This window comes from Trichoplax adhaerens, genomic scaffold (genome assembly GCF_000150275.1).
Source record: "Trichoplax adhaerens TRIADscaffold_8 genomic scaffold, whole genome shotgun sequence".
Taxonomy (NCBI): domain Eukaryota; kingdom Metazoa; phylum Placozoa; class Uniplacotomia; order Trichoplacea; family Trichoplacidae; genus Trichoplax; species Trichoplax adhaerens.
This window is the reverse complement of record NW_002060950.1, coordinates 927369-999457: the sequence shown is the minus strand read 5'-3', so window position 1 is coordinate 999457 and position 72089 is coordinate 927369. Positions and strand designations below refer to the sequence as shown.

The 72089-nt window shown below is 33.6% G+C and overlaps 9 protein-coding genes across 9 annotated transcripts; 5 read left to right on the top strand and 4 right to left on the bottom strand.

Moving 5' to 3' along the window:
- Positions 1-2812: 2812 nt before the first annotated feature.
- Positions 2813-10307, top strand: TRIADDRAFT_28404 (uncharacterized protein; the record flags this gene model as incomplete). The annotated part of the gene is made up of 30 exons (XM_002114700.1): positions 2813-2981; positions 3727-3803; positions 4676-4702; positions 4795-4898; positions 4984-5057; positions 5213-5308; positions 5655-5777; positions 5899-6011; positions 6114-6203; positions 6343-6415; positions 6553-6645; positions 6720-6811; positions 6920-7000; positions 7111-7214; positions 7316-7418; positions 7609-7704; positions 7768-7794; positions 7908-7990; positions 8105-8249; positions 8327-8437; positions 8548-8668; positions 8742-8833; positions 8925-9036; positions 9140-9207; positions 9301-9400; positions 9479-9522; positions 9610-9690; positions 9775-9922; positions 10021-10082; positions 10194-10307. The coding sequence occupies 30 exons, from the start codon at positions 2813-2815 to the stop codon at positions 10305-10307; spliced, it is 2823 nt and encodes a 940-aa protein (XP_002114736.1).
- A 1283-nt stretch (positions 10308-11590) lies between these two features.
- On the bottom strand, positions 11591-11764 carry TRIADDRAFT_28428 (uncharacterized protein; the record flags this gene model as incomplete). Its single annotated transcript, XM_002114531.1, has 1 exon — positions 11591-11764. A coding segment is annotated over one exon (174 nt), but the record flags the coding sequence as incomplete, so codon positions are not given.
- Positions 11765-21194: 9430 nt separating this feature from the next.
- Positions 21195-23083, bottom strand: TRIADDRAFT_58528 (uncharacterized protein; the record flags this gene model as incomplete). The annotated part of the gene is made up of 8 exons (XM_002114530.1): positions 21195-21293; positions 21401-21478; positions 21564-21594; positions 21729-21801; positions 22141-22267; positions 22411-22499; positions 22679-22775; positions 23006-23083. The coding sequence occupies 8 exons, from the start codon at positions 23081-23083 to the stop codon at positions 21195-21197; spliced, it is 672 nt and encodes a 223-aa protein (XP_002114566.1).
- A 2375-nt stretch (positions 23084-25458) lies between these two features.
- TRIADDRAFT_28324 (uncharacterized protein) lies at positions 25459-29853 on the top strand (the record flags this gene model as incomplete). The annotated part of the gene is made up of 19 exons (XM_002114699.1): positions 25459-25553; positions 26431-26501; positions 26730-26773; positions 26864-26949; positions 27102-27197; positions 27337-27410; positions 27514-27635; positions 27724-27870; positions 27962-28004; positions 28081-28161; positions 28246-28289; positions 28370-28424; positions 28512-28570; positions 28651-28752; positions 28824-28862; positions 28923-28994; positions 29088-29210; positions 29397-29518; positions 29715-29853. 19 exons carry the CDS (start codon positions 25459-25461, stop codon positions 29851-29853), a joined length of 1614 nt encoding a protein of 537 aa, XP_002114735.1.
- A 3484-nt stretch (positions 29854-33337) lies between these two features.
- TRIADDRAFT_58526 (uncharacterized protein) lies at positions 33338-36468 on the top strand (the record flags this gene model as incomplete). The annotated part of the gene is made up of 10 exons (XM_002114698.1): positions 33338-33794; positions 33983-34174; positions 34304-34542; positions 34691-34855; positions 34965-35178; positions 35387-35439; positions 35609-35698; positions 35822-35902; positions 35991-36155; positions 36307-36468. The coding sequence occupies 10 exons, from the start codon at positions 33338-33340 to the stop codon at positions 36466-36468; spliced, it is 1818 nt and encodes a 605-aa protein (XP_002114734.1).
- An 8608-nt stretch (positions 36469-45076) lies between these two features.
- On the bottom strand, positions 45077-47306 carry TRIADDRAFT_58524 (uncharacterized protein; the record flags this gene model as incomplete). Its single annotated transcript, XM_002114529.1, has 7 exons — positions 45077-45183; positions 45293-45397; positions 45552-45701; positions 45783-45938; positions 46051-46212; positions 46330-46476; positions 47096-47306. The coding sequence occupies 7 exons, from the start codon at positions 47304-47306 to the stop codon at positions 45077-45079; spliced, it is 1038 nt and encodes a 345-aa protein (XP_002114565.1).
- Positions 47307-52179: 4873 nt separating this feature from the next.
- On the top strand, positions 52180-53310 carry TRIADDRAFT_58523 (uncharacterized protein; the record flags this gene model as incomplete). The annotated part of the gene is made up of 4 exons (XM_002114697.1): positions 52180-52243; positions 52406-52604; positions 52840-52963; positions 53164-53310. 4 exons carry the CDS (start codon positions 52180-52182, stop codon positions 53308-53310), a joined length of 534 nt encoding a protein of 177 aa, XP_002114733.1.
- A 4520-nt stretch (positions 53311-57830) lies between these two features.
- TRIADDRAFT_58522 (uncharacterized protein) lies at positions 57831-61218 on the bottom strand (the record flags this gene model as incomplete). The annotated part of the gene is made up of 4 exons (XM_002114528.1): positions 57831-57916; positions 58586-58633; positions 58719-60815; positions 60879-61218. 4 exons carry the CDS (start codon positions 61216-61218, stop codon positions 57831-57833), a joined length of 2571 nt encoding a protein of 856 aa, XP_002114564.1.
- Positions 61219-65726: 4508 nt separating this feature from the next.
- On the top strand, positions 65727-67955 carry TRIADDRAFT_58521 (uncharacterized protein; the record flags this gene model as incomplete). Its single annotated transcript, XM_002114696.1, has 1 exon — positions 65727-67955. The coding sequence occupies one exon, from the start codon at positions 65727-65729 to the stop codon at positions 67953-67955; it is 2229 nt and encodes a 742-aa protein (XP_002114732.1).
- Between the last annotated feature and the right edge of the window lie 4134 nt (positions 67956-72089).

Genomic DNA, 72089 nt, shown 5'->3' with positions numbered 1-72089 from the left:
TAAAATGTTTAACAATAAATTAAAGTCTACACTTTGATGCGTTAAAAACTATTCACTTCCTGAGTAGAAAAAGCATAAGAATTATAAACTACTATATTACATTACAGCTTCAGCTTGACTAGTAGATCCATTATCCTATAATTATCGAAGTCACATTTTTGATGCTTTCATGCTCAACTTATCACTAATTTGAGTGGTTTGGCTATCATTTGAGTTGAATATGCAAATAAATATGAAGACCAGGCTATTTTACACTTTAATACCTAGGCGCTCAATTTATACGTAGCGATAATTCTAGCAACAAAGTCAATTCAAGCAAAATTGAAGAGTCAATACTGAACAAAGTCGTTGATTGCTAATGTATCACCTGTAGTCACGAAGAGTTTTTGCAACAATTACATAAAGTCTCTGCAAGTTTATTGAGATACTGCAAAATTCAATGCTTTAATTGATTTTTGATATAAGCTAATTTCCTCCTTTAATACGCTACTAGCCAATTTAATACTGCATGAGCGCTGTAAGAGGGCGAATTCATCTACTGCAGAGGAAGAAATTTTTTCAACTATTTAGAAATCTACATACTGTACATGGATCCAATGTTGTACATTGTTTTTATTATTTTTATTTTTACGGTACTCCATTTTTCCCATTTTTTGTGAATGGCAAACTTTAACAATAATAACCGAATATAAACGCTATACCGAAGCAAGAGAAATGGTATGCGAGTGCTATACAATTCTTCATGTATTGCATATGGAGAATTGCTACAGACATGTGGAAAATATGTACTATCTAATGGCAAATTTTCAAAATTATCCGTCGTAATAATCGTTGAAAGGACATGTGGAAAATTTGGACTATCGTTGATTGAGTGATCGCTGAGAATAGTCGCTATCGTGTATCCAGTACATTACTACATATTATAGGGTATCGTATAGAATTCCGGTCTACTATGACACTTGTAAGCTGCAAATTGCGGTGTAGTTCACCTTGGTAGAGGATTTCCCTGGCCGTCTACTATAGTCATACTGAAACTAGTCTCCAAACTCAAACAAAAGCTTTCCTGGCCAGGGGCTTTGTTAGTAGTTCAGCGCTTGAGAATAATTACTTACAGTATAATGAATGGGGAACGAACCACTCATACACACGTACTCTAGTGGAAGACGTTCAATCCATCAACTCAACACAGTTGTGTGCTGAATTGATGGACGGCAACGAGCGACACATACACACGTGCTCTAGTGGAACACGATCAATACATCAGCTCAATACAGTTGTCTGTTGAATTCATTGATTACGTATATATAATTTAATCCCCTATATAATTATAATTAATTAATGGGAACGAACCACACATTGACACGAACTCTAGTGGAACACGTTCAATACATCAACTCAATACAGTTGTCTGTTGAATTCATCTACATACTGTATACTGTATAGTGTACAGTATAATTAATTCATGAGAACGAACTACACATGCCAACGTACTCCGGTGGAACACGTTCAATACCTCAACTCGATACAGTTGTTTGTTGAATTCATTGATTACCTACATACTGTATGTACAGTATAATTAATTCATGGGAACGAACCACACATGCCAACGTACTCCGGTGGAACACGTTCAATACCTCAACTCAATACAGTTATTAGTGCTGTAGACGTCGAGCGATTGGACGTCCAACGGACGTTCGATTTTGGACGTTCGGTATGTACGTTCGTTGTCAGATCGGACGTCGACGAACTGTAGTGTACAGTGTACAGTGTACAGTACTGTACAGTGTATACAGTCAGTTTGTATAATCCCACCCCAATACTATACAGTACAGTACATACAGTACAGTAGTACAAACGTCTTTTACAAACACTTTCAGTACAGTGTACACTATGTATATACTGTAGTGTTAACACTGTACAGTACACTGTGTACGTTGGTACTGTACGTTCAATGAACGTCCGACGTTCAAATTGGACGTTCGTACGTTCGTTCATTAAAACTGGCTAACGTCCACAGTACTAGTCATGACTACAGTATACATAGTATACAGTACACAGTGTACAGTGTTAACACTACAGTATATACATAGTGTACACTGTACTGTACAGTACGGTGTACTGTACATGTAAGACTACTGTACAGTACTGTACGTTGGTACGTTCAATGAACGTCCGACGTTCAAATTGGACGTTCGTACGTTCGTTCATTAAAACTGGCTAACGTCCACAGTACTAACAGTTATCTGTTGAATTCATTGGATTACCTACATACAGTACAGTATAATTCATGGGAACGAGCCACACATGCACACGTTCAAATGTTCAATACATCAGCTCAACACAGTTGTGTGTTGAATTGATAGATGGGAACGAGCTACACATACACACGTACTCCAGTGGAACACGTTCAATACTGTACTGCACAGCACATCAGCTCAACACAGTTGTGTATTGATGGATGGCAACGAACTACACATAAACACGTACTCCAGTGGAACACGTTCAATACATCAGCTCAACACAGTTGTGTGTTGAATTGATGGATGGCAACGAACTACACATACTGTACACTGTACAGTACAGTGTACACACGTACTCCAGTGGAACACGTTCAATACATCAGCTCAACACAGTTGTGTGTTGAATTGATGGATGGGAACGAGCTACACATACACACGTACTCCAGGGGAACACGATCACTATATCAGCTCAACACAGTTGTCTATTGAATTCATAATTTAGCAAAGCATTTAGCGAGATTGCCTTTGAAATTTTCACATCATTACAGAGCAAAAAGGGCCAAAAATTAGCCATGGAAAAGGTGATTGATCCTCGAGTACTTCGAGCCAGTGATAATATCATTCGTTCTGCGGAGGATAAACGATTATACCGTAGCTTGCAATTAAGCAATCATATCAAGGTCATCTTAGTACAAGATGATAAAGCTGACAAGGCAGCTGCATCGTTGGATGTTCACATAGGTTGGATATTGAATTTTTAAAATTTTTATTTTTATTTTCATACAGTCATGCTAGTATCACAGTCTGGTCAGTTTTCTGATTGAATTGACATATATACAGTATATTCCATCCTTTCGACCCTGATAGCTGAATAAAATGAGTGGAGAGCACATAGATCTGAACAGTAGTTGACGTAAACTTCAATGGTTGATGGAGACTGTAGTCTTCAATCTCTATCATCATTGAAAGACATCGAGGATAAAATTAGCTGTAGACGACTACCAAATCTTCCCTGCTATTCTTTAAAAACTGCTCTTCAATCCGTCCTAAAAAAAAAACAAAAAAAAATATAATACTGTATTCTTTCGCTTCAGAATGAACACTATACATCATTACTTTAATTAACTTGGACAATGATTGTCAATGCTACTTACATGACCAATATACAGTACTGTACTCGTACTTGTTGTCAACCAATGGTATCATGGGTGTAATGATGGTTTGATGAATGTGATCTACTTTCAATGCTCCAAATATATTTCCAATTTAGGTGTAGAAATACAAATGTAGATTGTAGAGTCTATATTACATGCACATAGACACGCTCGCACCAAAACGATGAACAGCATCGTATCCTTAATTAGACGATATGTAATTGGAAAGTATATTTTTCTTGTCGCTAATCATGTTAAAGTAGAGTATGGAAATACCAGTCCATACCGTACTGTACAGTGTACAGTATACTGAAATCTTCTTTGATATGCAGGTCATTTAATGGATCCTCCAGAACTACCTGGATTAGCCCACTTTTGCGAGCATATGCTTTTCCTCGGTACAGAAAAGGTAATATTTTACAATGTTGTGATGTTTAATAGAATCCATGGGTGGTATTGTGTATGAACTAACTAGAGTTGATACTCCAACCGTATGTAAAGTTCGGATCACTCTGACTAATTTTCGAATACTGACAAAGCTAAGTACTTACTACCACTCATACGTTTATTGATAATTACAACGGCTTTTATATGTGCGCCGTCAACACTTACAGTGTAACGTTGTACAATACATAGTTTATGATATCCATATCTAGAATTAGGCAGACTTGTAAATTGTAAATTAGTCACGATAATTGATTCTATAATTATACAGCGTAAGTTAACTATCAATATGGACTGTAGATAATAACGCAGTTATCATCCATCCATCTTAAGCGTAGCATTACAAAATACATATATAGAAATACTGTAAAACATATCAGGTGGATACCAATCGACATAATACTAAAATTGCCCTAAGAATTGGCAACATTCACTTCCATACCATTTGCTTTCTTTATACTGTACTGCATGTAATGTGTTATCTTTATCAATAAGACTAGCTAATCTAAATGAACAATCTTCGTCTGCATGGTGGTCTATTAAGCTACAAACTACGTATTTATTGAACAAAAATATCGACACGACATTACGTCTCCTATGAAAACTGCTATACTGTACTGTCACTATTTATCTGGTACATTGCTATACCACCAAGATTGATTTACCGTTGCTTGCCCCATTACCAAACTACTTTTAGTCATGCTATGCGTACAGTATTGCACAATCTGACTGCAATCGGATTATAGTCAACGTCATTGGCAATAATAAACATTGATCGTATAATTTTCGAATATAATCACTAATACTACCATTTATAATTTCCAATACAATGCCTAGTATCCATTGGAAAACGGTTTCTCACAGGTATTATTCTCATACGACTAAACATTTTCCCTTCATAAAGGTAGACGTGTGCAGTTCATATTTATTCATAATGACTTAATTTCTCTTCATAGTTTTTAAGCGAGCACAGTGGCTCATCCAATGCTTTCACTTCAGCCGAGCATACTAACTACTACTTTGAAGTTGCGACACAATATTTACAGGAAGCATTGGATAGGTTATACCGCAATCAAAGAGTGCATATGTCTATACTTGTTTTATTTAGGCTAAAATTTGTTATAAAAAATTTTTCATGTATATAGATTTTCACAATTCTTTATCGCTCCATTATTCAATGCTGACTCAAAAGATCGAGAAGTCAAAGCGATCAATTCAGGTACAACGTATTAATTCGCCTATCTTGGATGCTTTACGAAAGTGAACGAAAATACTACGGTTTTCGTTGACGCATACCATTATATACTGTAACTATAATGATTCAGTTGACTATAAACAATTCCTTATTAATCAATTAATTATATATAATTGCAGAAAATGACAATAATAAAAAGAGCGATTTATGGCGCTTATCTCAGCTAGATAAATCTACATGCAAGCCATCTCATCCTTTCTCAAAATTTGGAACAGGTGCGTTATATACTTAAGCGTATGCAAGTACCTCAACCCATTTGATCTGTAACGGCAATAGATACTGTAGTACGTCTATATATTATCTTATTGCAATTTCTTTCGATATGTAATGAGAACAGGTGTATTATATACTTAAGCGTATGCAAGTAACTCAACCCATTTGATCAGTAACGGCAATAAATACTGTAGTACGTCTATATATTATCTTATTGCAATTTCTTTCGATATGTATTGCTTGCGGATGTCATCAACTGACGTCCTTTGCCTTTAGTTCTTATATCGAGAAAAATAACATCAATTCGTAGTATTTATTCAGTTATTTTACCTATTTAACGTTGCATAGGCAATTTATATACCCTTGGCACACGAGCACTTGAAAAGAAGATTGACGTCAGGGAAGAGCTGTTGAAATTTCACTCTCAATACTATTCCGCTAATTTAATGACTTTGGCTATTGTTAGTAAAGGTATCTTAATTAGATGTTAAACTGAAATTTGAACCTTATTTCTCATATTACGCAAAATTACGTACAAGTAAATAATTATAGAAAGATAAATCTATTATGATATCTTTTATTTAACTTTTAGAATCTTTAGATGATTTATCAAAAATAGCAATCGAATGTTTTAGTTCAATTGTCGATAAAAATATCTTAAAACCGGAATTTAACGATCATCCGTACGGTGCTGATGAATTACAGGTTTAAACTAAATTAAATTGTACAAAGGCTAAAATTCCTACTACTCTGAATGCTGTCCTAATTAAATAGATTTAAATAAGATTCATTCTCGAAAATTTTTAGACGAAGTTTTGTGTTGTGCCGATTAAAGATACACCTATTATAGAGCTTCTGTTCCCCTTACCGGATATGTCTGAACATTATACATCAAAGGTAATACTGTAGAATGGACGACTAAATTATCGTGCTTATGGGAATGATTGAGTATAATGCGTTAAGGATTATAAGATTTAAAAATGGTAAATGAGGTTTTAATTACTTTCCATAATTAATTATCTTGCTCCTATTATAGCCTTGCCACTACATTGCTCATTTAGTTGGTCATGAAGGTTCTGGCAGCTTATTATCTTTGCTCAAATCTAAAGGTTAATTAATTAATCTTACTAACTATAATTATCAATTAGCAAGCAAAACTTATAATTCTAACGAATCTATCTTGGCACAATTATATAAGCATATTTTGCAGCAAAAATGTTTTAAGCATTATTATTGCAATAAATAGGCTGGATTAATACGTTACAAGCTGGAGCCAAACATGGAGCAAAAGGATTCATGTTCTTTATGATAAGCTGCAAACTTACAGAGGAGGGATTTAGTAAGATCTTGTACAACAGCAAAACTGCTTCTAACTGAAAAGAAATTATTGATTGATTATTTCTTGATTACTAGATCATTTGAACGAAATAATCTCCTACATATTCCAGTATTTGACGTTATTAAGAAATTCTGGTCCACAAGAATGGATATTTACAGAATGCCAAGTAAAGTTTTCTACGAATAACTAATAACTTTCATTAACACGCACTTTGGTGCCTTCTTTACAATAAAATAATTCTAAGTAATATCATTTTTACATTAATTCGATACAGAATCTTGGAGAAATGAATTTTCGCTTTAAGGATAGGGAACGTCCTCAGGGCTACGCAGTTTATTTAGCCTCGTCTTTGCAAGTAAAGACAGCCAATGAATGATAAATTATTTGATGAAATGTTTCTTAAAATTTTCTTAAGGCATATCAAATTTTACTATTAATAACTAAATAATAATTTAACGTTTATAGAAATATCCTTTAGAAGAAGTATTATGTGCTCAGTTTCTTATGCAATCATATTCTCCTGACATAATAAAAGAAGTGTTAGACCATTTACGTCCAGAGTCGTTTAGGTAAAGAGACTTCGATATTATAATATGTTCTTCATTAAGATGGTGATTTTTTACATTCATAACCAAAGTATCATATTTATGCTTAAATATCTGATATATAGGCTTTTTGTGATTTCCCCAAAATTCGAAGATATAGCAGATAAGACAGAAGAGTGGTACGGAACCCGATACAAAGAGGAAAAAATACCACTCGATTTAATCCAGGTGAAAGAATTACCAGTTTACTGTTATAAATAATATTTATGCTAATGAATATTATTATAGCATACGATTTATATATGATGTACAGTTCATGAAATAAAGCAAAAATTATATGCTACGGTATATGAATAGCATGTACAAGTCAAGTCTATCAGCGAAACTTACAAATAACATTTTCGATGATTAAATTTAGAGCTGGGCTGAAGTTGGAGAAACTGACGGCTTAAATTTGCCAAGGCGTAATGAATTTATTCCTACCGACTTTGATATTAAGAAATCTAGCGATAAAGTAAGCTATTAGATCTTTTAATTAAATAGCTGATCCAATCTAATTTACACTTGTTTGTTTTAGCCAACCCAATACCCCACTATCATCAAGGTATGTGAGCTAATTGAACATGCTTTTAATCTTCGTTATGTTGGTATTTTATTACATTTTTTGGACTTAAATAAGTAATATACTCACATGCGAGCAATTACTCGTACATTTAGGAGGATTCTCTTTCGAAGACATGGTTTAAACAAGACAATTCTTTCTTCCTTCCAAAAGCTTGCTTTTGCTTCGACATTACAAGGTTACTATACATTAGCTTTGTATTTATACAGTGCAATTACGGCATATGAATAACTTAAGTTCGTTCGAAAAACCTGAGTATAATATTTGTTTATTATCTACGTACATATGTTAGCCCTTTTACCTACGTAGATCCAGCTCATTTTAATATGACAAGATTATTTGTAACTCTGGTAATGGATTCCTTAAACGAGTTTGCATATGATGCTGAAATTGCTGGAATTAGCTATATTTTACATGCAACATTTTATGGTATTCAGGTAAATATTAGAAATTATCAAGGCATCATTATTGACGAAGATCACACGGATATTTAAGATATTTCTCTCCTCCTCAGTTAATTATAAGAGGATATAACGATAAACAAAAAGTATTACTTTCAAAAATATTGAATGAAGTTGCCCAATTCAAGATTGATCCAAAACGTTTCCTTATTATCAAAAATGAGGTAAATATTTTTCAAAATATGTGAAAAAATTTTATGCCTGTAAATTTAAAATTTCATAAGATCACGTAAGCGATACTCGCTACTCAACTGGCGATCACTTTCTCAACTAGTACAAACGACAACTGCTTAATTTTAAAGCGGAGAAACCGTATATGCACGCCGCTTATTATGTCAATTATTTACTGGAAGACACCTTTTGGACAAATGACGACCTGTCAGATGCATTAGATGGTAAGATACTTTTACGATTGACAGTAATTGTTCTCATAATAAAGCTATTTACCAAATACTGTATTTACCTTAGATATATCTTGTGAACAAGTACAAGCCTTTATACCTTTATTTCTTTCAAGACTTTATATTGAAGCATTATTGATGGGAAATTTAACACAGGAGGTAATAATAAAGTACTTACTTAGCGCGTTTCTTCATAGTCATTATTATTATATCGTCAAATTTAAAGAAATCCCCTTTGTAAATTTGGCAGGAAGCGATTGAAATTAGTACTTTAGTATGTTCAGTCTTTCGTGATTGTGCGGGAACTAAAGCATTACTACCATCCCAACGTATGAAACATAGACAAATTCAGCTTCAAGATGGTACATAAACTTCATTATTACCTTTCTACTATACTTGTAAAATTTTCTTGAAGTATTCGCATAGAATAAGGGCTTATGATTTCTGTATTATATTATTTCACAGGTTGCAGCTATTTATTCGAGGTAGTCAATGATGTACATCCATCATCATGTATCGAAGTCTACTACCAGGTAAAACGATCACACTTTACCAGATAATGATAAAAAAATAAAGTAAAAATTTACAAGGATATTAACAGCATTATTCCATACGACCATGTTTAGTACGGATTACAAAGCACTACCACCAATTCTCTCATCGAATTATTTTGTCAAGTGATAAACGAACCTTGCTTTGACATCCTGCGAACAAAAGAACAATTAGGTATGTCTTAAGATGTTTTCTACGTTATTATTAATAATAGTATCGCCTTCATTTGAACAATTATGTTTTGCTAAATAGGATATATCGTATTTAGCGGAGTGAGAAGAGCGCATGGCGCACAAGTAAATATTTTATAATGCTTCGATGATAATTTAAATTACCAATGACGCGTTCCTTTTTGTAAATAAAATATGTGTACTGTATTACAGGGATTAAGGGTTCTTGTGCAATCTGATCATAATCCCGCATTTGTTGAATCAAGGATCGAGGCGTTCATGGTATCAATGAAGGTAGACGCTATCTTCATGCTATGTATGAGGCTAAAATCGTTACCAATTGTCACATTATCATTACGTATACTGTAATTACATTAGGAACACTTGGAATTATTAACAGAAGAGAATTTTCGAAAGCACCTGAATGCTTTAATTATTAGAAAATCTGAAAAACCTAAAAAATTGAATGAGGAATGCCACCGATATTTTTCGGAGATAGTTAGCAGACAATATAACTTTGATCGAGGTTCCACTTTGCTAAACATAAGCCTTTATACTGTGTATCGTTCACATTTTTATTTGCTCTACTAAAGATAATATTGCGATTTGTTTCAATACTTTCAGACAATATCGAGATTAATTACTTGAAGACCGTCAATAAAACTGAACTGCTCCAATTTTACATGGTAAAATCGATAAATTCAGTTATCCTATGGTTCATTGTCAGTAAATTCAACACTTATAGATAGATATAGAATCGTTTGCATTTATCTTATTTATTGTTCAACATTTAAAAGGATTTGATTGAAAAAGACGCTCCTAAGCGTAAGAAATTGAGCGTTAGAGTCGTGTCTAGGAAAGTTGCAGGTAAATCGGCATATGTTCATTTTTCTGTATGCAATATATCTTAATTTCCAATTATAATAATTGATAACACAGCTGCGAATACATTATCAGAAGATGCAACAGATAGTAACTCAAATGAAAATGTAAGTATTTAAATGAAATATTTTTGTCATTATTCCGTGGCTGCGTACATGTTAGGATTTGGAAGTCATGAATTCATATGGAATTTGATCAAATATAGTTTGCATTTTTTACAATTTAGGTGTAACTAATATCTTTATTATTTAATATCGTTAAGATACATTATTCTCATTAACAAACTTCATGTATTGAATATTTCAGCATATCCTCATTAAAAATCCAAGCGAGTTCAAAAGCTGCCTGCCGCTCTATCCTCATGTACGACCTTTCGATAGCGATACGAAATCTAAACTTTAGTATTTTAAACTGAATACAGAATTATAGTAAAGCCGATGTCAAAGCTAGTCCTATTGAGGCTGTAATTATGTATGTACGAGTATGTCCAGTATATCTATCAATTATGATTATCAATTAGCTAGAAGCTAGATGCGCTAAAATTTGATTAAAATCTCTTGAAAAGCATTCACTCTGCATCGCTGCAAATTATTTGAAGATTTTCTTACTTTATTAATACTCTACAAGATTTTAAAACGTTTTGGTTAATGTTAATTAGTGACATGATAAAACTTAGAAATTCCTACAACTTTTGAAGACGGCATGAGAACTCTGAACATATCGCGTAACATACGATAACAAGTCTCCATACACGAACATTGTTAGTGGGTTTTCACTAGTTCCACAGAAACTCACACTAAACCTGGGAGATATCATTACATAATGATTAAAAAGAATTCAATAATACAAGAAATTTTTATATTGACATTACTAAAGTATATTTTACTGCTATCTTCTCGGAACGATAACCACGCTGATTCTGCACTTACAATAGACTAGTAGTCTTTAATATATGACTAGTTGAACCCGTTCGCTTCCCAGCGAGCGTCCACAATTCCAAAATCCTTCGCTGAAACTAACGCCTGCAATAATATACTCTCCGTCCGTATAAACTGTATATTATATATACACCTGACAGTTTCCACTAATCAGCTTTCAGAGTTTGCGGATAAACACAAAAATCGGATAGTAAATTTTTTATTTATAGTAGTATGCAGATAAATACGATTGCTACCTTTTTATATAAAAACATACGGTATTTTACATTGTATAACCTATTATGAATTAGAAAGCTTTCGTTCGATCCGATATACAGCATAACAAGATATGCGAAAGAAAGACCATTATATTGCTATAATCGATACTTTAATATTTAGTCCTTTTTTTTATTCATGTTTCGCCACTTATCTTTCAAGTCTACGTTCGTTCTTGCTACGAAATTAAATTCAGATAAAATCATAGCCCAATTACCAACGCCGTATAACTGCACTCCTTCTGATAAATTATCTTCCTCTTTTTGACTCCATGGCCGTTTCATACGCTTCTTTTGAAACGTTTTAGGCTGAGGTGATGTAATAGCAGCCCTATTTCTATTTATTCGAGTAAATATGTTTTCATCACTCGATTCACCAGCGATGCTATCACTATGCCAAGATAACTGACGACCGTGGCGACGACGAAATTTCCTCGTCAATTCCTGATTTGTAGAACTAGTATCTGAATCAGCTGTATCATCTGATGTTGATATGATAGGTTTCGCTTTTTTCGTAGTAGAATTATTATTGGGATTATTTGATGTTCGCACCGCAGACTTCGTTCTTTTCGGACTTGAATCATTATCTGGATTAACTGATACTCGTACCGCGGATTTTGCTTTTTTTGGAGTTAAATCCTTATCCGGATTATCTGATGCGGGTTTCACTCTTTTTGGAGTTGAATCATAAATAGTTGAGGGAGAAGAAGAAACTAATGGCTTTTTTAAGCTATGGATCGTACGACTTGAATGCTTTGAAGGACTCTGATTTTCTATTTCTTGATTCTCCTCTTCTTGCGTCGAACGTTGTCTTGTATATTCAATAAAATAATAATAATAGTCTTAGAAGTCAATATCAATGATCGTACGTGATATTATAATGCAATGCAACGAAATGTCCTTTGCTCATATAAGTCTATATGTGATCGTCATAAGATTCTCGAGAACACATTCCAAATATATATATTTATATCTATTATACGAATAAAGGTATATGTACTCTAAAAGTAAGAATACATTATATCAATCTCCGCCTTCCAATGAATACAGTAGTTTCGCTGATACAACGTAAAAATAACAGTATTAACAATAACAATTTGATAAATTCTTTAAAAAAAATATAGCGACAAAATTGGATTTAAAAGAGAAGGGAGAAATGTGAAACTCTTCCAGAGATACTAAACTATGAACAATTTAATATACAATAAGGATATTATATTTAACGAATGAGTTTCTTGATAGTAAATTAGGTGAAAGAAACTTCATTCATATACCACATACTGTACACAAAGCAAGTGTAAACAACTTACAGTTGCAGATCGATTTTGCGAACAGCTTTTTGTTTAGCAGTTCTCGATTTCTTTTCCTTACTTTCGGAGGGGCTGGAAAACTGGTCACTTTCATTCACTTTTGCGGAAGCAGGCTATATAATTTAAATTTAACAAGTAAACTACTTACAAACTAAATTCTTACCAGAATAATAGCACTCTATGAAGTTACGAGAAGAAACTTGGAACTAAATTTTTCCACTAAGAGCTACATTAATGCAGAGAGATAACATACACTATTGCTGCTTGTTTGTAATCTCGTTTGCGGCTTTTCGTTTAACATTGGCTCAATCGTAACAATTTTTCGAGGAGTGGCTTTCCTTCGTTTTTTGACAGGAACTAAGCGTATAATTACATCATATGAGATAATAATGATAAATTCTCCCCAGTGAGCTTATTCAAATTCAACGTTTCAAATACACTTGGGCACAATAATGCAAGTAAACATTTATACATCTCAAATAAAGAGAATGCCGATAATGCCGTAGAGCATACTTTATAATAGGAGTTACATAATGTAGGATTTCCATAACATCGTTTAATATATTCAATAACTCAATTGCTGGTATTTAGGATTACCGATTGGAGGTTCATCAGTATGTATGTCCTTATCAGCAGACTCTTGAACGTCATCACTGAGGTAAGATGTAAACAGTTATTTTATTGCATGTAGTAATATATATATAAACGGGATTGCAAAGATTTAAGTACGTGTAAAAGAGCTCCACAGTCAATAGTTTAAATGTTACTAAAAGGTTAGATTAGCTCTAGAAGTACTACTACAGAAGACTGTTAATGTATGTACATTGTACCCTCACCTGCGAGGCTGGTTGTCATCATTAGATAAAGCATCCTTTTCAGGCACGCTAGGATCATTCTATGCATTCGGAAATAAAATAGTGAATTAGCATAGTAAATGCTACTGCATCTCCCATCATACTCTGACGTTACCTTACGCCACGTCGGTAAGTACGTACAGCAGTTCACATAACATTTTTACTATTGTTATTATCGTACTGTATAAATTCCAGCATATGCTAATGTGAGTACTAGTCCATACGAAGACGAACTGGAGTTGTAATTACTAGATTATAAGTCGTAAGAAAAGGAACTAATTCAAATTCAACTAAAAGGTCGCTATTTATGAGTGTAGGAGATATAGGTATAACATTTATGCGAAGTATAACTCATTCACTACTGACATTTAGATACACTTATATTCATGGAAGTAAATGGCTTGGAGGAATAATTGCGTTGTAGTTATTAGGAAGAGATGATCTAGCGTGCTATCATTCACTTAAATAATAATTGTTCTATTTAATCTAGTAAGACTATGATATCATAAAGATTAATAGTAACTGCGTTACCTCAGTTATAAACAGGTGCAGCGGGGTCATACTGAATTTCTTGATAGGATCTTCTAAAAATTTACCCAGGTTTCTAAGAAAGTCGGTGTAACTTTCAGAGTCTGACATAGCTTCACCGTACTGTAATTGAGTCAATAGCTGGTGTAATTCACGACGTTTCTATCGAATAATTGTAATAAACCGTAATCAAATGTGATTAAAACTTAGTACATTTCATTTATTGATTGACTTTTTCATGCAATTTAATCTAATCTATTAATGATATTACATCATATATGTAGAACAAAACTAAAGGTAATGACCACTAGCTGCAATAAGTTGGAATAGTAAAAAATTAAAAGCAATATCGACTACATACGTACAGGTCATGAGCTCAATACTAATTTACCTTTTGTTTATGTCTTCCGGTGCCAAATTGTCTTTCTAATACAGCGTTGGCTCTTGGATAGTCGCCACTACGACAACAACAGAGAAAAGCCTAAAAGCGATTGAATCGATATTCCATTACATAAAGCGTACGCAAAATTTGTTACGGCAGGAAAAAGATTACAATAATTGTAACTAAAGTAGAGATTATAACAACGAATAAAAGGAATTGCTTTAAACTTGTAAAAAATCGCAACATTGCAAGTAGAATCAGATCAGTCATTCATTAACATACCAGAAATATAAATCACCTATCATGGCAAAAGCTAAGCAAAATGAGACATTACTAATTCTATTGAAGTAGCGACAATATTATACTTTCATAAACTTGTGTTAAAGTGATAGAATATACTGTAGTATCCACTCTATAATTCGCCAAATAGCTGTAAAATTTGATACAAGATTGTAAGAATTATTTATTTGTAGCTGGTTACGACGAGAAATAACTACCTAAGCTTTTTATTGTAGTATCCATTGTATGATGCAAGGTTATTTACAAGTATGATAGAAATACAAAGCTATCGCCACAGTGACATTTGCATAATCAGTCCTGATCTTTTATCCATATATGTTTTAACGCTACAGTGTCAGTATGTCGAGTTTGAAGACACTACTACAGTACATCATGATTTGCCATACATCTACACCTACATCAGTTAGTCAACAACTGCGCATCGATTGCACTAGGTATAAGTGTTACTGATTACAACAAATGCACGATCATTATTGGCAAATGGTATTACCTGAACTTTGAAAGCTTCTCGCATTTCCTCTAGCTGGCATTTGGAAAATGGAAAAGATGAGGCAATTTCATTAAATATTCGCATTAACTCTTCCAACGGATGCAGAGTGTCGACGTCGACTTTGCTTGTATCGACAGTATTAGTGTCTGCTTGTCCAATTTCTAGCAATCGAATAATCATTGCTGCCAGTTTTAATCGTAAGTTTAATTCGCTACTGGCTTTGGTAGTGTCCATCGCTGGTAATAATGCTGTAATAGAATAGAATACAAGACATTGAATATCACCATGGCGTCAACCCTCGTACTAGAAGTCGTAAAACCTGAATATAGTAAATTAATTTGCTACTGTAAACTGTCCAACTTGTACAGCATGCGTTTTTGTCTCTGCGAGACAAAAACTAACTGAGGATAAAATAGGTGTTACTTGAACGTGTTCTACACTGGGTTATGAAGAGTGTTTTGTTCGTTCTTCACTTGCTGTTATCATGGCTCAATCATGGATTACTTTCCAAGTAGTAGAAGAGCAGGCTGAATTTACATTTAAGGAATTGAGGTTGGCTTTGACAGCTAAAGTAGGTATCGTCATCATGTACCTAGGCGTGGTGCAATCATGGACTATTTAGGAAGTAGTAGTAGAGTATGGCTGAATTTGCATTTTAGGAATCGAGGTTCGCCATGACAGCTAACGTCGATATCGCAAGGGGATTAACTATGCAGAAGCGTGTTATGAATGCATATTTAACAAATTGCATACTGTAGATACGGCATTTCCAACCCGATTGCTGTACAACGTAACTTATAGAATACTGTAAGTCATTAATCCTTCTATGCGAAAATACTATACTGTACGTCTAAGCACAAAGCTTGTGAGATAGACGCGTGCAAATTGATGAAAAGGAATGTACATTGATCCTTTTAAGCTATCCTATCTTTCAAGGCTAGGAGTGATTCTTTCTGTAGTATAACACCTAGAAATTGACCAAAACTGAATACTACTATATCTTCAATCTTTTGAGAAACCTTCATCTTGTAGGCTGGAAAGAATTCTTTCTCTCCATTCTATTGCATCAATACATTGAGAGTTGTTGGGAAGATATTTGATAATATCTAGCATTGACGAAAACTGAAATATGCGTATATCTATACTAGTCTGGAAATGATAGACAGCAATAACTGATAAAAACTGAAATATTCTACAGCTATCCTATCCATCAAGGGCTGGAAAAGACTCTTGTACTGTATCATGATATAGCAAGTGATGAAAAAGTAAACGATATCTACCGCTAGAAGACATCGATCAAGGCAGACAAGAATTCTTTCTGCTCGATCCATACCTAGCCATGGATCAAAACAAGTTTTGCATGTTTTGATCAACGATGAGTCGATCGATCTGTGCACTTACCCACAATGACATCATTCCAACGCACATCCGATTCAAAACTAGTAATAAAGCGATGACAGATACACCTGCATGCCCATTCTAATATGCCAAATTCTACTTTTTCCATAGTTTGATCATCCATCCTTTTGGATCATTGCTAGAATGCAGTTGAGCACCAATGAAATGTGGATTAATTTTACCCTTTTTTGACTAGGCTGTTTGTATGCAAGAAATAACTGCCACTCCAGCTAGGTCCAGTACAGAAATAATAGTAAGACCCATCCGGTCCCAATCGTGCCCGAACCTGCACCTCTTAACTGCCTAGTTGACTTTCAGTTGAAAGACATCCATTATAGGTGTTTGTATAGTCTATGTATGAGTGATCCAGCATCACTCCTGCCAAGGCTAGTCAGTACCAAGTGCCACCAACTGACTACAGTACTTTACTGTAGCCTCCCGTCACTTTCTACTGTACTCGATATACTGTAGTAGCAGGCTAATTTGGGCGGAAAAATGCCTCTTGTCCTATAGTACTGTGTACTATTCCGGACTCAACTGATCATAGTGTAGTCTATACTATAGCCTTGTACCATGACCGTCTACAAGGGACCAGGCTGCAGTTGAGCAGTACGAAAAGACTTCCAGTACAGTACTTATTGTACACCTACAGTACAATGCAGGTCAGTCAAACGGGAAATTAAAATCGCCCGCCACCACAATCAACAACAACAACAACAACAACATCCTAAGCCTGGGACCATTTGCATAGGAGAAAGGCTTGCAAACTGCCTTACATTAGGATGTTTGTAGCCATGGCCAATTGGCCTGATCATTTTGCATAAATTTTTTTATACTCTTCGTTTAAGCTGTCCTACTGATACATTAGACATGTAATGGCCAATCATGATGATGAACACAAACTACTCTACTGTACTACTCTATGACCATTTGGACTGGAGAAGGGCTTGAAACAAACTGCCTTACATTAGGATGTTTGTAGCCATGGCTAATGGCCAATCATGATGATGCACACAAACTACTCTACCGTACTACTCTATGACCATTTGGACTGGAGAAGGCTTGAAACAAACTGCCTTACGTTAGGATGTTTGTAGCCATGGCCAATAGGCCTGATCATTTTGCTTAAATTTTTTTATACTCTTCGTTTAAGCTGTCCTACTGATACATTAGACATGTAATGGCCAATCATGATGATGAACACAAACTACTTTACTGTACTACTCTATGACCATTTGGACTGGAGAAGGGCTTGAAACAAACTGACTTACATTAGGATGTTTGTAGCCATGGCTAATGGCCAATCATGATGATGCACACAAACTACTCTACCGTACTACTCTATGACCATTTGGACTGGAGAAGGCTTGAAGCAAACTGCCTTACGTTAGGATGTTTGTAGCCATGGCCAATAGGCCTGATCATTTTGCTTAAATTTTATTATACACTTCGTTTAAGCTGTCCTACTGATACATTAGACATGTAATGGCCAATCATGATGATGCACACAAACTACTCTACTGTACTACTCTATGACCATTTGGACTGGAGAAGGGCTTGAAACAAACTGCCTTACATTAGGATGTTTGTAGCCATGGCTAATAGCCAATCATGATGATCACACAAACTACTCTACCGTACTACTCTATGACCATTTGGACTGGAGAAGGCTTGAAACAAACTGCCTTACATTAGGATGTTTGTAGCCATGGCCAATAGGCCTGATCATTTTGCATAAATTACTTTACTACTGTATGGCCAATTGAACTTCCATCTTGATGACAACCCCTAAGTAGATGACGATGAACAGCACCAATGGATTGTACTGTCATGGACTACTAGATAACCATGACCTATGTCATTGAGTAGTCCATGGTACTGTAGACCAGTTCAAGGAATACAACTATTGTATGGCCGTTTCCCTTCATCTTGACGTTTGCTACATAAATCCAATGATATGTCTTGGACTTGACAGTGAAGGAAACGATTTAATTGTACTGTAGACCAATTCAATTCTATCTGTAAAAGTCCCTTCATCATGATGACGGTTGTTCAGTGCTGCAGGATCTATCTTCGACTTGATGACAGTGCAGAACACGATTTGACTGTACTGTAGACCAGTCTAATTTCCACAACTACTCTTATGACCATAGGAACTTGAAGGCCGCTGTTGTCTCTAAAAATGTCCTCTCTTGCATCATCATCATAATCATAGCGGCTTATAAGAGAAAAGTCCCTGATAATTATAATGCTTGTTCAGTGCTCCATCATCAATCTCGGATTGGATTGTAGGCCCGTTCAAACATGTCCGTAATCCCTCAACTACACAGTATTCTATCATCATTTGGACTTAAAGGCTACAGTTGTCCTCCAAAGTCCCTTCCATCATTCTGTAGATGTTGAGTACTACATACGATTTTATCTGTAAATAGTGACTGGATTGATTGATTCTGCGGATAAAGCAATTCCAAGAGTGTCATTGCAACGACTTGCAACTTAACAGTATCACCGGCGTGTGTTATAATAGTAAATTAGCATCTTCATTACCCTACTACAATATTTATGTTGAGGTCAATACCAGACAGTTTGACATTTCTAGGATTGGCCTCAATATACAGTATATGAATGTCTTATAATTAATATAGACGCATATATATATATATATATTCAATTAAATTATAGCTTTATACAGTGCTATCATCCAATAAAAATCTTGAGTAAGATCAGTCCAAACTTGCTCATCACCCTATTGAAAAGTTGATGGAAACGGAGTAAAATAACGTAAAATTTCGGTATTGCAATCTGTTAATGGACGTGTAAAATATCGTATGTAAGACGACGATATATTGAAACTGATCTATCGTATCTAAAGCATAGCGTTATTACAACTGCATATAATGTTATACCATATTCGCAGTAAATAACTACTAAAGAATTCAATTTCCACACTACTCTATCAAAAAAGAATTCTAAACATTATCCCTTAGTGCTCCATCTACTACGGTAATACTAGTAGCGATTATATTACCAATACAACTTAAAAATTCCAGTACAAGCTCATTAAAAGGCATTCTTAAAATCCATAAAAAAATGGCCCGTCTTGCCTTAGCATCGGTGAGAGGATTAACCGTCCTAATAAAAAAAAATAATTACCACTGGGCATTTGGCCAATAAAGGCGTAGGTTGAATTGCAAATTCAATAGCCTTAGCGATTATGTTAATGAATGCTATCGCATTTCTATAGAGAGGCCATTATTAAGTAGCAATATTACTTACGCAGATCAAGCTAATGTTATTGTACAATGCAAATAATATCATTCAAATCAAGAGATTATATATCATAAAGTTGAAATATTTAAAATTCTAATGGCACCATAATCTACTAGCACGGATAAGAGCAATGTACCTAAAACAAGCGATAAAATATTATTCATAAAAATAAACTTCACCTACAGTGGCAATATAAGCCTTATCAGATGGTTGTACCCCTCGATAGCGATGCTCTCACTTACTAGACGCAGTTATTACACCCTTACTTTACTACGCTAAGTTAATAACGCAACCTGATCAGCTTAGCAGTCTTGCTTTCAGAAGTATTGAATTAAATGAACTAGAGCTTTCTCAATCTACCAAAATATAAAACGTAACTATTTAGGGTTAGCAAAGATTAGAGAATGAAATCAAATCAGGTTCTATAATCGCATGCTAATAAAGATGTATTCCAAGTTTCTACTAGTCCATACTTTGGATATAAAATTAAAATATCTTTCAATAATAGCATGCTAAGCGTAACAATTTGATGAGAACATTTTTATTAACGTTAATTGAAAACATGAGCATATTCGAAATTATTAATTATTATTATTCGCTACTTGATTCTAAATGTTATCTTTATATCATCAATGCACACTAACAATTTTTATATTTATTATATGGCATTTGTACTACTATAAAATTATATCATTCTCCGTAGAAGATAGTCACATTGGTTCTAATTAGCTCTCAATATTTGAGAAAAGTAATTCGGATAAAATAATACGTATTACATACAAGTATCATTTCAAGCAAGAAATGATGTGCATGTACTAGTACATATGTACGTCATAAATCGCTTAACATGGTGCCGCCTGCAGTAATATACTTGTCAACCCACTCTAGGTATCATTCTGAACTAATAACGAGGATAACTACAAAATTTTTATGCATTAATCCTATGTAATGGATCAGTTCTTTACATTATCAATACTGGCTCTTCTTATTTACACTAGTGTTACCTTGCCATAAGACTCCAAAATGAAAATGTATCATTTTTCATGTCAAATAGCTGACGTCTCCAGTATCTACTAGGTATCTTAATCCAGTTCTCTATACATAACCTTCCATATTCTATATTTGATTACAGATTGGAGGCTGCAAGATTTATTTTTATTTTTTGCATAGTTTACTCCCATATATTTCTCTATCACTGAATCGTACAAGCCATACTTCGTTGTTTGACTGGTGGCATAGCATTAGCCAATGATTCACCATCATACTTGACAATTTCGGCCTTTACTACTCGCTACATAGATTGATAGATAAAATTGAAACCAAATTGGAGATAGCAGGCCTAACTTAAAGGTAGAATATATTCACTACAGTGTTTGATAAGAAGTTAGGCAAACATACCGAAGTTTCTTCTATTTCCGGCTTTGATAACTTTATCCCTAAAACCTCAGCTGCGACTCGCTGAAAACAAGTCTCAACCTAATCATAAGACATTTAAATTAATTCAATGGAAGTAAAAATAATTCCTCTTTTATATCAAGATTCATAGCTATTAGCAGCTTACCTGATCAGCTGTTTTTGCCGAAATGAAATGGCTAATAGGGTCAAATAGACAAGTAATGCCATCAAATAAATAATAAACCAAAAATACAGTATCAATTAAAGTATTGAAAAATTTCATGTTTAACTTTATAAATGATTGAAAATTTTACTGTTAGTCAATTCAAACCTGGAAAATCCGTGTTCTTGAGCAAATTTAGTATGTTTTTCCTGCTTTACTGCTCTCATATGTTCTAAATCCACTAAATTGCACATTATCAAATACGTCATTATAATTATAAATAAAGTCCTTGACAATAATTTATAGACGCTACTAATTGTGATATAAAGTTTGACAATTTTAATAGTGTAGAAATGATACACAATTAGCGCATTATTCTGTTTAGTGATTCTTCTAGTGGCAGATAAATAGATATTGTTTTTTTAACCAGTAATGCAGGGTAGTCCTTAAAAAAATACTATGTGATTTGTTTCTATGCGTATACATGTATAATTCTCTATGTTTATCAAACAGCTCTAAAATGCAGCGTATTAGCTACATTATAATATTCGATAAGGCATCCTTCGTCGTAAATACCTACTTTTATTGGCGACTATTGCTATATGAGGAATTTTTTCTGATTTAAACATATTCCGAACAAGAGAATACCAATCCTCTAAATTTTCAAATGAATTAGGATTGGTAATATCATAAATTAAGAGAACAGCCTATAATTGTTGTAAAGTCAAAATATATTATTTTTAGTAAGGTATAAAGTTAACCACTTCGTAAAATATAAAGTCCATGTCCATGTATACAATAGAGTAGTTTTTCAAAAGAGAAAAATCTTTCATTTCAGTACGTTCATCACCTTAGCGCCGTAAATATATTTATTAACCATCTTGCCACCTAATGTTTGACCACCAATATCCCAAACTTGCATTGCTACATGAACATCACCTAATCATGATTTGTATATATACATATAAATTCTGCCGGTTAATACAATTTTTAACTGATTTATCAAAGACTGGCATAAAAGCAAGATTTTTATGGAAATTCGAGCAATAGATTGATTGAATCATTCTGTAATATAGTTTGGTTAACATAGGATCAATTCAATCCTTCAATTAGCGTACCGGGCAATACTATCCTCCTTAGAAAAAAATCAAGCCCGACAGTTTGACGGTATTCTCTATTATAACCACCTTGAGCATATCTAGATGCGATCGATGTCTATTGGGCATAAATTAAAGGAAATGATTAAAAAAGAAATTGGCATTATTCTTTCCTATCCCAATCTTATCAAAACTATAATAAAATCTTTTCCATAGCATGACAAGAAATATCTTTCCTCTAGATATAACGTTGCTTAGATCGATCATCATCGTACGAATCCTATTGCTATCGTCAATCCATTTCTCCTCTATTTTATACTAATTATTGAATTCAAATTTGTACAATACCTTTCCCGCAGTACCATCGCCTAAGAGTACTACTTTAATTTGCTTATCCCTAATCACTTCGCCTTCTTCATCAGACATTATTGCATTTATTGTGTAAGTGTTTTACAGTTGCATAGAAACTATTGTTCCAACTGGAAATCCAGAGCCAGTTTAAAATCTAAACTCTTGAAAGCTGAAGGAACGTCAAGACGTTGCTACGTAGAGACGACGCATGCGTAAAAGCTCCATAGCGAGTTTATGACGTTTCGCGGCGTATCGAGGTATTGATACAAGAGTGTCCAATCAATACTGTAGTAGGCAACAATTTATGCGATAGGTCTCCATCTCTATCTACTGTACTTTTATTGACCAAATTAGATCAATCAATTTATTATTAGGACTTGATTATTTTGTAATTATTCATAATCAGATTATACATTATCATGCAATTGATTCTGGACAGAAATGAATCCTCTACCCCTTTGAAGAACTCTATTGGTTGTACACTATGATATCGATACTCAATTATGAGGGTACTGTATGACTTTAAAGAGAAAACAATCTGCCAATGCGTTAGACCAAGTTGCATCGTAAGCATTTCTCCTATATGGAGTGTGCAATCTTGACTACTACTGGATAACTTTATTACTTTAGGGACTACTCAATATATCGCATCTAGTAGTTCATTTCCAGCACTTGTTGTTTGCAATTAGCCACTGTGACTGTTGTAGTACTGTAATCCAATAGGGGACTAGTAAAAACCAAAGAGAGAGAAAGAGATTGGCAACAACACTTCCCTGTCTAAAACGACCAGACTAACTTATTTTACTGGTCAAGTGTCCATTTGAACTGTACTCTTCACAGGAATGAATTCCCAAGTAGTCATTTACTGCATTAAAGTCTTGATTGCGAACAGATCGCTCAGTACAATGCTATAACACCTCTGGAAAATGAATTATTTAAATTCACATCATGCAATTGGACGCAGATGAAACAAATCCTATATTGTTTTCATTGATACCAGAGTACATAAAGTAGTCTGACGGAAAACATCAGGATAAAGGTTGTTTCGTTGCTTTCTACTTATATGCCATGTACTCCACTTGTTTTCATTGATATTGTAGTGATATACCCATATTTGATTTTACGGATAGCTATATTTGATATAGTTAGGTTACTCTGAATAGATATTACCGTGAAGCTAATATTAGATGATTGCTAACTACTATATCAGAAACTGTTAATAACTAATAGCAGCCAGTTGACTAATGATGGTACAAGATTGATGTAGCTAGAAAGACTGTAGTGGTTAAGATGCCCTTCGGAGAAAGGGGCTAGACGTTAATAGAAGAGTAGTGACACCTTAAGTAGAAGGATTTAGATTGTAGAAAATAATGATGTACTATTAGAGAAAAGTATTTTGTATGATGACCCATGTCTGATGTAGAGTTATCAGGTTATCATAAATGAATTTAACTAAATGTACACTACATAAGAACTGCAGAGATGAGCTCACCAGGGAGAAGAGACTTCAAAGCGGCTTTGAGCTCGGAATACTTTCGATTTTAGACCAGATTCTTGTAGTAATTAATTATTGCTCTACTATTCCTAAAACCTTATAATTTAAAGCCTTTTAGACAATACCATTTGACTAAGATTGTTATTGTGAGACGCATTTATTACAGATATATACTCTAATATGGTGTTGAACACCTATGATATTGCTCTGGCGTATGTCCACTTGATCCGTGATGAGGAGTACAGCAAAAGCGATCGAAGGACTGCAAAATGATCGTTCACCATATTGCAAAAGCGAAATCTCGATTGTTTTACTCTATCGTTTTTCTTCTGCCTTGATGTTGTTGCTCGTCCCTTGAACCACAGTGCAGTGTAATCCAGTGTAGATCCAGTGTAGAATGTTTATAAGTGCGTTTCAAAGGACAGGAGCACAGTTGCATCAGCTACTAGCCAAGTGAACGCTACTGTGACCATATCCTAGGGTGCAGTATAGTTAATTCCTAAATTTGACCATGGACTTCTAGAAATACTTGAAGTATATCTAGAAGTCCCCAAGACTTCTTGACTAGTCCTGAGTGGAAATAAACGCCATCATCCAGTTCGTGTTGACAATAAAGAGTGATACAAGCATCACTCTTTACATATGCTATCATACGCTTTTAGTATACCTTTACTCCTACATGGAACACTACCATACACGACACGGACAGACCTGATACCGGACGCTGCAAACTCTATTCCAAACAATCATTGCCAGCATATCCTGCTATACGCTGCCACTATACCTCTACTCTTACATGGTACATTACCATACCTGACGTGGCCATTGATTGCTTGCAGCTGTTGCAACTCGTCTCTCATCTTTCTACTGGCTTGCTGCTGGAGTAGAGGAGAATTTGCCATTGGATTCAAGAAGGAAAGCGTTCAACGTAGTATTGGCCACCATCCCAATCATCATGTCGATCAATATTGAAACCCTTCAATCTGTAGCAAGTCAATATCCATTACCAGCGGTTAAATTCACCTATGGAACTGCTGGATTTCGTACAAAGTATGTATGTATACTTAGATGGGTAGTAATGGGTAGGGCGTTAATGAACTAAAATAACCAGTGTCAACATTGAAAATTGTCAATTTTATACCAACAATTTGACTGGTCTATGCAGTCTATCCACTATGATATGTAGCTATTTTCAGCCACTCCAGTCTGTATTAGGCTACCTGGGAAACTAGTATCTTTATGGATGATTCAATTTATTTGACAACTTCACTTTAGATTAAGGTTTTGTGCTTGGACTCAAGCTAAGATGTTTTGATATTATTGATTGTTGAGATAAAATGAGACTAATGGATGGCCGTAATGAACCTAGATAGATACTTATAATTCATTGATATTGTTCAATCAGGTATCGGAAACACCGCTTAACGTACTATTGGTACAATATTTGAGTGGACATTATGCAGTATTATTAATACGCTGCAACGATAGAGTCTACAGTAAGATTGAATTATATAATTATCTTTAAGTCGCATTATCTCATACATATCTCATGAATACTTATTGACATTAACTATACTCAATTTCTACTGTAACATTGATATCAATTTTACCTACTCAAGTTAGGATACGATAATGTATATCCACAAAATGCAATGACTTGATATGCAATGTTGCCACACTTCATTATTGCGCGATCTTGAGACCAATGAGAAAAGAAATAAGCATCTTTACAAACAATCAATAGATGTGTAAATGGTACTATCAAGATCGAGCAATAACATGCATGACCATAAGTACCATGTTGATTAGCTATGCTAATCATTATCAATCCTATAATTTATCCTGCTATCAATGAATATTAAAATAGACCCGTAGATATACATTATCAAAAGCGTTCTCAATTAATCGCTGGTGATACTGTTTATAGGGCTGACCTTCTAGAACCAGTTATGTTTCGTATGGGTTTATTGGCAGCATTACGTTCAAAGGCTACGCAAGGTAATAGTATCTGTATACTTCTAAACTAAATGAACTCATTTCTAGCGCTATCAGAATTCAGGTATCGTTTCAGTATAATATTTCAATGCCCTAGATTTAACTCAACAACTCGGTATAATTTTGTAATCAAATTTGGACGTTAAGATATCATTTCAGATCAATGTGCAGGATATCTCATAACTGCAGTATACATATAGATAACTTTCGTAATCTATCTTAAACTTTTAGCTTCCATTGGTGTCATGATTACAGCGTCTCATAATCCGGTTGAGGTAATGAAGGGCATGACTATGAAACAATACATTGCAAGTAAATAATATACGATATAAAGCCCTATAATCGCGAAATTCTCTTTCCTGAAGGATAATGGTGTTAAATTGATCGATCCAATGGGAGAAATGCTGAAGGACTCATGGGAAAGTTACGCTACTTCACTAGCAAATTGCAGGTACAGATTCTATTGTTACAACGAATAATCTGAAATAAAAGCCGTTGCACTAAATTAACAAAAATATCGTAGACAGTAAAAAACGATTCAAAAACATAACTTCAAGGGTAATGTTATAGCCTTTTCGTCTTATTCTATTTAATAATCTGTAGGGCTGAAGATTTAGGATCAGCATTAGAAGCCATCGTGAAAGAGACTGGATTAGATTTAAATGCAAAGTCTTGTGTTTGCCTAGCTAGAGACACTAGGTAAAATATGCTCCAAATTATTCTCGAAATAGAAGCTACGATGTAACTCTCGCTATTCTGCTTTACTTGTCAATTTTGCGGAGATTCCATTATTGCCACTACTTCGTAACTAATATTCGAATTGCATTTATTTTTCCAGACCAAGTGGATTAAAGTTAGCAGAAGCTGTAATTGAAGGTGCAAAATGCATACAGAAGGATTATCAAGACTATGGTCAGTATTATTCAATAAGTTACACTGTTATTATATGGATGACGTAAATCGATATCTACTGGGTCTCTAGAGATTCATAACGACATATATCTATCAAATATAGGAATTTTATCTACCCCTCAGCTACATTATATTGTACGCTGCATTAACACCAATGGGCAATACGGTGAACCGACCGAAGAGGGGTATTATAGAAAGCTATCAAATGCATTCTTAAAGTTACAAGTGAGTCACTATTTAAAATTTTTTTCTATCACCATCTCAGTGTAATAAATAATCAACATTTTTCAATATTAATATATCTTTTTTAAAGATCGGCGATCAAGCAAAATTAGGTGTCAAAGTAGACGGAGCGAATGGTGTCGGAGCTGACAAAATCAAGCAATTGCAAAAATACCTCGGCAACAGTGTAAATATATCTGTTTTCAATGACGGTACTAGTGGAAAATTAAATGACAAGGTAATTTAATACCTTGCAATTAATTTGCAGCAATATATTCAATCTCCAACTTAAATATGACTACTAATCAACTTAATATCGCATACAACAGTGTGGAGCTGACTACGTAAAAATTAATCAATGTCTCCCTGAGGGTCAGTATAGAATGTCTTGCACAATATAAGATCTACACGTATAGTGATGTTATCCCATCGAATTTAATACATGCAGGTATACGTGTCCAACCGCACGAAAAATGTGTCAGTTTTGATGGTGATGCAGATAGAATCTTATATTTTTACATTGGTAAAGGTGAGTAGATTTCAACACCTTCAAACACAGCTAATACCGTTTACATACGTAAGGGCCATTTTGTACTAATGCCTTCTATTGTAGATAATGAATTTAAACTGTTGGATGGAGATAAAATGTCGACATTGGTAACAATCAATAAAGCCTTAAATTAATTATCACTTGTTTTGCCTTACTGCTTGAAATTAATAGTGGTGTTCTTCTGTAGATTGCTAGTTTTATTAAAGATTTACTTTCGAAAGCCAACCTGAAACTAAACCTTGGTAGGTAATTTGCAATAGTAGTAGTTCCATCGATGCCATATTCACGTGTGTACAATCTCTATACTGTACATATTTTAATATTAATAGGCGTCATTCAAACGGCTTATGCAAATGGAAGATCCACGGAATATCTTCAAAAATCAGTGGTTTGTTATCAGATCTAATATCCAATAGCATAGGCATTATTCCATTTTCTAACTACATATAATTTTTTAAACTGGAATAGGACGTTCCCGTGTCTTGTGTAAAGACTGGCGTAAAACACCTACATCATAAAGCCTTAGAGTATGACATTGGCGTTTATTTTGAAGCAAATGGCCACGGAACTGTATGACAATTGTATTAACTTATTGCAGTATGTAGAATTACGTTTTAAAATAAAGCATTTAAATTTATTAGGTAATCTTCAGTGATGTAGCTGTAGAGAAAATAAAAAGTGTAAAGTAAGTTTCAAACTGGATTGGACAATTATACTATAATGCAATGGTGTTATTGAAGTACGCTTTATTATCACATATTAGATCTAAAGAAATGTCGGAATTGCTAGACTTTATCAATTTAGTTAATGAGGTAAAATGTACTATAATTTCCTAAATATAATGGCAATTGCTTCCTTTGTAGAAGAAAATTTCAACTAAAACACTAAATTTTTCGTTACACTAGACCGTTGGGGATGCCATTTCTGACTTTTTAGTAATTGAAACAATACTTAACAGAAAAGGATACAATTTAAATGATTGGAACAGCATGTACTCTGATCTACCGAACCGACAATTAAAAGTCAAGGTTGGTCGTATATACGCGAATTACAGTAATTTTTATCCGATTATTACAAAGCATTGAGTACCAGATTTAATAAATAAATATTATTTGGTAGTTGTGAAATTGTAAATATTAATGATCGCGAAAGCAATTTAAACCTCGATTCTCAATTTTTTTCATTTGTAAGTAAATAAAATAATTTGTCCGTAGGTTAAAGATCGCACGGTTATAAAAACGATCAAAGCGGAAACAGAAACCACCTCACCTGAAGGTCTACAAGAAGAAATAAACAAGCTAGTCTCAGCAGTTAAGGCCGGTAGATCATTTGTAAGGTATGCGCTGAGTCAATTGGCTTACGCAAGTAAACGCAATATTTAAACACTTTTTGGTTTATCTATGACGATTTTAGCCAGATACACTATAGTTTCCTTACTTTAAAGAAATCTTCCAAACTGCATATTTTCGTGAATGATTGATAACATAATAATTGTGCTGATGGAAATCATGGATATATCTTTGTATACTTAGACCATCGGGAACTGAAGATGTCGTTAGAGTTTATGCAGAAGCGGAAACTCGAAGTCTGACTGATGAATTAGCATATGCGGTAGCAAACAAAGTATATGATTTTGCTGGCGGCGTTGGTCCTAGGCCGCAAGCGAAATAGTGAAAATGGTACTACTTAAACATACTAATTAATTAAAATGCTTTGATTTAAGATATCGTTCATTGATAGAATCATAAAACTCGATGTTATGCACTCTATCCAATGTCATATCATCTTTTTAAGCGTTCTGAATTAATTGTTCAGATATTGCACTTTCTTTCCTTTTTCAATACTCGTATAAAATCTAAATGTTAATTACGGTCATGTAACTGTCCAATTTCGACTGTTTTTTATCAATTCGTGTTTGGAAACATTGAACTAGCAAAGGGGTAGCGCAAGTTCAGTAGACGATTTAACTAATACCAATGCTTCAGTTCTAGCTTAAGTGTGCTGTATGTTGCAAATTGTTCGGGCTTAGCTGTCGCACAGCGCAAGCCTCTAGAATATTGCTGGCTGTAGCTGGTAAAATTACATAATGAATTTATTGAAGTTAGCTTAGTTATATTTGAAGCTTTTGATATGAGGTGGCTAATATATCTAATGATTAACTGTTCATTTAATATATTTTGAACTTATGTCGATAAACTCTTATAATTATTTGTCGGCACTGTATTGTTTTTGAATAAAATTTTGGAATGATTGCCGACCGGCTAGATCAATCATTGAAACCATAACCGTTACATACTGCACTGGCAAGTATGAAAGACTGTCATCCAGCAAGACTCCTGCATGATTTATAAGATAGCAACGAATGGTCATATTTACTATTAATAGATAAAGTGACTTCTTAAGACCAGAGATTATTAATGGTTAGCAGACGCCAGTTCTACAACGATGACTGCATTTCAACTTCATTACCCTGTCTAGGTATATGTAAGACGTAGTATAGATCATTAAGTAAATACATGATATATCTAGCAGGAAGCCATGCATAAGCCATTTTCTCTAATAAAGGCGTCAAGTGCATTACCGGATAAGCGGAAATAGGAATATTGCTTTTTAAGATTGAGATTAGACTAACGACAATACAGTAAATTTTAAAAATACCATCGCGAGCGAGCCCTAATTAAGTACGCAGTTACAAAGACAATACGATCGTATATAAATTTATCGTATACTGTACAGTATTTGTGAATCTCTGTTTTATTTAATATTTGAACGTTATATACCAGTACTGCAATATAGCGTTTAATTTCATAATGCTCTAATTCAAAGAATAGCTGAATCTACCAAGATTAATACTGTCTATAAGTAGATAAGTAAAGAACGTATGGATGAAATACCATCATGCAACCCATTTCTGCGTATTACTGCATTACTGACGGTATAGTCATGGGCACCGTAATTTTGTCCGGTTTATAGCTCAACGTAGCATATTTATGATGAAAATCCTTCATAGAGTTAATTAATACTGTCACAAAATATTAATTTTTTTGTACAGGGTAACACATACAGTAGATGATGCAATTCTGTCGGGTAGAGTTAATGCTGCTATTAAGATGAGCGGACGGCGAATAGTTACAAGTATTTGTCAACGATGTACGTTGTGTTGGTCTTAAACTCGCTAATGTGATCATTGTATCAATACACGTTCATAATAAGCTGTGAATTACATTTTTAGTACATCATAACGCCATGATGATAGAATCTATTCGGTAGAGTTAATACTACTATATACAGCAATGTAATCACTTCATTGATATACGTTCACGACAAGCTATGAATCAGCAGTCTCTTGAAGTAGTAACCTTTGCGATCCTAAGCTGTTCAGTGAAAATTAGCCAAGGAATAATCTCCGCGGTATAAACTATTTAAATCTAATCGTAGGCGTTTTACTGCCCTATACTGTATTGCAATACTTGACAGTGCGTCTCTTTGCTAATCAAATAACCATGGCAAAACGAATTAGGATTATTTAAGTTGATGTCCTAACGTAGATTGATGTTCTATGTATTTAATTGATACTAGTCTACTACCCTGCTTGTAATACTTAGTGTCCATGCGTGCTTTACTGTGCTAAAATATACGTATAGTATTTCAATACGCACTCGTATACCAATTTAATGCTAATTGAGTAAGATACCGCAGAATTCATTTCAAGTTACAAGTCTGACGTCTCCTTAATACCAAAAATGCCGGAGTACAGATATTGCTGTAGGCCTAGGCTGTCCTACTACTCTATATCCTGTCATACTCCTATCCTATACAAGGCATTCGTAATCGGAATACCATTGCCAAACACAGCATGCAAGTTAGGTTAGGCCCAGCCAATATAAATGCTATCCATTCTGATACATTGCGAAGTTGAAGCTATTTACGCAAAGTATCAACGTTGTCAGTATCCATACTGGTTGGGCCTAATATATAGTACATCACGGTAGTACCAGCCATTATTTCATTTTGAACGGTCCTATTTCGAAATTTGCCAAGCCTGCCTAGAATTGCTCTAAGTACAAATGCAGTTTTGCCACTTATAGAATATGAACAACATTGTGTCTATTTGTTCATTCCATCCATACAATGATCAATAACTTTCATAGACTACAACGGTATTGTCTATAGCCCTCCTTTTAAATGATTTATTTATGCCTCCGCCCAGTCTAAAAATAAAACTGTACACAACTACGTCATGGCCATATCGGCGGTGCCATATTGAAAATTCGCTGGTATCCATTAAGCTTGGACTACCGTATGATATAGTAGACTACTCTCTAGTATGGCAAAGCGGCAGTGCCTATTTCCTAGTGCTTGCTGATCGATAAAGGGTACTAGTATGACAATCGAGCATTTCTAGTGCTGAACTTCTATTGAGAATATTACGTTTGTTTAAATGACTATACCGATGATATTCTTCTTCGAACTCTAATACAAAATAGGATAGGGGCAAGCTTCCACTTGCTGCCTTCCTATTTTCCAGGCACTCTCTCGTACTAAAGTCATAAGAATATTGGCAGAACTAATGTCCAACTTGAGCAAGAAGAAGCTACTTACAGTAAGCACCATGTGAGAGCCCTCTTGACCGTACGTCCATCTTTCCAGTACCACATAGCATACGGTACCACGATCTACCGGCAAGACGTCTACATCACAGAAGTCAACTTATTTTTAGATCGTTTTCCACCCATAGTGACGTCGACAAGAGCGTAGATCATTGGTTACTATAGCAACACTTTCAATCAGCACTATATGCAAAATGCGCTACTTGTCAGTCACGATGGCCAGCCACATCCATATACTACTGTAAGCTCTGCTAATTCTACTAGTATATTTTTTTCGCTATTCTAAATAGGACCCCCTACACTAACGCAACCCTATACAAGAAATTGATTACCTTTTGTTTTGTCATTCATAACTTTCAAACATTGGGGGAGAAGAGGAAAAAATTCAATCTCTTTTAACTTCGAAATAGGGCTCGTTGATCTAATTGAAACGACGGCCTAGTTTCTATTTGGATTTGGTTCTTATACTGTCTCCAATTTACTGCTGTTCTTTTTCTTCTTGCAATTGAATAAAAATTCAAGGGCCTAGCCGTCACCTTGATAAAATGGCCATTGATGGTGGTAACTTAGTTTATTTTTTACTCCTGGTTAGTATTTGTAATTGGAGTCTTGTGAATGCGGATAACGACAATTCCACTGGTCAACCCTTTCACTTAATATTGGCTATTAAATCCAATGATCCTATTCCTACTGTGGGTTCAAAGTTAACATTGATTTATAACTTAACCAATAAATTTATAAACCCAACGAGTACAAGTAATGTCACGCTTTATGGTTCTATCAGTGGTATGCAAAATCGCTTGCCCAGCTCTTATTCTTATGCTGAATCTCCTACTGACAACTATACAACATTAGCATCACAAACTTTTTACGACGGAGCTGTTGTTGAATTTTTAAACGCTAAATTCGATATTCAATTTGAAGCAGATTTCACCGTGGATAATAATGTCAAACAACGACGATATATTTATTTTACAGTCTCAGCTAATTACACTGACGACGGTAAGCCACTATACCGATGTTTTTTTCTTCTCATTTTGCCAATAAAATATGAAAAAATAAATATGTTACTTGTTGAAAGCGCTTTGATGATAACTAGAAAATGAGAGATAAATGAATATCAATTAAGAATAGATAAGAATACGCTATATGATTTTAAATTCGTAATTTTTCTCCCCTGATTAAACTAGACGGTAATATGAAAACAATATCAAATACTACCAGTATTAGAATGGCTGGAATTACAATTCAAAACCCAATAACTTATCCAACTTTAAACTGGCCTGCTACCCTTCTAAATAACCTGACTGAAGGCGAAACCCTTAAAGTTGTCGTACCAATTCAATTACCTAGAGGCAGAAATCACATTATCTTCAATATTGGTAAGTCGTTGGTAAATAATTAACTCAATCTAAACAAATATATCCTGATTAACAGCGTTTTAATTCGTACAGACAGTCAAGAGTATTGCACAATCTTGAAATGTAACATTATCTATGCTATTATTACAGACGCTATTGGTATCAATCCAAACAATGTACCTGCTCTTTCGTTAACTCAATTTTATGCTCCGCCAAAACCCTCCGTCACCTATCATCTATCATCCAACGTCAATAAACAATCACTTACATTAACTGGCCTCAGTAATTCACTCGATTATTCTACCTCTACAACTTCATTTTTTATCAATATGGGAGACGTAGAATTTTCACCAAATGCCAATTCTACCATGACTACCGTCGATCTCGAGGTTAGCCTCACGACCGGTCATTTAGCAATCTTATCATCATACTAGCTAATTATCATGATTTGTCATTATCTGTAGCTGTAAAACTCTTTTTCTATTACCTCATATTATTGCCATAAACGCTATTGCTTTTTCTTTTTTCCCAATACAGTTTCTTTTTCTACATACTTCACCGTATAATGCCATTCCAGTACCCAGAGAACGCTGCAATCTCTGGTTTCGCCCAACTTATAATAACATAGATAGAGCAACTTTTGATCAATCAATAATCCTAGATTTAGTCCGACCAATTTTAAAAGTCTGGAAGGAGGCTAAGGTATGATGAGCGCTAAAATGATTGTTCCATGTTATGGACATTTTTCTTTCTAACTTATACTAGGTGGTATATGTAGTTTCCATTTTAATTATTTGTTCTTGTAAAATAGGCGGAAGAAACCAATTTGCAAGCTTCTGTCAATTTCAAAATTATTGTTTCGCATAAAATTTCATCAACAGCTTTGGCATATAATGTGACGATATTTGATACACTGGATACATCGGTTAGTCCAGGATTTATTCCTCAGATACCGACTACATACTTTTCAGTTATTCAGCGTGGACGATTCTTAATAACTAACATTTCTATACCAGTTTTGAATTGTAAGTAAAATCGAAATATCATGATTTCACCATGTTTTATCCGTAATTTATCCTAAAGGATGCTCATATAATGTTTTTATTCCTTACGATAAGATTTTGTTTACCTTTTTTGGGGAGTAGTATAATGCTAAGATAAAATAACCTTTATGAATATCTGTCTTATTTTATCACTCATTCCATGCTTTGAAATATCTTATTATATGCATAGTTGGAATGAATTATACCGTCTCTTATCGAGCTTTAATTCAGTCTACACCTCAGGTAAGCTATCTGTATTGTATGTACGTGAACTTCTTGTTAACTTTTATTGTAAAATGGCATGAAAAGAAAAAAATTTTTAAAATATCATTACAATTGCATATGTTAAGACTGACAATTAGCAACGGTAATTCTAAATAATGTTAATATATATATGTTTATACTCCTATAGTCTGCACCAACTAATTTTACATCTGACACAAAAGTCGAATTTAACACTTTACCAAGTTCCATCCCAATACCTTATTCATCAACGACATCGGTAATTGCATCAATCTTAATAATTTCGTACTATTTGTACTATATAGTAAAGAATACTGATATCTTAGCTAAAAGTAATTCATTATGGCTGATGCATTTCTTCGCCTTTATTATTTTATCTCAGAATCATAACAGTGCTTCTACATCGGCAAATACTGCGAAAAACCGCGGTTGCATATCCCTTGACTATTATACCCGAACGATCGTTAGTAGTCAATATGGATCACTTTATAATAGAAATTGCTCAAATTTACGTAATTTATCTCATCATCCTAATCTTTTACTATTTCTAGTATAATAATACACAATCAATCCTAGCAGGAGTTTTTGGTGTTATTGGCGGTATCTTTATCGTCGTTTTTATGGGTTTCGGATATGTCTATACAGATCACAAAAATTACGATAATATTATTATTCGGAAAAAAAATCGAGTCTCGCCAACCACCTCATCTTTTGCAGTAAGTTTAGTATATATATATTGATCTAAATCTTGCCTACATATTGCCTTTATTCTTCGTTTCAATTATCCAATCAACTTGTAGGTTAGAAAAAATCACATAAGCACATAAACTAAAAACTTGTTCTTCCTAAACTTTTAATTTACAACAGCACGACAATTATCACGATACAACTAGTGGCGGCGGTGTGCGTAATTTAATGCCAACGATATTCAATCGCAGCCCCATTAGACCTCAAGATTCTGCTAAGCCAGTTCCAACACTATATCAAATGAAAAGGCAAGCTTCATTAGTAGTCTGTTTTAAGAAATAATACAAGATTATCACACAAATGATAATACGATCTTGATATATTATAACAAATCCATCAAATTAATTATACCTTCCTATCACTATTAACAGTATATCGCCTGTGGAAAGTATTTCTACTATTCTTGGAATTCATAGCGAAAAAGAAGCAAAATTAGAACTGGATATGTAATGATCAACTAGATAAAATGTTTACTTTTCGATATATATTTTTCTTGCATTGGATGGCATTCATTTCTATCTGCTATTGAATTATAGTCTTGATATAACCATATCATTGCAATTTGACGCCGAAATGGAACAACAATACGAGGAATTATTAGTTGGAAGTTTTACGGAATTGATTGATGACATAGAAAGAAATGGTGAAATCAGGCCCGAGGACAAGAAAAAGGTATGAATTTGTAATGCGATAGCACAGTCTAATAGAATTTTAATGATACCTATTATATTTGAAATCTATTCTCTGGACTCATAATTAAAATTTTTAATAATATATGCCTAGATTTCCAAAGATTTCCATGAATCTTTGGATAAAGTTTCAGGGGATTTATATAGAAATTCAATAAAAGACATGAATTCCATTATCGAGGATCTAAACCTCAAGAATCAGGTCAGTTTAAAATAAGTACAGATTTTAGACTAGAATTTGATATTATTTGAAACTTTAAGTTAAGAAATATTTATTTACGAAGTATACGTGTATATTATCGATACATTAGGCAAGAATTAAAAAGTTGGAAGAAGAGCAACTTCGACAAAGTCAGGATGTTAGAGAGCGAGTAAAATCTATGGCACAAAAGGTACCATCGGATTTATCTCAAACCTCTTATTAGACGTTGTAAATAGCCTACTCAGCTATTTAATTGAATATTTTGATAATAAATATATATATATTTATAGTGTAGGAAGCACTTTATGTTATAATATTAGAACGTTCTATGTAAAAAATAATCTGTCTTTGTACTTTTTGACAACAATAGAACTAATCCGTACTTCAATTAATCTCAATCTAATATAGAAACAGAAAAATTTATTAGAAATGATGGAAGATCAGCATCGTTTGGAAATGAAAGATTTAATGCACGAAATTACTTTAGAAAATGAAGAGCTTAAAGAGAACAGGCGCAAAGTAAGATAATGATTATTGGCCATTAATCTAGCTGTAGCTCCATGTAATAATAAGAAACTAGCTTATAAATTGCATCAAGTTTCGACTCTAAAAGCAGAATACAATTAATTTTATAATCACCTGTATAAAATTATAATTATTGGATAAGGTATTAACATCGATATATCTTCTGATAATTTGTATAGTATTTGCTTGGCTGCAGGTATAATAGTAATCCAAATCATTATATAAAAATCGTCGATATCTAATACATCATACCGTAATACTTGATAATAACAAATAAAATGCTACTATCGTTTGTGTGTTACGGATTGCATATTCTCTGACAGTAGATAATAAATTTGTTACAGGAAAGTGCGGTTCATAAGAAGCTGGAGCTGAAAGAACTGTTACAAATTACGCTAAACGATTTAATCGCAGAATATAACATAAACTCCGACTACGCTGATAAACTAGTCAGGCAGCATAGTGAAAATATTCGAGCTAACGAGGAAATATTTAATGAAGAAGTAGCTAGACAGAGAATGGTATTAGAAGAGCGATTATCAGCTCGACGCGCAATGATCGAAGAACTGGTAGGAATTTCCTTCTTTAATCTAGTTTCAATATCATTACGTATAATATTTCAGACATATGTGAACATAAATAACTTTGTTACTATTTATACGTTAATCTATTTTAAGTTAAACTAGAAGTGATAATGTCTAAATCTCCAAATAGAGTTACGTATCTGTTAGAATTCAATTCTATCATCTTTAAATGATTACTTTAGAGTAATGAAAGAAAACATACGCACGAAAATATTAGAAGCATGATTGATTTCCAAAAAGAACACATGGATGAATTAATACAGTAAGTTGGCTATAGAATTAGCTAAAATATTTCTGAATGGATTAATAATATTGCTGTTGTATTCCATATTATATGTCGAAATAGCTACTTCATAACTTGCTTACTTGATACGCAAGGTGTAGCTTTCAAAACTGAACCCACTGATATTTGCATACATTAGTGAGAAATGTAGCATAAGAGTAACAGCAATTATTGCAACAAATACTATCTACAACTTTCTCACAATTGATTTCAATCCTTTGCTGTAGACAACAAAAAATTTCAAGTTCTCAAGCTGAAAAATTGATATTTAAGATCGATAAAGAAGGAGATGCGTTATTCGAGCGATTTAAACGCGATCAAACGAATCTGTGTCGTAGTTTACAAAAACGCTTAACAGATGAACAAAAGAAGCAACTAAAGCAAATGGTAATTAACTAATAATTACGCGATTTACATATATAATTTTCTACTATAAGGTACATTTAGAATAATAATCTAAATTTACGATAACGAATAAGTAACTGCTAAAAGGAAACTGCAGTTCTAGTTATTGTTGTTGCTGGCTAATGAAACTTATTGCAGCCAAGCGCCTTCGTGACAACCTAACTAAACTTGATGTCATTAAAGGATTTTAAGTAATTACGTTCATTAATTCATTTGCTGCTGGATCATCTATATCTAATAAGCAAAAGACTCTTAGTATAGATCACAACATTCTACATAATAACAGCGATAATTTGTACAGTTAATAGCTATACTTTAGAATTTAAAGGTGCCAATAACATTAATCTACGCTCAGAGCAGATAATATAATGTTAAGGCAATCTATTAATTAAACTTCTCATTTCCATGTTAACTTATAGAGCCAAGAGCACAAAAAATTTCGTGATGAAAAATTTTCACATATGCAAGACGACCTAAAAAACGGCAAAATAAGTAAGATAGACGTTCCATACTTTCCATAATTTTATGTTCTTTCCTCATCAAAAATACGGCAAATTATTTCACCAGTTAAAATTTAAGATCATGCCAGCATTACTGCTTGATATGCATATGAGTTAACATTTTATTAATATCTTATCTGTGTTTACTGTACAGCAATTGATCAGCTTATCAGACAGAAGAGTTCCCTGGTTAATGATCAACGAGAGGAAATGGAAATTGTTGTTGCCAAAATGGATAGTAAGGTAAAAAGAAATGCGCTAATACTGAATTTATTAAGAATTTCAGTGATTATCATATTTTTGCTCAATATCAGTAATCTCGTCTAATTTTACGTATATTATGGTCTAAATGAGATCACAATGGAGTCACGCAATAATAGGACGTAATACAATGCCATGCTGCACAAATATACTGAAAAATTCCATACTTATACGAATCGAATGAGTTTAATTGATTAGTGTACTACTCTTCTTGTTAATTTTAGGCTATTGAAGAGGTTCAAACTAGCCTCCGACAACTATCGCTAGATATTATTAAGCAGATGCGTGCAAATATTGATAATTTTGTAAAAACTTTACAAAAAACTGGTTAGTATACTGGCAATTAAAGTTATTAAACAAAAATAATGTTGTTTACGTAATTGATTATACTAAAGAGATTTTTATAACTTATTTCAAAATATCCCAGTTGGTTCGTTAGAGCAATCTTCAGGCCAAATTTTCAACAACTATTTTAATAATTTGGAACAGTCTCAAGCTGCATATGAACAAGAATCAAATCGACAGCGAGAGCAATTACAAGTAAATAGACATTTCAGCAGTAGATATGAAATTATTTTAATGTTGCCAACTATCATGCTGATCTATTTTATTAATGCTTGTGTAGGAACGACTAAAAGAATCAAGAAAAAGAATGAAGGAAAGACGTCAAAAGGAAATTGAAGCTGAAGAGTCCGCTTTACAGCATGAAGAGAAACTTGTAAAGTAAGTTGGAAAATCCGATAATACCTCTATTTGAATATTAGTGCAAGTAAACTTAAAATATTTAATCGACTCTTGTTTTCTTGATATTAAACTGTTCATATTACATCGAATTCAATATATATTTACTCTAATAGCCAAATTATAGACAACCAGCTAGTTCTATCTCAAGAAGATAGGAAAAAATTAATTCAGGAACATGATAAACAAGCTGCTAAAATCTCTAACAGGTAGGATAAGAATCGTTAGCTCGAACTGCCGTATACACAAGCAGAATTTCTTGTAGGCTATCTTGCTATTATCTGTTTTGCTACATACTATAAATCGCCCTGTAACAAGGCAAGTGAATAAGCAAGCATAAACCTAATACGAGTATATACACCTCTAAAGCTCTCCTTTCATTTCCACTATTTGGAGTTGAATAGCGATATTGAAGGAATAATATAATTAATATTAATAAAATCAACATTTATTAGTTTGGCATTGAATAAACTACGCCAAAAACGATTAATTCAAGAAAAGCTTTCAAATCGGAAGAATCGTGAAACTGAAAAAATCGAACGTAAGATTAGGAAAGAGACAAAGGTAATTAAAATTATCGATTATAGGCTGCAAGATATTGATTTGACTAGAACCAAGAGTAAAAAAATAGCAATTTCATTACAGCTTTATATCTCCTAAGTTATTCTCATACCGTAAAATTACCCGCTAGAAGCTGGAAGATATCGATTCGACTAGGACTATTAATATGAGAACGCAGTCATTTCATTTTAATGTATAATTATGTAGTTACGAAAATATCAAAATGCCATAAAATTACTTTACAGAGTCATGACAAAAGTTACCATAATTAATTTCACCCTCTGAATTTAATACCAGCAATGCGTTATTCTTATGCCCTAAATCCTAACTGAATACTAATTATAACCCGTATAAAAAGGATTCTAAAACTATTGTTACCGTGTAGAAAATGCAAAATAAAATTGAAGAGGAAGTTGAAGATGTTAACGAAGCAAATGCTAAAGCGGATGATGTTGATTTCAACATGATACAGAAAGAAATCGGCGAGAAAACAAAAATGCTACAACTTGCAGAACAATTTGGAGAAGATGTTCTAGAAGATGTTAGTTATATTTGAATGAACTTATATAATATTCGTTTTTGCAATATTGTATCTTGTAACTGAGTTGCTTTTATTTTACAATATAGATTCAAGAAGAAATGATCCAACAAAGAGAAATAGCATTAATGGAACAAGAGGAAAAACTTGGCGCTATGGTTGCATCTTTGCAAATGGAGAAAGCAAGACAGGTATCACAGATCTCTAGTATTTACTATAGTATACCTACTCCATTCTCGGTTATCTTGAAATAATATAGTATGAAAACAGAACTAATGCATCATAGCAGGCAAGATATGCTAATTTATGGCACTATTATATTCATAGCTTGCTGTAATTGAATCCCAACAGCAAACTTTAGCTAAATTACAGGTAAGCTTGGTGTGCACAAGTTAGGAAATGAATTTATCTTCGTCTATGTAATACTACTCGTGTACTATGCTGATCGATAGCTAATAGAACTTATTTATAATTGGGCTATAGTTAAATATGATCGACGATCTTGCTGATCGTGGAGTTGTAGATACTTCTGGATCTCAAGAAATTTTCGAAAAACACAATGAAGTTAGCATCAGATGAGCTATATAATATTGCACTATCTTGGAATACGTCTTATGACGCGTGATTATACTTAAACTATTTAGGGAGTAGATCGACTAAACAAAAAATTGACTCAAGAACGTGAAAAGCAAGCCAAGGTAAGGATTTATGTAATACTTTGGGTGATTTATTAATTTAAAACATGCTCAATAATAATATACAAAGTAGTGTAATCACTTAGCTTGGTAATAAAATTATTACTTATTTTTTTATAGTTATTAGAAGAGCGATTAAGCAGAATGAGAGAGCAAAATATTAACGCTATAAGAAGGGAACACGACGTAAATAATTTAATTTCGAAATTGTTATTAATTGTTAAATTATATTGATAATATTACTAGATGGTATATTTAATTGTGACTGTAGTATTCACTCTGACTTATAGCAATATTTTATAGCTTCTAGTGTATCAAGTGGTTTCAATATATACCTAATTATAGTAATACCTCATTTTTTATACTGAAGGACACAATGAAAGCAGCAAAAGCAGAAGGTAACAAATTTGCCTGGCACGTTAGAAGAGCAATGTTAAAGGCTAAATTTAACGAAGAACTAGAGCAATACAAGCAGAGCATGGATGTACGTATTCGTCAAAGCCTAGAAGACTTAAACCGCGAATTTCGATTGAAAGAATTTAAAGCCGTCGAAGAACAACAATTAAGATTAATTGGTTCATTAGTCAAACTTGGTAAATTTGAACAAGAAGAACTCATGGAAGTCTTAAAATTGCTTTTCCCAAGAAAAACCAGCGAAGAGTTGTCTAATATGCTCAAAGTTATCTACGATTCTGAATATAAAAATCCCAAGGCTAAAAATAAGAAGAAAAACGGAAAAACCAAATTGATGTAAGTACATCGTATGTAGCAAATTATTATCGCCTTTAAACCAAGAATCAACCACATCGAAACTATATTAGTAGCATATCAAGGCTATGGTCGTCGAATCTAGCACCATCAGAAATTATTAAAAAAGTATAGCTCAGTTAATATAGCTTATCAAATAAGTAATGAGATAGAGCTTTATATGATAAAATTATCCAATAAAAGTATAATATAACCTGACAAGGCGATGTGTTTATACATATGTAATACATCATTGCCATAAACTACTAGCTTAGCCAATCATTACTCTTATACAAGGATAACAATCATAATGGATAGATGAATTGATGCATATGAATATACCATTGCATTATTTCGACTAAACTAGCATTGTAATTATGTTAGCCATTATGCCATTGCTAGTCTGCTACCTAGTATTTGTGATATTGGCTTTGTTGTCATTTTGGTAAACTTAGCCAACAAAATAGCATAAAGTATGATTTAAATGCAATCAGGGCTAATTAACTCCTGATAACTATAATAGCAGAATTAGTTCACCCTAACAATATCGCTTAGATTTCATCACATTGATACATCTACTCATTTGTAGGTGTCTTATATAAGCTAATACAAAAGATGGATGCCGCTGGGCACTTTCTACAATAATACTATTATAAAGTTGTACATTAACTTAGCTATTATGATACTACACAATAATGAAGCAAATTTTAATCGTAATTCGTTGCCTATTACACATACCTGTACTTGGCTTCAAAATAATTTCATTTTAACTGTATAATGATCTCGACAATTTTACTTTGTCAGCTTTGTTGTAGAGTAAAAGTAAATAATATAACTTATCAACGTACAATTTTTTGTCATCGTCAGTTAAATAAACTGTACTTTAGTTGAGATCTGGATGGATGTAAATTTTATGTGAGTTCAATTACGTATGAAAAATGTCGTAGCTAGCTGACGAGGTCAAGTTAGTTTATATTGTAATCAAGGGAATACAAATTCCGATATGGGAAATTAATTAGATACTATATTAAGTTACATTCATCTACATCAAATTCATTTGAGTTCAATTTTAAAATTATTTCCTTTTAGTACATCAAAATTTGAAAAAACCAAGCCATTAGCGGAGAGAATTAGAGAAAATCGAGAATATAAGTCACATGCTACCAATGATAGTATCTTTCCGGAAGACGATCTTCCCAGGCCAACTTCTACTAAAACTAAAAAGGAGAAAAAGTAGGTTATTTTGAACTTGATTGGATTCATGAGTTAGTCCACGGTTTTATTAAGAGTGAAAAGGGGCACGTACTGATATCAATTAGGATATTATTTTGAAATTGATAAGAACGGCTTTATCTTTTAGGAGAGCAAAATCGTCGAAAGAAAGAAAGTATAGCATGGATGATACTGAACCGATCCTGAATGAAACTAATCGAAGTCATAAGAGCAGCAATAAAAGCCGAAGCAACAATGATTCCAATCAAAATGCCGATGTTACAGTAGACGACTTCTTTCAATAGCTTTAAATAAGAATTTATATAATTTTGTAAGAATTCCAGTTAGAATACAACGCTTTGAAATAATGCAGACAACCAGCAGGATTATTCCAAATTTTTAATTATTCTATTTCATTCTAACATATTTTGACGCGTTAACGATAGTTGACAATCAAATGTCCTTTTTTATAAATTTGAAAATGTTGTATGACATGGATTGAACCTTGCTGGCGACCTATAACTCTTTGGTTATTAATTCTTTTTCGCATAATATAATGATTTATTTTTACATCAATCACATCATTTTGGGTATATTAAGTTATTTCACGTAACAATAAAAGAAATGTTACTTTAGCGAAAATGATCAAGATTCCATTTTATTTAAAATAAATGTTTGATATAATTTTAATAACAAAATAATTTCGTAGTTGGCTATTGTCAACGTTGTCCAAGTTTCGGATTATTATTCCATAATTAAAAGCATATTATACTACTTTTAAAATCACCAAAATTAATTATTATTTACATCGTTAATTTCGTTACTTTCATGACAGAGCTAATATCATCAGCGGTAAAAGAAGGCAAAAAAATGTAGAAAATAAATCGAACTTGAATTAGTTAAAAAGTACAGTAGAAAGTAATGTTTTACGACCTGTTATACTACGGTTAATGAATTCTATAGGCCTTAAAGTCATCGTGCATTTCTCCAATAGTATTTACACCACCAAACATAAACAATAAGATTTGTTCGTCTCCTGCTACGCTATCAACTTCTACAAATGAAATAAACAAAGCATAAAAGAAGTGCTTATGTTACATTTTTTGAGAGTAAAGATTTATCATCAAAGTTGGTAGTAAAAACCAAAGGTTATAACCGCTTACCAGTAGTAGAGTCTGGTTTTTTCAAACGTGCAATGCACATGGAATGGTCTAGTCTGGGAGACGGTTGTTGGCCTTCCACTGAAATTTTACGCCACTTTCGTCGATCTAAAACAGTTTTAGCAAAGATTATGAACCACTCGATATTTAATGCGCATATGTACTAGTCAAGTTTGAAAATAAGACATCTTTCTAATGACTAGAGTAAATTGCATTATGTCAATACTACTACTATTCTAAAAATAGAATAATTTCAACTTACTAGTTTGAAATACGTAAAAATCATTCAGCGCTCCAGATGAATTCATTCCACCAAATATATACATATCATTTTCATATACAGCTACTGCGTGTGCAGCCCGCTCTGGAGGAATATCACCTGAAGGTTGTATTTGACTCCAGGTGTTGGTTTCTACAGAGGACGCAAGAATTGTCTCACAATGAATGCTTTCAATGCATTTTATGTTTAGTACTGTCATTACTCTCTTCATACCGATGTCAAACATGTGCATATCATCTAGAAAGCCATCATTAGTCATCCCTCCATAAATTAATATTTGATTACCCACTACCGCGACTGTATGACCTTGGCGCGACAATGGGGCATTACCATTTACTTGACGTACATTCCATGAACTATTTGCTTCATCTTGTGGCACAATTCGATAATAAATAATTTTTATGATAGAGATAATGAATTAAAACTGAATTCAGCAGATGGAGTGTCTATATACAAGCAAAAATTTGAACTCAATTCTAACCTAAGTGTAAAAAATGCAGCTTTTGATCAGCTACAGGAACAGCGCCATTCATGCCACCGCCAAATATATATACAATATTGTTGGCAATTCCACCGCAATATCGAGCCGTTCGAGGTGCGGGCAATTGACCGCTAGCCGCAATACGCTTCCAAGTACCAAGTTCTAAGTAACAATGTATTGGGTAGGATTTTTTAGTATTTGTTATGATATGAGTAGCATCCTATCTGTACGCTAATATTAAGATAACTTTTATTCATTTGAATGTTATTCTTTGCAAACCTGGGTTGTAAAGCCACGTATCGTTATAGTTATCGCTAGCACTAGCACCACCAAAGACGAGTAATTCATTGCCATGAGAGCAACAAAAATGCTCATAACGCGGAGTAAAATTGCTTTGGTTACACAACTGCTTAAAAGTAAAGCAATCTGAAAAGCGAAATAGAAGTATTATGTCAAGTTAGTATTGACTTGATATTGGACCAAAACGAAGGTTATAGCGCTATCGATTCGTTGACGTTGCGGCAACATGCTGTGGACTATCTCTACATATCTATGGCAAATGTCTAGTTGATGATAGAACGAGCAGCAAGAGAGCCTAATTATGCGCTGACGAATGATATGACGGCAGTAGCACAAAAATAGTCGTCTGACTATCAAGATGGATAACATGATGCGCAATCAATCCCATCTCGTCAATCAATAACGCTTACAATCTTGACATTTCCATGTTACACTACCATTGATTGCCTTATCGTAGTCATTTTTAAGCATGTTTTCAATCGTCCTGATGGATTAAAGCATTGCATCGCAGACGAGTTCTTCCAATCTAAATGAATCATCAAAGTAGGAACTATCTCTAATCGAGAAAGAGCCATAGCAAAAAGTGATATGAAATACCATCCTTGTTTCTGACAACGAGTTTGAATCTCGACTCAACGCAATCCCATGTTGAAGCTACTGATTGTCTATCCACTATCGAGAGCGATTCAAGACTGCAGTATATTGAGTTTGAATTGTAAGTGTAAACGTTGGATAGACCAATTACCTGTATCAAAGATGAAAGCATCATCTAGAGGTTTCTCCGTTGTCGCTCCAGCCAATAGTATTACCTTGGCAACTGTTGGGCTCTGCGATGGATGGCAGTGGAGTGAAGTACAAGAATGGCCTAAACGAGCCGTTGGTAATTGACCATTGCAATGAACAGCATACCAAGTGTTCATTTCAGCTAAACGATTGGCTTCTAAAATGGGATACATTTAGACTGGTTAGACGATCGATTGGTATCAATAAATTAATGATTGTCACCGCCAAGCGGGTGATTATTAATTTGAAAACTTAATTGACTGCAACGCGATCTCCAGTTAGCTAGCAACACGCATTGGTCAAACTGTTGTACTGTACAGTATAGCACAATCGACGTTCGGTGTAATAGTCTTGTCCATACAGTACTGTTGAGTAAGGGGAGGGGGGGCACGATAGGATGATAGAATTTGATATTCTCCCTTTCGATTACTCTACGATGCTTTGTACTGTACTATACAGTACAAAGCATCGAGGAGACCATGACTCACTTTTCCATTACCTCTACTGAGTACAGTATGCACTACATTAGTGACTGTAGAGCTGCATTTGTCGAATACAGTACAATAGAACGCTTTCTCTTCCAGCATTTCTGTTCAGTAGTTCCTCTACTGCTGCATTTGTCTATATTATGATTTTTATTTTCCAGGAGGCCATGACTACTTTTCCATTACCGCTACAGTATACACTAGTTCCTTTACTGTTGCATTTGTCTATATTATTATTCTTATTATCCAGGAGGCCATGACTACTTTTCCATTACCTCTACAGTATACACTAGTTCCTTTACTGTTGCATTTGTCTATATTATTATCCAGGAGGCCATGACTACTTTTCCATTACCTCTACAGTATACATTAGTTCCTCTACTGCTGCATTTGTCTATATTATTATGGAGGAGGCCACGACTACTTTTCCATTACCTCTACAGTATACACTAGTTCCTCTACTGCTGCATTTGTCTATATTATTATGGAGGAGACCATGACTACTTTTCCATTACCTCTACAGTATACATTAGTTCCTCTACTGTTGCATTTGTCTATATTATTATGGAGGAGGCCATGACTACTTTTCCATTACCTCTACAGTATACATTTGTTCCTCTACTGTTGCATTTGTCTATATTATTATGGAGGAGGCCATGACTACTTTTCCATTACCTCTACAGTATACATTTGTTCCTCTACTGCTGCATTTGTCTATATTATTATTATTATCGAGGAGGCCACGACTACTTTTCCATTACCTCTACTGCTGCATTTGTCTATATTATTATTATTATTATCGAGGAGGCCATGTCTACCTTTCCATTACCTCTACAGTATACAGTAATGACTTTACTGCAGCATTTATCTATATTATTATGATTATGGAGGAGGCCAAGACTACTTTTCCATTACTTCTACAGTATACAGTAGTTCCTCCACTGCTGCATTTGTCTATGTTATTCTTGAGGAGGCCATGTCTACTTTTCCTTTACCTCTACAGTACTGTATACAGTAGTGATTCTACTGCTGCATTTGTCTATAGTATTATAATTATTCTTAAGGAGGCCACGACTACTTTTCCGTTACCTCTATAGTATACAGTAGTTACTCTAGTGCTGGCTGCATTTGTCTATATTCGTGGAATACAGCAGAACGCTTTTTCTTGATGTTGAGCCATCTTCAGGGACTGCTCCCTGCCTATTGGAGGTCTTTTGTTAGTTTTATTTATGCCTCGAGCAAGGACTATCTAACAAAAGAGACTGTACTGTATACTAGTACAGTATTCAACAGTCGATCATAGTGACTACATAAGAAGTCATGAGCGAAAAATATGTGCCTAAGAATTGCAAAGAGACACAAGGTAAGTGTAACAAGGCTTGATCATCTGGGGCTGATGACATTTTGCCGTCTACAGTACAGTACTATATGCTGTATTCGTGTACTGTACTATAGCGCAGGATTAACTTGGGTGGCAGTGCTAAGGAAAATAAGCTGTGTAGGCTAAATCAGGCCCAAAGACATCCTCCTGCCTGTACATATCGATTTTCAACATGAGTGTTAGCAATTAGCAATTTTCGACGCCATCTTGCCATCGAAGTGAATTCGCTATACTAGTGTGTAGTGTGTCGTGTCCAGTCCTGGATAAAAATCATTCGACCGTACTGTAAAGCGTCTTCTTTACAATAGACTGATACTCAATTTGTCTAATTTGGTGTTGAAATTGTGTTTTCACATAATTTCAATCGTCGGTCATTTTTGATGAGACACCCTGTACAACTATACAGCATTGTCGCGAAAAGGAGACTGTATGACGGATAGTTGCCGCGATGGAACCTTAACTCAAAACGAAATTCAAGAATGATTTATCATGTCAAAGAGCTTTCTTGACGCAACAATGATTTGCTAGTGACGGGTTTAACCTTGCAGTGATCCTGTTCTGGATTCGATAGTACAGTACCGTCAACTACTGTCAGTATGAGTACTTTGTACTGTACAGGGTGGAAAGTGCAGGTCAACCGTCAACCAGTCAATGATTGACTGACTGGTTGACGGTTGACGTCGTTTGTGGTACAGTTCTTCAATCCAGATCCTGTTCTGATTCGATAGTACCGTCAACTACTATCAGTATGAGTACTTGTACTGTACACTGCACAGGGTAGAAAGTGCAGGTCATCCAGTCAGTCATGACGGTTGACATTGTTTGTGGTGCGTGTTCTTCTGATTCGATAGTACCGTCAACTACTGTCAGTATGAGTACTTTGTACTGTACAGTGTACAGGGTGGAAAGTGCAGGTCAACCGTCAACCAGTCAATGATTGACTGACTGGTTGACGGTTGACGTCGTTTGTGGTACAGTTCTTCAATCCAGATCCTGTTCTGATTCGATAGTACCGTCAACTACTGTCAGTATGAGTACTTGTACTGTACACTGCACAGGGTAGAAAGTGCAGGTCATCCAGTCAGTCATGACGGTTGACATTGTTTGTGGTGCGTGTTCTTCTGATTCGATAGTACCGTCAACTACTGTCAGTATGAGTACTTTGTACTGTACACTGTACAGGGTGGAAAGTGCAGGTCAACCGTCAACCAGTCAATGACTGACTGACTGGTTGACGGTTGACGTCGTTTGTGGTACAGTTCTTCACTCCAGATCCTGTTCTGATTCGATAATACTGTACAGTCAACTACAGTACTGTACTGTCAGTATGAGTACTTTGTACTGAGTAGAAAGTGCCGGTCAACCAGTCAGTCGTTGACGGTTAAGGTCGTTTGTGGTACAGTTGTTCACTCCAGTACAGTACTAGTAGTGTACTGTACAGTGTACAGTGTACAGTACCCCGATTCAGTGTTCACTGTAAATATACGGTACAGTACCGTAGTGTACGGGACTGTAGTACTCGGCGCATACTGTACAGTACAGTACAGTACGGTACTGGACAGCTCACCGCGCTGGAGTAGGCTTTTACGGTAATCGCTTATCATTGCCATAGTAAAGTCAGTCAGTCAGTCATTCCGTGGTTACCATAGTTTCTCCTTTCAAATTCAAATCTCCAAGACAAGTTGCGACTCGGACTGATTTAGTGCAAAAAGAAACAACTTTCCCTTGATTGCATAACACGACTGACTGCAGCAAGAATCCCAAGAATATTCAGCCACCAAATTGGCATTTTATCGCTACCGCCCAAATTACACCATCACGGTAAGTTTTACCTCTGCCATCTTGATATTGTATCCATGATGATGCCGATTGGCAATGTCATACAGTACAATCATCGACATACCGAATTGGATGGGCGCCGGCAAATGGGTAGTAAACGTTCGCTTGGTTGAAAAATACGCCATCCCGGCATGGATCCTATTGATAGATTGTACTACCGCAATAGAGTATCATTGAAATGATGACAGAACTCTAATGGACACTACCTGATACGCTATGGCTGTATAAGTCTACTTTATCCTTGCCAGCCAAACAATCAACAATGAAATATTCCTTTATCAAGTAGTCTATCATCATCGAGTTGTTACCATCATCAGTAAGAAAGTAAAGTCAACTGAGCAATGAATCCAATGGGTTGGTTAGTTATCCATGCCCCAAAATCGATCATCCTGTCAGGTGAACTGAAGGAGAAGAGTACTGTACCCACACACAATTGCGTGTCAGTGATTTACTATACAAGTTGGTTTCTTGATGACAAAGTAGAGTATCCACTATCCTACAGAATGGCAACAGCCCATGGAATCACTTCCCTTCCATCCATTGCAAATGAAAGACTTTATCGACGTATTTACTCTTGTACTAACGACAATCAAAGCCAACTGTTTTCTACTTTCATTCACAAGACCTACAGTTCGTATATCTACGCAAGTTAATAACAATCTAGTTTCCTGATTGCTTGTCTTTATGGCTTTCGGTTTCAATGACAGCCTTTGATTCTACGTCTGTTTAATTACCAATGCCATACATTGACTTGAAAAGAAAATACTATATTTTTTTGAATACGCGTAGTAGATAACCATGAACTAAATTCCAAATTTCTTTCCTTCCTTCCTTTTCCAAATACTTGAAATTCTCAACGTATTACATTCGTTATCCTCGTCAATTTAGTAGCCACATTAAAGTTGACAGACTTTACTACTTTCACTAACTACAATGATGATAAATCAAAATCGATAAGTCATCATGAGAAATTATTTATGATAGGATCATAATAATTGCCCCTTGGTAGCAAATTGCATGACAAATAAATAAAATAATAGTTACGGTATGCATACATTATCAACAGATTGAAAACTTATACTGCACAAGTGATTGATTACTTTTACATAGCTACTATACCAATAAAGTAAATTTGCTGATTTACTCTACATCAATTTTTCTTCTCTCACAGCATTTCATACCCTCTCCAATATCCATCTATTTCTATCAAATGCGTAGCAAACTTGGCGGAAACACTGGCTATCCTACCAGACCGTATTAATTTATAGATCTAATGTAAAAAGTGGCTAGTGCCTCTATAATTTTACCATTAATTAGATGCAAGCCATTCGCTATTCTGGCATGTCGAAACGTCGACGTATCGTAACTCATGAAGTAAGCCCGATCAATTTGGACTGTGCCGAAGGTACACGTATAGCCATTTTAATTCCAATAAATAAAGTAAAACCCAACTAATTAGTAACTATGAATAAGAGTATAGATTATTTCACTGTTTAGCCTATCAAAGTTTCTTTCAAAATCAATAATGAATGGATTCATTTTGACAACATATTGTAAATTGCAATAGTTGGGAACAGTAATCAACCAATTATTGACCTAACCAAAAGCGATACTCCGATCAAAGCATCACGTAAAAGGGCAAGGATAAGAGATCGTGAACCTGGACAAGAGCATACAGAACGAGATCACTCCATTATTATTATTAGCGATACAGAAGAAGATACTAATGTAATTAATACCTCAGAAAGAACGAATCGTACTAGCAGGTAATCACACTCTTATCTACAGTGCGGAACGTAGTCACAGCTACTAGCATAGATGTTACCAACATTGTTGTAGTAGCCTTCTAATAATACAGAACGAATTCAATTAAAGTCAATAGTAACTGCTAACAACTAGCATCAGTTCTACTATATCGAAACCTACCTGATGCAGTTAATGTAACGCCTAACCTAAAAAAATACACAATAAAACATACCACTATTATCCTATTTTATATAGTAAACTAACTTCAGTCAATCAACATTGGTCTTCACCTTCATCACAACCATTAAATAGTGTCAATGACAATACCTCGCCCTCACCAGTTATCGAATGTCCAATATGTAAAGAAAGCTATAGCCAGGTTGGTAGCTAGACAAATTTTGCTACTACGAAAGTAATTACATTGCTGTTCTGTTGGTCGAGTGATAATTTATTACTATTTCATATTGATAACGCTACCTTGTTACTGCTTCCAATCAGTAAAATAATTCACTCGTATCCTGCATGCTACCAATAGGTTACGCTGCTACATCATAAATTTAAACTCTTTCCTTTCCTTAGATCAAGAAAACACGTACGCTACAATCGACTGTATGTGGCCATATATTTTGTAGTTCTTGCCTAAAGATCGCTCTTAAACGTAAAAATGAATGTCCTATCTGTCGTAAAAAAGTATTAGCCAAAAATGTCCATGATGTCTATATTTGATATTAAGATAACAACTATGCAATACATACTAAATCTGTGAAATTTGTAAGTCAAACTTAAACATACATTACTGTCCTATCTTGCAATAATCTCTTTTTTCCATACTTTTGTATAAAGACTGTAATCATTCTTCTCAATATATATTGTATGTTACTATGTATTCTCTGTCCTTATATAAAGGATTAAATAACAAGCTCTAAGGCAATACTTCAACGTAACTTTCTATGCGATGATTATAGTACGACATGTCCACTTTTGGAAAGTGTGCATCGTCGTTAAGACTACAATAGATATGGAAGGAAATTTAAGTCAATTATTAATAATTATAATGAATTAATTAATTTAATACAAGGATCTGCCATCACATTTATTGTAATGATAAATGTACCCTGTCTACTGTATGACTGTCTGTTGAAGAATATCATAATGTCGATATAGCAATGCGCTCATTTCAAAGTATATACAGTAATATCCAATAGGATTTTTGAATTCATAACAATTGCGATACGAGTCCAAATATGAATAAATTTGAAATGTTTCAACCTGTTTAATCATGGCTATATGATTGTGCTGTAATCGTGCTTACAGTTAACTAAATGATTTTTCACCCTGAAGCTAGTATACGTTTCCATTGATTCAATAATGACCCATAAACCACCAGCTCCTGATTGGGTTATTGTTTACAATAATTATTAGCAACTCTGTCATTTTATTTATCGCTTGGATGAGTAAAATTGAAGTATAGAACTTTCTTAATATCCATTAATTAATATTTTACAACTAATACACTAAACGATAGGATAACCTATAGCTCAAAACGAGTTCATTTTTCGAATATTGCTAATTAACCGTTTTTGAGATTGTTTAATGAATTTCATTTACAATCCAGATCGGTATTAGTAGTTACAAAGTTAAGAAACAAGAGAAATGTATATACTGTACATCAGAGTAGTAAATATACTAGATGTGACTGAGCTTTGAATCTTTAGGCCTACCTTTATACAAAAGTTTGTTATCCTCATACATCACGCAATGCGTGTTAGAGTAGTTGATCAGTTACTAGTTAGTACATATCAATCCTAATACTTCATCCTATGATAAACAAAAGTGGTGAACTTGGGCTATTACTTATAATGAATTTGTTATCACATATTTAACAAAAACTGGTAACCCACAGCTTAGTACATCTAGCTTTACAGGGGCGAGTTACTTACGTCATAATAAGATACCATTTAGATTCTACTCCGCTGAAGATACAATGCTACCATACGAAATGTTATTTCAAGAATAATGTAAGCTCTGCAGACTACATTTTATTCAACTCATACCATTTCTGTCTTATAAGGTAGCTTAAGGTTAACTTTCTGAAGCCTAACTATACTAAATTTATTATCAAGCTGAAGGCTCTGAAGTAGCAACCAATCACGCGTAAAGTTAAAAGCTGAACCTAACCCATGCTGGAGGAAAGGGTGCAAATCAAATTCGTGCTTCGTACTCGTGGTTTAAACCATGGACTACTAGAAGATTGCCATGGATTTTCTTCTAATATTCCATGTTTAAACCTACAGATTATGATATGCATGTTATAAATTATAATATCACAATTGGGCTAGATATGCCTTTCATACAAGAGCGAAATATTTGAAATTATATTTTTATAGTAAAGCACAACTACGGTAGTCTGATCTTTCATTTTATTTATAAAGAAGTCGATCGGATACAGTACTGTAACAAATTCAGATTTCCGATCGAGGAAATAACTCCTTAAATAAATGATCAATAAACGATACTGCAATTCCGCAGAAACATCTTTCAAGTTACTTTTGGCAATCTATAACTACGGTACTACATTTTCCTATTATAAATGAAATTAACGCTTAAATTGACGAGATAAGATAATGGTTTTCGCAGTTAGTAGCACAAGAAAAATGAAATAGTACAGAATATAGCGTTCAAGTTACTTTTCACAATCTATAACTACTGTATTCTTCCATCATGAGTGAAATAAGCTCTTAAATCGACCACATGAGGCGATAATATTGGGTTAGAAAGCTTTCTGATATCCATCACTGACACATGAAAACCAAATAGTTATTTTCGATAATCTACAACTTTTACAAGTGTTCTCCTACCACGAATAGAATTAGACCTTGAATTAACCAGACAAAGCAACAATTTCCAGTTTGAAAGCTTCCAGAATCAGAAAATCAAACAAGACAGCAGAATATATTTTTCCTCTAATTTCGATGATTAATCTATAACTTCTGCAGGTATTCACTAATACGAGTGAAATTAGTCCTTAAATTGACCAAGAAAAGGTAATAATTTTCACTTAGAAAGCTTCCTGATATCAAGCACTAGCATAAAAAAACTAAATAGCATAGCTGAATACATCATTCCAGTTACTTTCGAGAATCCATAGTAAATCAATTAGACAAGGCAATAATTTTCCATTAAATCGTTTAAGAAAATCTCCTCGTATGAATCGTCCAGGCAAGAGATTAGTGTATTACTGTTTAATGAATATGCTTATAAATATCAATGAAATCGATCTTCAGCTTGATCAGACAAAGCAATACACTAGTTTCCGTCGAAAATATCTTAATCTCCTAGGCAAGAGATTATTGAGCTATTGATGCAAGTATATACGTATAGTAGCCTATATATGTAAATAAAACTGATCTCTACTGTAATTCGACTACTGTAAATAAAGCAATGGTTTCTGTCAAAGAATATCTTGATACTAATCTTTCAGACAATGGGTAAGTGAATTACTTAGTTACTGAATATATAGTAGCTTATGTGCATAAATGAAATCGGTTTCGAAGGTGATTAGGTAAAGCAGCAGTTTAAGTCCAGATAATGGATAAATGCACTACAGGTTACTGACTGCGAATATGAATAAATATTAGAGGAATTCACAAAAACCATGCCTACTCATGAAATGATTACAAAATAGTACCTATAAGATGATAAAGCAAATATAATATTGATCGTGAAGACAAGGCAATGGACTGCCTTAATTGTACCTTGGGTCGACATTAAATCTTGGTATTTCCTGTTGTCATGTAGCGATTAGATAGCCTTTACATATCTATTGTACTGTAGATTGATTGCATAAGATTATAGTAGTATAAGCAACATCTAGTAGAAGGTATTCTGTATTAATTCTCTGAACCTGTATTGGTATTTCCTATTTCATTGTTGTAAGAGAGTAATTTAACATAATCTATATCTTTATCGTCGCTGAATTATATATAATTATATAAGCGTACAAGCGTCAAGAACAGAAGCATGTGGAAATGAAGAGGATTTTCTCGTTAAATTAGTTATCACTGTTTCAGTGAAAGTGACTGATTGAGAATATGCACTGATAAAAGCTACTAGCTTCACTACTATGACAATGAATCGACGTACACAGTTTATGTTCTCAATGTTAACTGCAGAATCTCTTATTATATAATGACAATAATTCACATTATTTGAAAAAGTAAAAGGATTTATTAATTTTGGGGATCTGTTAAAACCGATATAACCAGGCTCGAACATACGTACAAAAGAAAAGGCAAAGTAAGAAATAAGTTAATTGGAATAAATTGCTGATCAATTAAACAAATAAAGTGTAGTTTACTTTCGCCTCTAATTTCGTATGGTGTTGTGCAACTGCACATTATAATTGATATATAAATTAAGAGTATATTACTTAATTACTAGCACAGACTGTAAAATGTGCAAATTATTTAAATGATTTTACTTCATGTATGAATAAGTGCAGCTAAATTGATTCCAAGTAATTATTGGATAATATAAAATATCGGTTACAATTTTGTATACGAATACTTTTTCGTTACAATAGGACTAATAATTTTTAATCAATTTTTTCAATCTGTAAATAACTATTATTTCAAAGACAATAATATAACCATAGTGAATATGTCATAACGTAAAAATGCTTTTCATTTTTTAGTAGAGATAATAACTGAAATGATATCATTCCATCTATTCGTTTCAAAACTGCCTTAAGTTGATCAATAGCAACGTTCGGATAACTCTCTAGAAACCACATATCGAAAAATTTCTTTGTTCGATCGAAAATCTCACTCTCGACCTTTGATTATATCAATATCGATGGATAGATCTGAATTGCAGCCATTCTTGTGCAATCTATACCAATTCTATTTGCAATCTCCAAAAAGTGATACAAGGGGTAGTGAAGATATAGAGAGAATTAAGAATGAGATGTTATTCATACACGTATCTTCCCTGATGCTTTGCGAGATCCAATAACTATCATACTGCATGAAAATAAGGTATAACTTTGTTTCTATCTGCTGTAAAATATCTTTATATAACTACTGCACTGCACTGTATTATCTATGTTATTGAACGTGATTCAGCAGCATCTACAATAGATATTAGATATTCGGTCCTCGCATTTAGTGAATGATAAAACTGAATGTATAATATCAACTTATATTATATAGATTTCCACTCACCACATGTACTTTTATTCTTTTATTTTAACGAGAAATGCAATCAGATACCGTCTTTAAATGAAATGATCCTTGATGATTGCCAATGCCAATGCCAATGCTATCAGGAGTATCTGCAAAATAAATGATATAGTGGTTACATCTTTACTGTGTAACTAATCTACATCGGTTCAAACAGATATTGTTTAACTTTTATATTGCATATGTGTATAACTAATTTTCTGTTTGAGATCATTTAATTGCTGATACGATCCTTTTCAAGCCTTATTTTGTGAAGAATGATCGATGCATTTCGATGAAAAGAAATAATATTCTTTTCACAACTAGCACAATAACTCAAAATGACCTTGTTGTCTTATTGTTTGGGAGAGTTTTAATCATATACTCGTATCGCTACTTCAATGCTCATTTTATTCGTAACAGAAGTGTTGCTATGCAGACAACAGGTAGCATTTCACATAAGTTATTTCTCTTTCTAAACGAAATACTTCAAGCACTATTCCTCTGAACGATTAGTGGAAAGAGAGACCAAAAACAAAATAGTATTTTAATAAGTTTGAATGATTAGATCCTCTATGGTCGAATTATTGGTTGCAATTGATTGTAACTCTAGTATGGGTAGAATTAATCCAAGATAATATCGTATTTTGACAAAAAAATACGATAACTTTCATTCCAAAATTAAAAAAACAACTAAAACTATCGCTACTCGATTTTACTTTCAACTTGTCCTTCCAACTAAGCTTAATAGTGCTTTGATTTAATACTGTATATAGACTTACCATCTACTTCTTCTTTTTCATTTTTATTTTTATTTTTATTTTCTTTTTCTATTGACCAAAATAAGAAAGTTAGCACTAAAATGCACTAGTCACCTGATGATGGTGTGGAATGGTAGGATAGCTGATTGATTACCTGTATCTTTGTTTTCTTGCAGTTGTTTGGAACATTCAGCAATCTGCTTCGCATTGAGGAGGATTTGCGGATGATTTTCTCCGTAGAGATTGCGTAGAGTATTGCTAGACTTTCGATAGAATGCTATTGCTTGACTATAGTTCGACTGTTGATGATGAACTATAGCTTGATTTCGATAGGATTGCTCAGTATTAAGATGATTCTCACCGACTGTTGCTAAAGAAACTTGCAATGACTTGTTATACATGAGTAGAGCATCGTCGTATTTCTTTTGCTCTTGATAGGCGTTTGCAATATTATTATATATTGCAGCAATACTTGGATGATTATCACCAAGTTTTGCTAATGTAATTTTCAGTGATTTATTCAATACTATTAGAGCGTTATCATACTTGCGTTGATGATGATAGACACTTGCAATGTTGATATATGTGGAGGCAATACTTGAATGATTATCACCAAGCTTTGTTAGTCTAATCTTGAGTGATTTATTATACATTGATAGTGCGTCATCATACTTGCTTTGATGATGATAGATATTTGCAATGTAGTTATATGTTGTAGCAACATCGATATGATTGTTACCAAGTTGTGCTAGTTGAATCTGGAGTGATTTATTACACATTGATAGAGCATCATTATACTTCTTTTGATCTATATAGACAAGTGCAATGTTGTTATATATTATAGCAATATCAGGATGATTGCCACCAAGTCTTGCTAATTTAATCTCCAGCGATTTATTCAACATTGATAAAGCGTTATCATACTTGCCTTGATCAGCATGGACAAGCGCAATATTGTTGTATGTTGTAGCAACATTTGGATAATCGCCATCAAACTGTGCTAATCTAATCTTGAGTGATTTAGTATACACTGAAAGAGCGTCATCATGCTTGCCTTGATCATCATAGACAAGAGCAACGTTGTTATATGTTGTCGTAATACGTGCACGCTTATGGCCAAGATTAGTTTGTCTAATCTTGAATGATTTATTATACATTGGTAGAATGCCATCATACTTGTCTTGACCATCATACACATTTCCAATGTTGTCATATGTTTTAGCAATGCTTGGATACTTATCAGTAAGAATAGCTTTTCGAATTTTAAGTGATTTATTATACATTAATAAAGCTTCATCATAGTTGCCTTGATCAGCATAAGCATTTGCAATGTTGTAATATATCGTGGCAATAATTGGATGATTATCGTCAAGTTGTGTTAGTATAATCTTAAGCGATTTGTTATATACTGATAGAGCGTCATCATACTTGCCTTGATGATAATGGACATTTGCAATGTCGTTATATGTTGTAGCAATATCACGATGATTGTCACCAAGTTGCGCTAATTGAATCTTGAGTGATTTTTTATGCATTGATAAAGCGTCATCATATTTGCCTTGATCTTTGTGAATATTTGCAATTTTATTATATGTTGCAGCAATACTTAGATGGTTGTCACTAAATTGTACTAGTCGAATCTTGAGTGATTGGTTATACATTGATAGAGCGTTATCATGCTTAATTTGACGATTATAGACACTTGCAATGTTGTTATATGTTTCAGCAATACTTGGATGATTGTTACTAAGTTGTGCTAGCTGAATCTTGAGTGATTTATTGCATAATGATAGAGCGCTATCATACTTGCCTTGATCAATATAGACAAGTGCAATGCTGTTATACGTTAAAGCAATACTTGGATGATTATCACCAAGTTGTGCTTTTTGAATCTTGAGTGATTTTTTATACATTGATAGAGCATCATCATGCTTGCCTTGATCATCATAAACAAGCGCAATGTTGTTATATGTTGTAGCAATAATTGGATAATTATCGCCAATTTGTGTAAGCCTAATCTTGAGCGATTTGTTATGCATTGACAGAGCTTCATCGTACTTGCCTTGATTACCATAGACAAGAGCAATATTGTCATATGTTATAGCAACTTCAGGATGATTATCACCAAGTTGTGCTAGTCTAATCTTGAGTGATTTGTTATGCATTAATAGAGCATCACCATATTTGCCTTGATCACCATAGACACTTCCAATGTTGTGATAAGTATAACTGATACTGATATCTTCAGTTCCTAAATGTTTTAATTTATTTTCAAGCGATTTGTTCAAATCACTTAAAGCTTCATTCAAATTACCTTGCAATCGTTTAATACGCCCCTGCCTATCTAAGCAATTTGAAATTTTCACTTCATCTTGTAGTTGCTTGGCAAATTTCTCTGCTTTTCCATTCCATTTGCCGGCTTCCATCAATTCATATTGATTTATGTAGCAATCAGTCATTTCGATATAAATATCAAGTTCAAGGTGAAGGTGATTATTATCACTATTCTTGGATATGGATTGGATTCTTGTAATAGCATTTTTGTAATAGAATAGCGCCTGTTCATCATTTCCTTCTTGCTGAAATTTCACACCTTTTCGGTAAACAGATTGGATTTCATCAGGAACAGTCAGTTTGATAGATTCCTTCGGCATGTTTCAATATACAACAAAAAATTGAGAGCATGAGATTGCGGAAGTAGACACTAATGCTCTATTCGACAGAAACTACAACCTTAAATAGCTTTCCAAATGATCGATATGATCGTTTCATTTAAAGTTATTTCTTTGTCTCTAAACCATATGTCAACGCAATATATTTTACTGCAATACGATCTATATAACACATATGCCAGAAAATACAAAAGTAACGATAAACATAATGATGAAATGATTATTTATTCTCTAAATTCTGCAGTTCTAAATTAATTAGTAGTTCTTAGTATACAACATTCACCTTACATAGCGATTATAATAAGAGAATAGAGAATAATAGCATTATTGGAGTGATATTCGTAAAGATGTTGCATTCATTATACCATGGAAGAATTACCAAATATAATTACTACTGGAGAATTATTCTATCGTCTTTAAAGTACGGTAATTATTATTGAGGAAAATTCATTTAAGATTATAAGAGCGAGAGTAACGTAATAGAATCGCGATACTGCAATTGATTATACTAAGTAAGAAGCATGCAACTCATAAGATTACTGAAAGTAGGTTATAAATTACTATTCACTGTTCATCATCTTTATAATTATATTCTCGTATATAAAAGTATCTATAATTCTCATCGATTTAATGGATTATACAAATCTCTAAATCCATTTTCACCTAATTGTTAATGTGGACATATATGTCTAAATCTTGCTTTGCTTTACCTTCACGCTTCGCTTTCTAGTTTACTTTATATACCATAAAATATAATACTAGCTTGATTTAATCAATTTCGAGGTACTTTCTGTGCCGTTGAAGGCAATTTGAGATGTACTATACACCGGAGAATCTCTTAATACTTGATTATGGTGAAGAAGAGCATATATACTTATGTATTCATACTAGGGCAAGTTAGCTTGAGGTTGTTTACAATGTTTATTAGATAGTATTGACCAACGATTGCAGGCTCTCTAGTATCAGAAATGTTATATATTTGGATGATAGCGGTACTTGTTAGGATTTACCTTAGACTACTTAGATTGTGAAATTACTCTTGATTATAGATATGACATAATTTCACTATATGCTGTAATACTGTAGATATAGATATACTTATTTCACTTGTAAATCACAAGTTAAGTAAACCATGAGCTAAGTAATCTTGGAGATGTATAAATACGATTTACTAATTGATCAATAAACGATTCTAGAGTAATAATTTTCTAAGCTACCACGAACATAATAAGAAGGTTCATGATTACGATATTTACGAAAGAAAGTAACATAGTCTGCTTATTCGAAAAGTTGAAGGGGCTTTCTATCACGATATAATTCATCACTGCATAAAAAATAAGTTAACTTACCTTTACTACAATACACCTGTATATTAACTACACAACTAGAATATTTAGCGAGTGTAGCGTGATGAACGAAGAGCGTTTACGTTTTAAAGTTTCTTGCAATTTGAAAACTCAAAATTGAATATACTGTACCGTAACTGTACCTTTGGCCGACAGTAGAATTAACATCTCTTTACTTTGTATATTAGCAATATAATCTATTCATTGTCATTTCGTAATATATTCGAAACACACATATCGCAGAAATTTCCTTGTTCGTATATAAATTTTAGCTTGGACATTTGGAAATCGATACGATCCAAAGTTTTTGTGGGGATTCTCAAATTTGTAGTGGCAAAACGTGAAGTGTACCTTAGGTCGACCAATTTTGTTCAATGTCTTCGTTTATAGCGATGGTGCCTTGAAGTTTATTACTGACTAGAATCATTACAAATAGTTCGACCAGACAAGAAAGGCAATGCTTACTTTACTTTCTGACCCAAAAATCCTAATCATACTGTGAACTTCACAACGAAGGAGGAATTTATTGATAGTTAATATCAAAAATATTATAATTAGACCAAAACATAGAATTAGATTATGGCAATAAATCAGAAGACGACTATAAGCTTCATGAAATTGTGAAACGGAATAAATTCGCTTTTGATTGCCTTTATCCTTGACTCAAGTCAAGTTGTAATCGAGTTACTTCTAGTTAAAATGCCATTACAATATTGCAAACGGTACGTAAATTTAATTTTCAAAACTATGTGCTAAAATTTCTATTTTGACTCCTAACATTTGCGGCATATTCGAACGCAAATCAACAGAGAAATGAATATTGATATGAGGGAAATTTTATCTACTTATTGACAGTTATGTTGCATTAACATTGCAACATAATTGTAAGTTGAAATAATTTCCCTTAATAGCCTACTTCATGTAAACTATCGACCCAATATACAGTTACGGTACACAACTATTGATCGATGGATAGAGGTCATAAACGCCAGTAAAATCCGCCTCTAACTCGATTAGACGAAGAAATAATTTTCATCAAAATGCAACTTCATATTAATCGTCCAGACAAGGAATTAGTACACTATCGGTTACTGCAAATCGTACAGGATAGCCTATATATACTTATGGAATCGATTTTCCAGTCGATTAGGTAATGTAATGGTTTCAGTCTTGCCCCCCTCCGTCATCTTTCAGCGAACTACAGCTTCCGCTAGAACATGGATATCATTATTAAGTACAATGACTAAAAAAATGATCGATATTATAACTAGAATTAATAAAGAATTGCTACGATTTGTAATAAAGAATAAAAGGTCTCTACATATTAATCTCAATCGATATCACTTAAGGAAATGCTCTACAGTCTTGATACGCGTACTTTTCGCGTAGCGTAACTGATAGTAGATGATATAGAAGCATCAAAAAAATTATAGCCGCCAACCGCGGTTACTAAAAATTTAGTACAGGATTGAAATTTATTGTCTATTTCACCGTATTTTCCCGTTTTACGTTTATAATCAGATTTCTATTTCCTGCTCGCAATTTTAAGCCAAAAACAAACTAAGATTACCAGTCATCATAGAAATCAATCAGTAACTATTTGTGATTTCTTTTCAAAGAATACAAGCAGTCGAAATTCTTTGACCAAAGCCTTATTTGTCTTCCTTTATATATCTCAACTAAATAATATCCATTTATTTAATATTAGTTCCAAATGTCTGGACATGATCTGCCCTCACATGGGGTAAGCAATTGATTCTTTGCAACATGAACCCATTTGTCCAACCTAGACAGTGTGATGTTATTATTTGATTTCATAATTATGCCAATTTCATCTTCACAACTAGTGGTGACTACTCTGACTTATTAATTAAAACAATAACATAACTGTTATAATTCAAATGCTGAAAATTCAAAAAAACACAAGACAAGGCAAACAGAGCTTGAATCCTTCTATGCATAACTAAAAACGACATGAATCTAAATTTAACAATAATAAATGGATGTAATAGACAAGCCCAATGTTGCTGTAGGACCGCTTACGGATTTGCTTTTGTCCTCGAAAAAATTACACGACCATGACAATAGATATGAAGAATCTTTAATCCCTCCCAACATCTTTAAATCTATCATCTTACTTCCATTCTTTCCCTTTTCTGCTCTCATTCGAGATTAGTCAGTGGTTATGTAGAAGGTAAAAGCGCCAACTAGGTTTCCACGCGCCACTATTCAATCATTTTAACGTAGAACGGCAGGAAAAAGTCTCCTCTTCGATGCCCCACCCTGGATGCTATTTCTCAATTTTTCTACCTCAGGAAATTGTCTGTTCTTCTTCATTAATCTAGGCTAGCATTAAAACCACAAAAGCCTTGACAGCATCGGTAGAAAGACTTTTATTGTGATCTAACAGGTAAAACTGGGCGTCTAAATTCTCTTCATTTGAATACATCAATTTAATCTAGTCAGTTATTTCGTATCCTAACGCAAGTTCAAAAAGTAGTTTATTAATTTACGAATTGAACTCGTTTCGTATTACCAGTCTTATCGCTAGCCAAGTGTTGAAAATTTTCGGCGGTTGCTACCCAAAGAATAAACAAGACTAATACAAGCTGAGCCATTCAGATTCCTCCTTGCCTGAAGTGAATGAGTTTTTTCCAATCATCTTACTTTTACACGGAGCGATTATAGGTAAACAGCTACAAGAAAATAGCTAAAACATTAATTCATCCAAGTGATCACTGAATAACAATCTTTAGCCAAACTTTTATTAATCGATAAGATCTCAATACTTGTTTATTTCATTCAAGATTAAACTTGCTTATACAACTCAGTAATCCTTTTAATTTCCTTTCCTGAAAATATAGCCCACCTTCTACATCTAAATCCAACTTTCTACACTATATAAAGTGCTCTACTAAATATAAAACTAAAAAGCATTTTCAATCCAGTGGACACTACTACCTTATTCTTTAATTAAACTCGCTGATGCAAGTCAGTGATCATTTTAATTTCCTCCCGGTAAAATATAATCCATCCTCTACGGCGTAATCCAATTTATTATCTTACATAAAGTGCTCTACTAAATTTAAAACTAGAAAAATATTTTCAATCCAGCGGGCACAGCTGCCTCATTCCTTTAATAACATGTCTGATGAAAGTAACCATTTGGAAAATAAAGAGCGAAAAAAATTAAACTTTGACAATATGAACGATCAGGATTCTAATCCTTTAGAAGATATTATCAATTGGGCTGAAATTGGTAGGTATAACGATGAGAAATCAGAAATAAGAAAGTTGATCACATGGATCCGTCAAAGTCAATATAACGAAAAAGATTTAACGTTCATCATTAATCGACTATGGGGTAAAGTTATATTATACGAGCCTATGATGGAGTTAGAAGCAAATGAAAAAGCGGATGAGCAATGTGCCATCATGACTATTCGATTAATTGCCAACGATAATGCAACCCCTAAAAGTATCCAGGAAATGGTTGTAGGCTTATTCTTAGATCGCATCCAAAATGAAGTTAACTTGGATTTTTGTGGCTTACGTAATACTATCGTGGGATATCTGGTGCAGAATTATGCACAGGTAGGAGAGATTATCGATCATTGGTATGATGATGACAAAATATTTCGAGTAGCGGATAAAATACCATCGGGTGAGCAAAATCATTTCCCTACGTTATATCTACAATTATTATTGACTGGGAAAACACGCCAAAGTAAAGCTTTAGCGATCCAAGCATTACTCTATAATATTAAATTAAATAAATATAGCTTAGATGATAAAGAAGAGATTATTACACGAATTACAAGTATCCAAACCATTTGTTGCGCATCATCCGATGAAGGATATCCTTACCCTTATGATTATTCCCTTTTTTATGATGCATCGCAATTAGCTGAAAATATCCTAACCGAAACCCCTCATAAGCGATTGCAAACCATTACTGTTGAATCATTAATTCGTAATGATATTCTCTTAGTAAGGGATAGCGACTTAAATGCAGTCGATCAAAGATTGACATTGATATCAACATTGCGTCTATTGACGGTAGCAAAAGCTTTCCAAGATCAATTTAACTTAAAATTTTGCACCACTAAATTTGAATTAATGTTGGATGTATTAAAAGAAGAAAATCGAGCTCGTATCATCTTGGAAGCATGTAAAGCTTTAGTTAATTTTATTGATAAACTAAATTATCAACAACATCCGACACTATTTCAAGATTTAATCGGTGAATTTTTAGCTTTATTACAAGGTCGACATCGTATGGATGTTAAAAAAACAATTATACAATCATTACAAAATTTAGGCTGGCGTTTTCTCGATTTACAAGATACTATATTACAACGTTGGGAAAGGAATATACGTACAGCCAATCGTGAAATTGCCTACGAATTAATCGATGCAATGATTTATTGGGCAAAGGAGAAAATTAAACAACAGGATATCGTCAGTAAATTATGGCGAATTGCTATCTCATCAGGTTCATCAGATCAACAACAGGCATTACAAAATTATATTATCGAAGAATTAATTAATAAATCGCTATTAAGAAATGATCATCTTAAATATCTCATTGAATGTAATGACAATTTCTTATTCCGCCGTAAAGCACTGTATGAATTGAAAGATAAAGCCATGTTTAGTGAAAAATTTCGTATCGATGTATCCCAATTTTTTCTATCGTTAATTGTTACTGAGCGAAAGGATGCCATGATTGTCCTCTTAATTGACGCTATCATCGAAGGTGGTAATTTAAAAGATGATTATGCTGTTCAACAGTTGTTAAATATGGCGACACAATCCATTGCCATACCTAAGCAAACCCGTAATTATATCATGAATAATAAGCATTGGCCAGCGCACATAAGATGGAGTAATATTTTAAACTGTAGTGATGATGCTATTTTGCAGAGAACCGCTGTTAATCAATTGGTAGCTTTAAACTCTTCGATGCCAGAAGAGAAGCAATATATCGAAAATTTATTTTGGGATCTACTTATGAATGTTAATACTGACCATGATATTAAAATACACATCGCTGAAGGATTGCAACAAATGGCTCAATCCACAATTCGTAAATTATCTACTTCATCGAATAAAAGCTCTAATCGGGATTCGATTAAAGATCATAACGGTTTAATGGAAAAACGATTACTTCACTTAATATCCACTTATTTAAATCATGACCAACTTGGCAATACATTACTACCTTTGATTAAAACAACATTTGATAAAGCGACGAATGGAAGCCAGATCTTTCAACAAAGTCACCGGCAGACTTTGGATGAAAAAGCAAATCAACGCCTGAAATTGCTGGAAAGAACATTATTTGACAAATTGAAAGATAGTCAACTGTAATCTTAATCAAGCTAAAGTATTCAATGGCCTATCTTATATCTAGTTAGTCGATTAAATTCAATCAAGTCTATTACTTTAGAAATGATTGCATGATTTTAGTTAGTTGAAGGGTTCTTGTCTGTATCAACGGCGTAGCTATTTTTTTATCATAACTTGTGGTACTTGACTGTTTCATGCAATCGTTCATTACGGTTAGCTATTTAAGGTTAATCTCTGGAATTTAATCGTAAAATTAGTTCTATTCCATAGTAATTTCAATATTGGTCTAAAACACATATGAAGTGAATTGCAATCATGAACTAATATTTTGTTCAGAAGCAAGCTCCTAGCAGTTTCAATAGCAGCTATCGACCCAAAAGCAGGTACACGCTCATACGCTAGTTGTTACTAATGGCATTTAGTTAGTAGAGCCAAAGGATTTAGATTCATTATTGCTAAGTTATGTATACTAGTAATAGGGGTGTATGGACAAAATTGCACTTTACCCTCTGTAATGGATTTCATCTAAATCTTCTCAAAATTTTTACTAGTAAACTATACTAATTATACTTTGATTTAATTTTAAGCAATTAACAATATCGTTATACAAACTCTATAGAATCTGTCTATACATGTTGTCTACATGCAAATTTAAACACTTTAGTGTCAATTCGAATAGTTTGTATATCTTTTACCTTTGTTTAATAGTGTTATTAATCTCTTGTTATCATATTATTCTCTACGCTAACTTGATTTATCGCAGATTATCTTCTGCTCTTTATGCACTCGTTTGCCAATAATAATCTAATTAAGTTGGGTATCTATTTTCTTCATGTGTGATATAACAGTATCATTACACGTACGACCTTTTACTAAACGATTAATTCTTTCTATGAGAAACTAATCGCTATTAACCAAATAGAAAAGTCTCATCATACGACCATAGTATGATCTTTTAGCTAAACTATTAATTCTTCCTAAAAAAGATTGATTGTTGTTAACAAAATGCAACATGAAAAGTCTCTTTATACGTATGATCTTTTTGCTAAACTATTAATTCTTCCTATAATTGATTAATTCTTGTTAATAAATGCAGCATAAAAGTCTCATTAAAGGTGCAATATTTTAGCTAAATTACTAATTCTTCTATAGTAATTGATAATTATTATTAACAAAATGCACCTTAAAAGTCTCATTGCACGTGTGGTCTTTAAATTAAACCATATTAATTTTTCCTATCATAGATGAATAATTAATTGTAAACAAAATACCACAAAACTATTTTTTTTTAAGGCGGAGTTATTAGGACGTTTTCAATTAGCTTTTCTTTTATTAATCACGTTAGACGCTATTAGACTATTGCAGATAAATGTAGCTAGTCATGAAATATTACACCTTTCATATAATTATTACTAGTTTAATATTGGAATATGGCTTTCTAAAATAACGAATTATTATGGCTGCTATATAGTATATGTCTGAATATTAAAATAATACATTTAGTAGGAAAAATGATTCAATTTATAATAGTTTGAAACGTGATCAATTAATTGTAAAGAATAGTTTTATTTGTTTCTAGCAAGCACTCGCTCGCTGCTATTATGGAGTTCAAAGATATCCTCGATTTATAGCTAATTTCCTATCTTCTATACTATCACGTACCGTTATTAATGTACGGTATGTCATATCGGGGCAGAATCATCACATATAGTGATAGTGCAGAGAATTCGATTTCTATAATTTTTTGGGTACAAATTGACTGTAAAGAATAGTTTTTATTTACTGCTAGCAAACATTCATTCGCTACCGTTCCATTAGGATAGTTTTGAGTTCAAAAATATCCTCGAGTGATGGCCAATTTCCGATCATTTATACTATCATGTATCCTTCAAATATATCATATCAGGACGAAATTGTTGCATACCAGTACCGTAATAACGCTAAGGATTCTATTTGTATCAGTTTGAAATGTAACTATTGACTGTAAAGAATAATTTTATTTGTTTCTAGCAAACACCCACTCGCTACTGTTCTATTAAGATAGTTCCGAGTTCAAAGTTATCCTCGGGTTATGTTTAATTTTCTACGATTTATAGTGTCTTGTATCGTTAAAGTACAGTATACCTTATCGGGAGAGAATTGTTATATATGGCAGCCGTGCCAAGAGTTCCATATATATAGGTCTGAAAGATCTAACCAACTGACTGCAAAAATAATTGTGATTGTAATTGTTTTTCGCAAACATGCGGTTGCTACTGTTCGATTGGAATAGTTCTGAGTCAAAAATATTTTCGAGTTATAGCCAATTTCCTATCGTTTATGTGATCATGTACCGTTATTAAAGTATAACATGTCAAGACAGAATTATTAAACGCAGTTATAGCGCTAAGAATTTAATTTCTATCAGTTTTTGAAAGTACTGATCGACTTTAACTTAAAGAATAGTTTATTTGCTGTTGGCAAACATTCGCTCGCTACTCTTCTGTTAGGATAGTTCTGAGTTCAAAGCTACCCCTGAGTTATGGCCAATTTTATATAATTTATGGTATTTTGTACCGTTAAAGTATATCATATCGGGAGCAAATTGAATTGTCATATAGAGTAGCGATACTAAGAGTGCGATTTATATCTGTTTGAAAGATGTATCTGACCGACTGTGAAAAATAAATTTTATTAGATTCATGTAAACATTCGCTCACTACTATTCTATTAGGATGGTTCTAACTTGTTGCATCTTAGTTGATCTAGACATTAAGCAGTCATAGTTTTCTTTTTAAAATTTGAATGATTCTATCACTTTACCCATATCCTGTCGAATTTCAAGTACAATGTAATCGTAAAGCGAAGTGTTGAAATTAGTCGTTATACAATCTCTAATCGGCAGTATGTTTTAGTGCAGAAGTAAGCTACTTGATACACAGTGCATGCTTCCCGATATGTTCCATTTGTAATCTACTGTATGGGATTTATAGCACAAGATATTCATCAAATATCGAATCTTTTCCTGATATCAATATGAATAGAAAAGTATGAGAATATATTTTAGTTGGTGGTTTAATCAACTTTCAATCGTTATTTTGCAAAAATCTTGTCAAAGTTAAGAAAAAAATTAATTATCACACCACGAAATCATGGCTTATACGCAGTATTGTCATAATTTCAAGTAGTCCATTTCATTTCCTCTTTATCCTTATTTCATAGTATGATTGTTAGGAATAACAGTTAGCACTTCATACTAAAAAATTTTAATCTTGGCAATATATTGTAAATGCATGCTTTATAGTAGTAGATCGATATTTAAGACCCTATCATGGAAATGAAATTCACATAAGGGTTAAAAAAGTCTAAGATATCACTAATGGTAGGTGTAAAATATATCTAATTCATTTGTAAACAAATACGATTATTGAATTTAACATCTCTGCAGAATTGATTACTCTCTCTTCTTTAAAATTCTCCGTTTGACTGCAGAAAGGTGAAAAGTTTGATATTTTTATTCCAGCCTATAGATATGGTAATATCTGTAAGCTGGCTATTAGCGTATCTTGACAAGAATTAAATAGCTCTAAAAATTTCTTATTAATTATATTGCTTTTTGCCCATCTGGAATCGTACATAACTATATAATTAAAGCCTATTCATTAGTTTCCTAAACTGCCTAAATTTCGTATATTAGTCAGAAATTGGTCTAGAATTTTTCAATCTTATTGCCTTCTATCTATTAAACTTTCAAAATCTCCATCCAAATCGATTCATTGGTTACGCAATCGTAAAAAAATTTCTAATTAGTTACTTTCTGCTTTAAAGTCTCATTAATTATAATAGGCAAGAACTGCAGCGGCATAAAGCTTTATTAACTGAATTTTTCGATCAACGGGGTTCTAATGGCACTTTCAAATAAATACAAAAAGCTTATTAAAATAGTTGATTTGAATATTTCTTACAGGTTAATGAATTGGAACAATAAGAATAGAACTTAATCTAGTCAATGACCTTATTCGAGACTTTTGTCATTGAACAAATTAAAATGCAAATCAATGGATTTAAGTGGGCATTGATTGATCAAGCCTGAGTAATCTTATACAGAACTGATTATCTACAGCTTCTATCGTTGGGAGAAATAACAATATTAAGAACACTATTAATCTAACCACG